Genomic DNA, 72,089 nt, shown 5'->3' with positions numbered 1-72,089 from the left:
GAAGGACAATGGCAGCAGATGCATGGGAAAACCACCACCTGCACGTTGCCCTCCAAAACCACATCACCATCCTAATTTGGAACTATATTGCTGTTCTTTCACTGTCGCTGGGTCAAAATCCTGGAACTCTCTTCCTTACAGTACTTGGGTCTGCAGTGGCTCAAGAAGGCAGTTCACCATCAGCTTCTCAAGGGCAATTAGGGATGGCAACAAATGCTGGCCTAACCAGTGATACCCTGTGAGTGCATATAAAAAGGTATTTGGTCATTATGATAGTCACTGTGCACAAATTGATTGTGTCTTTCCTACATTAAAATGGTGATTGTGCTTTGAAAAATACGCTGTAAAATTTATTGGGATGTCCTGAGATTGTGAAAGGTGCTATATAAAAGCCAGTTTTTTTTTCAGTTGAGTGTTTGCCAGGCCACTTCATAGGTTAGTTATGTGTTGACGTGTCACGGCTGCAAATAGAGGTCAGACCAGGTAAGGGTAGCAGAGTTACTTACTTAGAAGGAAGTTAGTAAACCAGTTGGGTTTTTATAGAAATCTTTATAGTGTACAACTCATTCTCAGCAGTTAAATTTTTAAAATGCTTAAGGGTGCAGCTTCCACACAGTCTGAATGTTCTTAATTTTTTTTTATTCATGGGATGTGGGCATCACTGGCTAGGCCAGCATTTATTGCCCATCCCTAATTGCCCTTGTTCAAAGGGCTTTTAAGAGTCAACCACATTGCTGTGTGTCTGGAGTCACATGTAAGCCAGACCAGGTAAGGACAGCAGATTTCCTTCCCTAAAGGGCATTAGTGAACCAGATGGGTTTTTACAACATTCGACAATGGTTTCATGGTCATTGTAAAACTTTTAATTCCAAATTTTTTTTGCTGAATTCAAATTCCACCATCTGCCATAGCAGGATTCAAACCCAGGTCCCCAAAGCTTTACCTGGGCTTTCTGGATTAGTCCAGCAACAATACCACTATGCCACCACCTCCCCAAATTATTAAATTAATTGCAGGTGGATTTGAAAGATGTCCATTGAGTATTTTCTATCCCCACAGTTTGCCACCACAATAGTGACAAAACTCTGTGAGAAACTCACTGCATTGTTCCAGACTCGGTTAGTCTTGATTTACGCTACATTTACATATAGGGCGGGATTTTCCAGTCCCGCCCACCACAGGAATTGTGGGGGCAGGTCTGGAGAATCCCACCCATAGTGTTGGTGTCAAATTAAACCACTTTTCATCAACATTAAGAATATTAGATTTCTTAATTGCTCTTAGGGTGTGGGTACTGTGGCAGGGTGGTATATACTATCCACCCTTGGTTTCTCTAAATAGGGGGTGGGTCAGATTTATCTGCCTCTGCTTGGCACAAACCAGGTGACATGCAGGGGAGCTAATCCAGACCCCTTCCCACAGTCCACACCCGAATCTAGCTAACTGCAACTTTAAATTACAGGTGGCAAGGGCACCCACTCCATACTGCCAGAGTTGGGGTTCTGCAGTTTGGGCTCTGATTCACTTAAGAAGCAATGACACCCTCATTCTGTGAATGAATATAAAAAGGTATCTGGTAAAAGGGTTCTGATTCAATTAAGAACAAAATAGGAACAGGAGTAGGCCATTTGGCCCCTTGAACCTGCTCCGCCATTCAATAAGATCATGGCTGATCTGATTGTGGCCTTAACTCTGCTTTCCTTAACTCCACTGCCTCCTATAATCCTTGACCCCCCTTGTAGATCAAAAATCTGTAACTCAGCCTTGAGTATACTCAATGGTCTAGCCACCACTGCTTGCTGGGGAAGAGAATTCCAACACTAATGACCCTCTGAGAAGAGAAACTCCTCCTGGTCGGCATCTTAAATGGAAGGCTCCTTATTTTTAAACTGTAAAACCCACTAATTGTAGATTCCCCCAAGAGAGGAAACATCCTGTCAGCATCCACCCTGTCAAGCCCGCTCAGAATCTTATATGTTTCAGTAAGATCACCTCTAATCCTTCTAAACTCCAATAAGTATAGGCACAACCTGCTCAACCTTCCCTCATAAGACAAACCCTTCATACAGGAATCAACCTAGTGCACTTTCTCCAAAATGCTTCCAATGCAGGTATGTCCCTCTTTAAATAACATGACCAAAACTGAACACAATACTCTAGGTGTGGCCTCACCAATGTCCTGTACAGTTGCAGCAAGACTTCCCTACTTTTATACTCCACCTCATTGCAATGAAGGTGAATGCTGTGTTTGCTGTCCTAATCACTTGTTGTCCCTGCATTCTGACTACTTGTGATTCATATACAGGGACACCCAGATCCCTCTGTACTACGGCATTCCATTTAAATAGTATTTTGCTTTTCTTTTCTTCTTGCCAATGTGAACCTCACATTTTCGCACATCATATTCCATCTGCCAAATTTTTGCCCACTCACTTAACCTACCGTTTTCAACTCTTTGTATCCTCCTCACACCCTACTTTTCTACTTGTCTTTGCTTCTTCAGAAAATTTGGCTACAGTAGTTGATCCCTTCATCCAAATCATTAATATAGATCATAGATTTGCTTTTTTAACCTGTTTAACCAATTTGAGTGGGGGAACAGTGGTGACATCCCAAACTGAACCAAACCTAGAGGAACAGCTGCCAGAGCCAGAAAAGGCAAGATAAGTTTTTAAATTTGTGTTTAGATTCTTTATGGACTAGGGGGAACAGGAGTGTCCCTCGGGGCTCATGAGGAAGTCTTGGGCCTCCACTGCACCAGGCTTATCTTATTACATATATATGTACATTTTATAAAAATCTTACCTTATCTATAGGGCTGGGAAGCACACCCTGATTGCCCAGCAATGCCCTATTTTAAGTGCTGGTCATTCGGTTCCCACTGAGTCACCAGCTGTTTGGGTCGTTAGCGGAATGAAATGGGTCTCAAGCCATTAAATTGCTGAGCTTCCTTGCCATCTCTCCTAAACAGGCTGGCTTTCACTAAAATTTCCACCCATGAGTTAAAATTGAACCAGACAACTGGAGTCACCTGTCGGGTGGTAATGGGTAGGAAGTTCCCTTCCCCTCCCCAACAGGCATCAGTGAAGCAGTTTGGATGCTAACAACCCAACAGCTTTCAACATCGTCTCACAAATTAAACAAATTGGTTGTTGAATTGGACGACATGTTAGGGTGGGAACTCAACCTCCAGGTAACTAATCCAGTACCAGAACCACTGGACTGCCATGCCCTTCTGGTAATACTGTAGCTTTAAATGAAATATAAAACCACAGGCAGACAGATATGCATTCTGCATTTGCATGTTAACCCTAATTTATGTGAGAGTGATTTTTGTATAGTATGATTCTGGAGCTAAATAGAGAGAGGTTCGCTGTGCCATACCAGGACAATATCACAGACACATATATACACTGTGAAAATACTGCACCGCTTTTACTGCATTCTTCACAGTAATGAACAATATTTAAATTCAAGACATCAATAGGAGGATGCAGTTAAATTAATTTACTGGACTATTACAATGTAACCTGCTCCCTTCCAATTATACACTGATTTAAATTATTCCAGATTAATCCTTTCCTCCCCCACTCTCTGCCCCAGACTATCCCATCTCTTTCCCCACTCTCTGCCCCAGACTATCCCATCTCTTTCCCCACTCTCTGCCCCAGACTATCCCATCTCTTTCCCTATCCTGCCCCAGACTATCCCATCTCTTTCCCCACTCTCTGCCCCAGACTATCCCATCTCTTTCCCCACTCTCTGCCCCAGACTATCCCATCTCTTTCCCTATCCTGCCCCAGACGATCCCATCCCTTTCCCCACTCTCTGCCCCAGACTATCCCATCTCTTTCCCTATCCTGCCCCAGACTATCCCATCTCTTTCCCCACTCTCTGTCCCAGACTATCCCATCTCTTTACCCACTCTCTGTCCCAGACTATCCCATCTCTTTACCCACTCTCTGTCCCAGGCTATCCCATCTCTTTCCCTATCCTGCCCCAGACTATCCCATCTCTTTCCCCACTCTCTGCCCCAGACTATCCCATCTCTTTCCCCATTCCCTGCCCCAGACTATCCCATCTCTTTCCCCACTCTCTGTCCCAGACTATCCCATCTCTTTCCCCACTCTCTGCCCCAGACTATCCCATCTCTTTCCCCATTCCCTGCCCCAGACTATCCCATCTCTTTCCCCACTCTCTGCCCCAGACTATCCCATCTCTTTCCCCACTCTCTGTCCCAGACTATCCCATCTCTTTCCTCACTCTCTGTCCCAGACTATCCCATCTCTTTCCCCACTCTCTGTCCCAGACTATCCCATCTCTTTCCCCACTCTCTGCCCCAGACTATCCCATCTCTTTCCCCACTCTCTGCCCCAGACTATCCCATCTCTTTCCCCACTCTCTGCCCCAGACTATCCCATCTGTTTCCCCACTCCCTGCCCCAGACTAGCCCATCTCTTTCCCCACTCTCTGTCCCAGACTATCCCATCTCTTTCCCCACTCTCAGTCCCAGACTATCCCATCTCTTTCCCCACTCTCCATCCCAGACTATCCCATCTCTTTCCCCACTCTCTGTCCCAGACTATCCCATCTCTTTCCCCACTCTCTGCCCCAGACTATCCCATCTCTTTCCCCACTCTCTGCCCCAGACTATCCCTTCTCTTTCCCCACTCCCTGCCCCAGACTAGCCCATCTCTTTCCCCACTCTCTGTCCCAGACTATCCCACCTCTTTCCCCACTCTCTGTCCCAGACTATCCCATCTCTTTCCCCACTCTCAGTCCCAGACTATCCCATCTCTTTCCCCACTCTCTGTCCCAGACTATCCCATCTCTTTCCCCACTCTCTGTCCCAGACTATCCCATCTCTTTCCCTATCTTGCCCCAGACTATCCCATCACTTTCCCCACTCTCTGCCCCAGACTATCCCATCACTTTCCCCACTCTCTGCCCCAGACTATCCCATCTCTTTCCCCACTCTCTGCCCCAGACTATCCCATCTCTTTACCCACTCTCTGTCCCAGACTATCCCATCTCTTTCCCCACTCTCTGTCCCAGACTATCCCATCGCTTTCCCCACTCTCTGCCCCAGACTATCCCATCTGTTTCCCCACTCTCTGCCCCAGACTATCCCATCTCTATCCCTATCCTGCCCCAAACTATCCCATCTCTTTCCCCACTCTCTGCCCCAGACTATCCCATCTCTTTCCCTATCCTGCCCCAGACTATCCCATCTCTTTCCCTATCCTGCCCCAGACTATCCCATCTCTTTCCCCACTCTCTGTCCCAGGGTATCCCATCTCTTTCCGCAATCTCTCCCCCAGTCTATCCCATCTCTTTCCCCACTCTCTGTCCCAGGCTATCCTTGTTTCCCCGATTCATTCCGATCCCTGTTATTCCAAATCTCTTTTCCATATTTCTCGCCCAGATGATCCCTGCCTCTTTCCCCCATCTCTGACTTTGACTTCTTGAGTTTTTCCCAGTTTTTTTTCTCCCATTCTGAGACCGAGAGTAGCCAGGTTCAATCCCAGTCTCTTCCTCCTCCCCCACCACTGGCCCATTTCATTGATCCTGAATCCTTCCTTCATTTCTGGCCCAGACATTCGCCGGTTAATCCCCATCTATGCCCCCACTCTCTGTCCCAGTCTAGCCCTGGTAATCCTCACCTCTTATCATACTCTCTGTAGGCTATCCCACTCTCTTGCCCCACTCTATCCCCACCTCTTTCCAGGGCCTCTGACCTGGTAGACCCCAGATTAATTCTATGACACTCCAGTCCCCTCCTTCTGTCACCCTTCCACCCACCACCTCCCCCCAACCCCCACCACGTTTCTGGGTTTCCAAACCTAGATTATTGTGTTAATCCCTGTCTCCCCGCATTAATGCAGATCTCTTGCCCATCTCCCACCCCCACACCCCTCCCCCCTACCCCGCAGCTCTGAAGAAGCTCGAGGCATTAACTCTGGCTGTCTCTCCACAGATGCTGGCGGAGCCGCAGAGTTTTCCAAGCACTCTCTGTTTGTATTTATTCCGCATTTCCCTGGTACGGACTATCCCTGGTCGATCCCATGTCTCACCAGTTCCGATTTAAGCCACACCAGTGCCTTCTCCATATCTATCCTCTGCCTCTTGCCCTGCGGGTCCCATTCGATGCCAGGGCAGCTCTGCCCGGGCTGGCTGCTCCTGCCTCCCCCGTCGGCGAACCTGTTGGGTTTGGAAGAGAAATCCTTCAGTTTGGTCAGCAGCAGCTCCATCCCCGAAGCGCTCGCCTCTGCGAGCCAGGGTGCGAGTGCTGGGACTGGGTAAGGCGGCCGCCTCGCCTCCGCCAGCTCACCAACAGCGAATCCCGGGCACGCACACACACACACACACACACGAGAGAGAGAGAGAGAGGGTCTATCAGAAAGATCCTACTCTCTGTCACATCGGGAGTCCGGGAACCTGGAATCAGAGGCGGCATCAAGTTGAACCCCACCAGGCAAGCAGAGCTGTCCTTACAAACTTCAGCTCAAACGTGAAGGGGCGGCCTCTGTGAGTCAAATCCTATCAGGACACACGTTGCATTCATTTCCTGATCTTAAGTGACAGATATGACTCAGCTCTGGTCCCTCCTCAAAGCATTAAATACCTCGCCAGGAAAAACCAGTGCTGCCAGTCTTGCCAGTGTTTTCCAGGTTCTGACCAGAGTCTTCAATAGTGTGGGGAGACTGGGGAAACTGGGATTATTCCCCTTAAACCAGACAAGAGATTGAATAGAAGTGTTCAAAAATCGCAAGGAATTTTGAGAGAGGGAAATACCGAGCTGGCGGGGGTGGAGGGGTCCTGGAACCAGAGAACAAAGATATTTGGCCAAAGAATCAAGGGCAGGATGGGGAGTTTTTTTTATAAGTAGGGAGTTGTTGTGATCTGGAATTGGATAGATAGTTGGGAAGGGAAAAATTTCAGGGCGATGAAAATGAGTAGAGGGGGCGACACCAATTGGATCTATCTTTCAAACACCCTACACAGGCTCAATGAGCTGAATGAACACCTCTGTTGTGCAAGAATCAATGACCCTTACCCTGTGTTTCTCTTCTGACAGCTCTTTGGAAGCATAGAAAAGCAGGATTTTTTTTTTAAAAAAGGTGAGAGATTAGTAAATGTCGGTGTGCACAGGAATTTGAGTGTTCCTGTACACAAATCACAGAATCACTAAGTGCAGAAGAGGCCCTTCGGCCCATCGAGTCTGCACCGACACGTGAGAAACACTTGCCCTACCTATCTAATCCCACTTACTAGCACTTGGCCAATAGCCTTGAATGTTATGACGTGCCAAGTGCTCATCCAGGTACTTTTTAAAGGATGTGAGGCAACTCGCCTCCACCACCCACCCAGGCAGCGCATTCCAGACTGTCACCACCCTCTGGGTAAAAAGGTTTTCCTCACATCCCCCCTAAACCTCCTGCCCCTCACCTTGAACTTATGCCCCCTCATGACTGACCCTTCAACTGAGGGGAACAGCTACTTCCTATCCACCCTGTCTATGCCCCTCATAATCTTGTACACCTCGATCAGGTTGCCCCTCAGTCTTCTCTGCTCCAAGAAAAACAACCCAAGTCTATCCAACCTCTCTTCATAACAACCTGGTGAATCTCCTCTGCACCCCCTCCAGTGCAATCACATCCTTCCTATAATGTGGCAACCAGAACTGCACACAGTACTACAGCTGTGGCCTCATCAAGGTTCTATACAACTCCAACATGACCTCCCTACTTTTGTAATCTATGCCTCGACTGATAAAGGCAAATGTCCCATATGCCTTTTTCACCACCCCACCAACATGCCCCTCTGCCTTCAGAGCTCCATGAACACACATGCCAAAGTCCCTTTGTTCCTCAGAACTTCCTAGTGTCATGCCATTCATTGAATACTTTGTTGTCCTTGGACAGTGAGAGATCGAACCCTCATTCCCTCCATGACACCCTGGTCCACTCCTCCATCACCTCCTACTCCTCAACCCCCTCCCATGGCACCTACCCATGCAAATGCAGAAGATGCAATAACTGGCCCTTCACTTCTTCTCTCCTCACCATCCAAGGGCCCAAACACTCCTTTCAAGTGAAGCAGCATTTCACTTGCATTTCCCTCAACTTAGTCTACTGCATTCGTTGCTCCCAATGCGGTTTCCTCTACATTGGAGACACCAAACGCAGATTGGGTGACCGCTTTGCAGAACATCTTTGGTCTGTCCGTAAGCATTACCCAGACCTCCCTGTCGTTTGCCATTTCTACACTCCACCCTGCTGTCATGCCCACATGTCTGTCCTTGGCTTGCTGCATTGTTCCAGTGAAGCTCAATGCAAACTGGAGGAACAGCACCTCAACTTCTGACTAGGCACTTTACAGCCTTCTGGACTGAATATTGAGTTCAACAATTTTAGATCTTGAACCCTCTCCGCCATCCCCCACCCCCTTTCTGTTTCTTCCCCCTCCTTTTTGTTTTTTTCCAATAATTTATATAGATTTTCTTTTCCCACCCATTTCCATTATTTTTAAATGTATTTCCACCCATTGTTTATCTATACCTTTTATGCCCTTTTAGTATTATTTCATCCCAACCCCCACTAGAACTATCTGTACCTTGCTTGTCCTGCTCTCTACTCTTAATTAGCACATTCCTTTAGATAATATCACCACCTTCAACACCTCTTTGTTGTTTTGTCTGTGACATCTTTTGGTTATCTCCTCCTATCACTGGCTGCTTGCCCCAACAAACCCCCCCTTCCCCTCCACCCATTAGACCAACTTATATTTCACCCCTTTCCTATTTTTACTTAGTTATGTTGAAAGGTCATGAGGACTTGAAACGTCAACTGTACTTTTCTCCGCCAATGCTGCCAGACCTGCTGAGTTTTTCCAGGTATTTCTGTTTCTGTTTTTGTTTTGTAAATAGGGGGTGTGCCTAGGTGTCCCTGGTGAGGGAGCATGTGGTGTCCACTTGAGGCTTTCTGTGACTGTTGGGCATCACTAATGCTGGAGTGCATCACTAGTTCTGGGAATGACATTTTAATTTAATTAAATAAGTTTCCTTTGAAAGTTTTGTGTTTTATTACAGTGCCCCTTTAAGAGGCTGCCACTCCTGTTAATCGTTAATTTGTTTATTTTATTGGTTTATTGTTTATTTAAAATAATATAAGTAAGGGACAGCTGGGACACTAAGGGTTGGAAGGAGTGGTGTGAGACTGAACAAAGACAATAAACTCTCCCAGTAAAGAAAAGCTCCATGTCTTGGTTTTGACTTCACCAACCAGCTTCGATACTGTAAACATCAGTGAACAGGTTGTTACTGAGAAAGTGCTACTTAATAGTACTATCGTTGACCCCTCCATCACTTTGCTAATGACTGAGTGTAGACTGTTGGGCAGTAATTTTGGAGACAAGACATAGCTGGGAAATTTTCCACATTGTCGAGTAAATGCCAGTTTTCTAGCTGTACTGGAATAGCTTGACCAAGGGCATTGCTAGGTCTGGAGCACAAGCCTTTGGTACTACAGCTGGAATGTTGTCAGGTCCCATTGACTTTGCTGTATCCAGTATCTTCAGCCATTTCTTGATATCATGTGATGTAAGGTGAACTGTCTGAAGACTGACATCTGTGATGGTGGGGTCTCAGGGGGAGGCCAAGATGGATCTTCCACTCGGCACTTTGGCTGAAGATGGTTGCAAATGCCTCATGTCTTGTCTATTGCACTGATGTGCTAGACTCCATCATCATTGAGAATGGGGATATTTGTGGAGCCTTCTCCTTTGGTTAGTTGTTTAATTGTCCACCACCATTCATGACTGATTGTGGCAGAACTTTGATCTAATCTGCTGGTTGTGGCTTAGCTCTATCCATAGTATGCTGCTTCTAGTATTTAGTATACATGGAATCCTGCGTTGAAGTTTCAGCAGGTTGACACCTCACTTTTTGGCATGCCTGGTGCTGCTCTGGGCATACTTTCCTACACTAGGGTTGAACCAGAGTTGGTCCCCTGACTGGATGGTAATGCTAGAATGAAGGATATGCTGAGCCATGAGGTTACAGATGTGCTTGGCCCATTTGGAGCGCTCTTGCTTCTGAGGTGGGAAATCATGGGCCCATGTCCCACAGCAAAGACTTGATCACATAATCTCAGCATAATCGCTTCCTTGGTACAGTCCTGAGGTAGTGCTGCACTGTCAATGGTGTCATCTTTAAGAATGAGAGTTGACTTGGCTGCATTTTCTCATGACACTCTTTGGAGAAGAGCAGGGGAGTTAAAAGCCAACATTTATCCCTTAATCAACATCACTAAAAACTGATTAACTGGTCATTCATCTCTTTGCTATTTGTGGGACTTTGCTGTGGACAAATTAGCTGTCAAATTTCTTTACCTTACAACAAACACTGCACTTCCAAAGTATTTAATTAGCTGTGAAACACTTTGGGATATCCTGAGTTTTTCTTTTTATTATATGTAATGGGCAATGTTTTGTATCACTTTGCTCCAAATGTAAAATCATTGAGCAGTTCCCTGCATTCTCTCCTGCTGTTGTTGCAGCAAAGCACTCAGTCTATTCAATATTAATACTTCAACAATAATATTGCCTTTAAGTATTACTCGGGTCATCATGTATATTACAAAAGTGATCGAATCACATAGAATGAGTCAGCAGATGCCTTTAACCTGTGGGTCTGGACTGTATCCAGAAAACACAACTGCTTCACTCTGTTGGTTCATGACATCATCTGCAATTGTTTGATTTCAGTTCGAGTCTCATTACTCACTCCTTTTATGTTCATAAAATCAGGTAAAATCTAAACAAATCATTGCTCACAAAATATAAGATGTTGTCTATGTGGTGGGTCCTAATTATTGTGAATTATTTTAATTCCTTTTAAGTGCATACAAAAGAGGGCACAAGCTCCACATGGTATAGATCATAGTTCAGCAATGACAACAGTTTCTCCTTTAAGTTGTATGATCATTGTATTTTTATGGACTCAAACTGTCCTGCAGGTACTTATATCATAGTATTAACCACAGATGTAACAATGCATTGTATTAGGTTTTCTTTGTAAATGGACCAAATACTCATGTTTTTTATAAATGTACTGATTCAATTTTTCTTACAGCAAACTCGGTTACTGCTTCATGAGGCGAGTGTTAATCTATTATATTACACACTAAGTTGAGCATAGAGAGCAACAGCTATGGTAAGCTTCAGTTACAGAATTCGCTAAATGTGACATCAAAAAGCAATGCTGATAGATTCCACCTTCCCCAAGGAGTTTTAATATGATGCAGTAGTGCTGTTAGCACCTGACAAATGGATCCCCCTCCACTGATAGCACTGTTAAACCCTGGATTGTAAAAACGAAAGACTTGAAAGGTATAATAAGGTGGATCAAGTGGCAGTAGGAGCACATTTAGCAGGCAGTGACCATTGTATCATGAGGTTTAGGTTAGCTATGGAAAAGGACAAGGAGCAACACGGGTAACAATAATTAACTGGAGGATGGCCAGCTTCAATGGGATGAAAATGAATCTGGCCCTGGTAAACTGGAACCAAAGATTGGCAGGAAAATCTCTAATGGAGCAATGGGCTGATTTGAGGTACAGTCAAGGTGCATTCACAAAAGAGGCAAACATAGGACAAACAAAGCCAGAGCTCTCTCTGGATGATAAGCGAGAGAGAGAGTAAGATGAAGCAGATGAAGGCTGCATGTGACAGATGTCAGGTTAAAAATACAATTGTGAACCAGAGGAGTACTGAAAAAAAATAAAATAAAATAAAAATACCTGGAAAAACTCAGCAGGTCTGGCAGCATTTGCGGAGAGGAACACAGTTAACGTTTTGAGTCTGTATGACTCTTCAACAGAACTAAGGAAAAATAGAAAAGAGATGAAATATAAACTGGTTTAAGGGACAAGTAGAGCTGGATAGAGGGCCAGTGATAGGTGGAGATAACCAAAAGATGTCACAGACAAAAGGACAAAAGAGGTGTTGAAAGTGATGATATTATCTAAAGGAATGTGATAATTAAGGGTAGAAAGCAGGACGAGCAAGGTACAGATAGCCCTAGTGGGGGTGGGGTGGGGTGAAGGAATCAAAAAAGGCTAAAAGGTAGAGATAAAACAATGGATGGAAATACATTTAAAAATAATGGAAATAGGTGGGAAAAGAAAAATCTATATAAAATATTGGAAAAAAGTGGGGGGGCGGGGGGGCGTTCAGAAAGGGGGTGGGGATGGAGGAGAGAGTTCATGATTTAAAATTGTTGAACTCAGTATTCAATCCGGAAGGCTGTAAAGTGCCTAGCCGGAAGATGAGGTGCTGTTCCTCCAGTTTGCGTTGAGCTTCACTGGAACAATGAAGCAAGCCAAGGACGGACATGTGGGCATGAGAGCAGGATGGAGTGTTGAAATGGCAAGCAACAGGGAGGTCTGGGTCATTCTTGCGGACAGACTGAAGGTGTTCTGCAAAGTGGTCACCCAGTCTGCGTTTGGTCTCTCCAATGTAGAGGAAACTGCATTGGGAGCAACAAATGCAGTAGACTAAGTTGAGGGAAGTGCAAGTGAAATGCTGCTTCACTTGAAAGGAGTGTTTGGGCCCTTGGACGGTGAGGAGAGGGGAAGTAAAGGGGCAGGTGTTGCACCTTCTGCGGTTACATGGGAAGGTGCTGTGGGAGGGGGTTGAGGAGTAGGGGGTGATGGAGGAGTGGACCAGGGTGGCAGATTGTGAAATCCCACAGAGGTTGCCTGTGGAGCCCTGAAAAGAGCCACTGGCATAGCAATTGAGCACCGTGGTCACTTTCACAACCACTGGCAGTGGATGTCCTCCATGTCCCCTTGGTGCCAAGTCCTGCAGTAAGTGGCAGATAGAAGCCACCAGGATCCTAGACATGTGCAGTCGTCAGCGACACTGTTTCTCAGTCATCTGCAGGAATGACAGGCGGTGTGTATAGACCCTGGGTGTCACTAGGTGCCGATCAGCCACAGCTCACTGTCACCTCTGGGCAGTGTGTACGGGAGCCCCTGCTGCCCCTTCTTCATGAGGACGCTGCACCTGCCTTTGCACGGCCAGTTGCCCCAGTCCCTCTCTCCTCCGTCTTCTATAGTCCCTGTGGATCATCAGGCATACAGCTAGGTCACCAGGATCCATGATCCTAACTTGGTCCTCCTGCAGCATGTGGTTATCATGGCTGCACTTAGCACCTTTCCTGACCCTGTGTGACTGCACCTTAGTGTTTCTTGGACAGTGCAGGTCATCCCTTGGATGGCCAGAGATGAGTACACTGCATGCCTGCCCTGTCAACCTGTGACCTGGGGACACTGGTCCAAAATGGGATGCTGAGATTGCAACGGGCTGTGAGCACCTCCAGCAGCGACCGCTAGATGGCCAGTGTTGGTGAGGACAGTCGAGGTGGTACAAAATGTGCAGTCCAACTGTTCTGCGGTCCAATAAAGTGGTGGTGGACTCGAAGTCTGTGCTGGGGTGGGGGGTTGGTGATAAGGTATGGAGCTCTTGGTTGCCCTTTGGTGCCTCCACATTGCTTGCATGGGTGGGCAGACTAGGAGCCTGACCCCAGTCATATCACTGTGGCTGCGCCTGATCTGTCTCAGTTGCAGAGGCATAGTCAGTTTATACAGGTATCCCTAATGCGTGGCAACTCCCCTCACTTACCCTGTCCCCCTCCTCGATTGCCTGTGCACAGGAAGCAGCGCCAGGGAACACTTGACACCCACTCCCGCTCAGCAGTCGCCTCCGAGGCTGGCTAGCACTTGCCCCTGGACACCAGCCCCCGCTCCCTTAGCAGTTGCCTCCGGGGCCAGTCATCAGTTGGCCCTGCCGCACACACCGCTCCCCCTCCACCACCACCACCGGCGCCCCGAGGCCTGTAAACAACAGGTGAGCTGTGGAAAATGCTGTTGCTCACTCACCTCAGTTCCCCCAAAGTGAAGGCCGCCAAGGCACTTCGCCTGCGTGCTGTTGTGAAACACATCGGCTTGCTTTCCTGCTGACATGGACGGATGATATGTTGAGGTTCCAAGAGCCTGGCGGAATGGCCTTTTAATTATACGCTGATGGGAAATGTGGTATATTTTCAGCACATGCCACCTATCACGCCAATGGGCTCGGGAAATTCTGCCCATTGTGTGGGCTAAAAATCGCTTAAGTGGAGGTATTAGAAAGGTTGGCTTTACTTGGAGTTGATAATCCCCAGGACTGGATCAGATGCATCCGAGGGTACTGAGGAAAGTAAGGATGGGAATTGTGGAGGCGCTAGCTATATAATTTTTCAATCCTCCTTAGATACAGGGGTGGCACCAGAGGACTGCAGAATTGGAAATGTTACACTCTTGTTCAAAAAAGGTTTGAAGGATAAACCCAACAACCACAGGCCAGTCAGTTTACTTCAGTGATGGGAAAGCTTTTAGAATCTATAATCTGGGACAAAATTAAAGGTCATTTGGACAAGTGTGGGTTAATTAAGAAAAGCCATGATGGATTTGTTAAGAACAAATTAACTAATTTTTAGAAGTTTTATGATGAGGTAATAGGGAGAATTGATGAGGATAATGCGGTGGTGTGTTTGATAAAGTACCACATGACAGGCATGTCAGCAAAGTTGAAGCCCATGGAATAAAAGGGACAGTGACAGCATGGACACAAAGTTGGTTAAGTGTCAGAAAACAGAGATTAGGGGATTTTCAGACTGGAGGATGGTAAATAGTAAGGTTCCCCAGAGATTGGTATTAGGACCACTGCTTTTTTTGATTTATATTAATGATCTAGACTTGGGTGGAAGGCACAATTTTAAAATTTGCAAATGATGCCAAACATGGATGTATCATGAAATATGAGGAGTATAGTGTCACAAAAATGTGCCGTTTGGAATTAATTTGATATCTCATCAGCTGGTTTCACATCTTAAAATTTTTAAAAAGGGACATTTCACTGGAACACAAAGACACTGACTTAAAATGGCTGCCAATTTGCATCTATTTAGCCACAGTCCATTTCACGGAACAAATACATCCTACTTCACACTAGCACGTGCTAACACACACTCAAACCCGAAGCATGCAGAAAGAAATAGAACTTTACAGAGTATTGGAGGTTAACCTTGGCCAAGTTAAAGTGCAGATGAAAAAAAGGAAGTCAACAAGAGCTCACTGATTAGATCTGAAGGCATTGGTTCTTCCGCTGGGTCTATGGAGGCTCCAACAGAGACAAGGACTTCCCTGGAGGTGTGAAAAGTTTCTTTCCTACCTCATCCAAATGGAAGAATAAACCATTCAGGAGTTAATTGCTGGAACATTAAAATGAATCACCTCAGCTGTCACAATGGCTATGAGGAGCTGTGCCAGACATGAGCTGATCAGCTTCCTCTGAAAATATATAACTGAGATGGAGAAAGGTCATGTGATACAACCTTTGTGTAGATACTTGAATTTGGGATTTAGCAGAGATATCCTAGCTGCTGGAGTGAGCAGCTGTCTCTTGCCCAAACGACCCCTACCCACCACTGCCACCCCCCCCCCACCGCCCCCCGCCCCCAGCACCCTGCCCACTTCTGTCTTGCTCTATACTATTCCATCTCAACTTTGAGCTCTGTTTGGCTGAGTTAAAAGTGTGTCTACATTCCTACAGCAGACAGAGACACTTCACTGAAAGCCATTGGATTTCTACAACAGTATTTCCAGGAGGAAAGGGACGTATCAGACACAACTTTAAACCAAAATAAAAGCAAAATACTGTGGATGCTGGAAATCTGAAATAAAAACAGAAGATGCCGGAAAAGCCCAGGTCTTGCAGGATCTGTGGAGAGAGAAACAGAGTTAACGTTTTGAGTCTGTATGACTCTTCTCTGAAATTAATATCTGGTACTCAGTAAAGTTGTGTTTCTTTCTGCATGCTTGGGGTTTCAGTGTGTATTTGTGCATCTTAGTGTGAAGTAGGACATATTTGTACATTTTAAACCTTTTATCTGGGAGGGTTTAGTATAATAAAACTAATCCCTTAGGTGTCTAGCTCAGTATTACCTGTCTGGCTTAATTCTTACAAACTGCACACAGTCAAGTACATACTGAATTGGTAACACAGCATCCTTTTTAAAATTCAAAACCTCTCCTATAACCAAATAAGGAGTTTGAAAAGAAGAGAACCAGTCTATCCCTTCTCACTCGGTCATAACAATGGTGATAGATTTCAGGACATATACAGGCTGGTGGAATATGCGGACAAGTGGCAGGCGAAATTTAATGCAGAGAATTGTGAAGTGATTCATTTTGGGAGGAAGATCAAGGAGAGGCAATTTGAATACAGTGTACAATTTGAAAAGGGGTGCAAGAGCCGAGAGACCTGGGGGTACATGTGCATAAATTGTTGAAGGTAGCAGGACAGGTTGTCTTACTTACTTAGACTTAGTACCTCCTGCAGCTAGAGGGGCATGAGGCAGGCAAAGTTTTTCATTCTTTCCTCTTCACAACCAGTGTTCTCATGTTGCTCCAGTGTCTGTTAACCAGCTGGAGATCTCTACTGACAGCCTGGCGCCAGTTTCTCTTTAGTCAGTCGCCCCGTTTTTCTACTCCAATAGGAGCCACTGCATGACCTGAGGGGCAGGCCACAATAACAGAAGCCGGGTATCATGGCCAAGCCAGCTGAGTCATCTCATACGGATGATGGATGAAATAGGAGGCTGTTTTGAGCATTTTATTACTTCAGTGCTGGGTATATAATCCCTCTAGTGTCTGACTAGTAGCCTTCAAAAACATCTGATATCAAAGGCATCCAGCTTTCTTTCTTGGCAGATTTTCAGGTTCCAAGGGCAGAATTGTCCCAGAATTGCACTAACTGCAGTAATGGGTGTGAAAAACGACATTTTACCCGCTGCCCACAATGGTGGGTTTTTGCGCCTTATCATCTGTTTTCCACCTCATTAAATATGCAGCCACAGGAAACACGCTGTCTCGCTGACGGGCGGCCTCTGAATCACCCACCACACCGTTACCTCACCGTTTCCTCACTCCGGGTGCCATATCTAAACCACAGTCACACACACAGTTCTCAATGTTTGCAGCCCAGGACTGCTCCAGTGAAGACACGGCCCTGAAAGCCGAGAAGAGTTCAGTGACCTGTCACTGGAATGCCTTTGGGAGGCCCGCTGTGATATCCTTCACCCCAGCTCTGGCCGCAGGTCCAGCAATCTCAACACTCTGGCTTGGGAGGCAGTGGCAGAGGTGGTCACTGCCAACACTGCACAGAAGAGGTTGGTCATCCAGTGCACAAAGAGGATGAATGATCTATCCGTGCTACCAGGTTAAGGCAACCACCCCCTCACTCCAAACTCTCACACTCACAAACTCTCACACATACATTGGCATCTCACTCATCGCCAGCTCAAGAGACATCATCACTCAGTCTCTCACACACACACCCTCTCATCTCCATCTGGGCTTACCTCTTCTAGAGACTGCCTCCTCAGCCCTCACTATTTTGAGGCCATTTGCACAGAACATGTGTCTCCACACACGCCCGGGGACACCCTCCTTCCCAAGTACAGCCCTCGTCCTGCAGCCTCTTCCCTTGCCTGAGGCCACTTCTCCCCCTTCCCCAAGCAAGCCCTAGCCCTGCAGCCATTGAAAAGCCACCCCCGCCTTACGACTGGTCTGGTAGATAGGCCTGCCTGTGAGCCCCCCCTAACAGTGATGTGGTACTGCCTGCAAAGCCTGGCGCTGATGACTGAGTGTTGCCCGAAGCAAGGTGGGCAAACAAACCTCGAAGTCCCGAGTGAAGTGCAGCTCGCCAGGTGCACGTCGCTTATGTACAATTGTGAAACACGTCGGCGTTGTGCCTGGATGATCCAGCATGGGGGAGGGGGGGTGATTCCGGCGAGCAGGGCTTATCGAGGGATGCTAAGCTATTGAAATTAGCTTCCTGACGTGTGGCAGTGAGAAACTTGGCCTGCCACTGATGGGTGGAGTGGATGATTGCAAACTGGTCCCATGAGAAAATGAATTTTTGTGATCTTCTGATATTTTCCACTCCCACCCACCGTGACACCTGCTGCAAGTGGGAGCGGACGATTCCGCCCCAAGTTTCACAACCATACAGGAGAGTGGAGAGCACATCTGCGAGTTGAGGAAGTGGTTAAAAAAGCATACAGGATCCTAGGTTTTAGGAATTGAGGCATCAAGTTCAAAAGCAAGGAAGTGAAGGTCAACCTTTACAAAATGCAGATTCGGCCTCAAATTGAGTGTACATCTGAAACTGGGCACCACACTTTAAGAATGGTGTGAAGGCGCTGGGGAGCATGCTGAAATGATTTTATAAGAATGGTTCCAATGATGAGGGACTTCAATTTTGAGGATAGATTGGAGAAGCTGTGACTGTTCTCCTTAGAGAAGGTTGAGAGAAGATTTGACAGAGGTGTTCAAAATCATGAGAGGTCTAGACAGAGTTGATAGGGAGCTGTTCCCTTGGGCAGACGGCTCTCTTAGGGAATCAAGTCACCTGAGTAGCAGGTGGGAAAGTGAAGCTGTAGCTCAAGATCAGCCATGATCATATTGAATAGTGGAGCAGGCTCGATGGGCCATATGCTCTCCTTCTGCTCCTGTTTCTTATGTTCTTAACCAGAGAACGCTGATTCAAGGTGAATGGTAAAAGAACCAAAGGCGACAAATGAATAACTTCTTTACCCAGCAAGTGTTAGAATCTGGAATGCACTGCTTGAGAATTTGGTGGAGGAAGATTCAAACATGGCTTTCAAAAGAGAATTGGATCATTATCTGAAGAGGAAAATTTTTAGGGCTATGTGGAAAGGGTGGGGGAGTGGGACTAGCTGAGTTCCTCTTGCAGAGAGCTGGCATGAACACGAATGGCCTATTTCTGTAACCATACTATGATTCTATATAAGTTTTTCATTATCTCAGGACAATGCTATGCTGTGTTCAATAATGGAGTTACAATGGCAGCATGTTCCTGTTGCACAAAGCTTGCACTACCTCAGGTGCAAGGTAACAATTCACTCTGTGGTCTCTTGTGTCACTATCAAACTCCAGCAGCCAGCTGACTGTGTCCTCCTCCAGCACAAGTATTGACCTCTACATTACTATAAAGCTGAATAGTAAAGCCCAAGGCAATTGAATTAATCAGAGGTTGTTGGACAAATCCTTTCCTGTTCTTTTCTTACACAGCAATGAGTGGATTGGAATGCACCATCAAGTCTAAGGATTGTAAGATGCCAAAATTTTCTTTTGTATCGGTGTTATACATCCAAAAAGAATTGGATAAATACTTGCAGGGAAATGTGCAAGGCAATGGGGAAAAAGCCAGGGGGAGAGGGAATAATTGCATAGCTGTAGCAAAGAGCTGACAGAACATGGCGAATCATATCGCCTCCTTCTGTGCTATTCCATGATCCATGATAACCCAGTCCAGTTTGCATTGGCAATTATACAAATTGAACCATTACTACTGAACCATAGAACCACACCAAGTGAAGCGTTCCCAGTGTTTGCCTGAAATATCACAGTCCAAGGCAGAAAGAGACACTGTTATATCTAACTGTAACTGCTATTCCATCTCACAGGGGAGCCCACTCATGGTTGATTTTGATACTAATTATTCCATTTCAGGTGAGTGAGCCTTCTTGTCTAATTTGATCATTTAATGTCAAAAGGAACATAAGATTTCCAATAACTGATCACGTGAAACATTTAGGAGGAATTTCTTTACACAGAGATTGGTGAGAATGTGATACTCGCTGTGACCTAGCATGGCTGAAGTTGAGGGTATTGATGTATTTAAGCGCAGGCTTAATGCATCGAAAAGGGAGAAGGAAAGAGTGGGATTTAGGGGCAGGGAGGATAGCGAGCTGGGGAGGCATAGATCTCGTAGACCCAACTGGCCTGTTTCTGTGCTGCACATTGTATGCAATTTTATACAAAGATATAGTCAATGCTACCATAATGTTACGTTATGTCAATTATAATAAAGGTAAATTGATTCTTAATAACCATCATCAGAATCTAAAGCGTCATAAATATAATAGTACCTTAAGTTTCAGAGTATCTGGTTTATAACTGTATAACAGAATCAGGTTGGTATACAAAATACAAAATGGTTTTGGTGACTTAAATTCCAAAGAGTTCATTGTAACATCTGTCTGACATCCAGTCCTACATAAACCACAATTTCCTCCAAGTAAACATTGGCAAGACCAAAGACACCACCACCCAATTACACACTTTTTTTTAAGCAGCTCTGATTACATTGTTGTTAGGCCACTTTCTCAGTCTGAACCAGATGGTTTGTAACCTCAGCATTTGACCCTGAATCTGCTGTAGTCTCCTGACTGGCCTTCCATATTTCACCATCCAGAAAATTGAGTTCATTGAAAAATCTGTTGCCCGTATCCTGATCTGCAGCAAGTCCTGTTCATCTATTATTCCTCTACATTGGCTTCTGGTCCACCAACACCTCAATTTTATGGGGCAAAAAGCTGAGAGTAGAAGTGAAAGGTTATTTTTCAGATTGGAGGGACATTTGCAGTGTGGTGTCCCACAGGGACCTGTGTTGAGACCATGGCTATTTTTGAAATATACTAGTGACCTAAACTTGTGGATACGGGGCATAGTTTCGAAGTTTGCAGATGACACTAAACTTGGAAATGTAGTTGACAGTGTGGAGGATAGTAATAGACTTCAGGACCAGCGGTGTAATTGGAAATTGTGAGGTGCAGGAGCTCTAAGAAAATGTATTGACCATATCATTTCTAAATATACTGTTATGTTGTTTTCCTTTATATTAATTTAGTCCCCAAATGTCAGTAAAACTATGCTTTTTATGTGAAAAATATTAGTGCCAGTAGGCATTTCCTTTCAGACCATGTGGTATTTTGAATCATTAGTCTTCAGCATAGCTAGAATTTCATTAAGCAACAGTTTAATTATTCAATTCAAGCCTATTAAAAACATGAATTACAGTAAACTTTACTTACTTCTGACTGGGGGATGGTATATAGAGGGGACACTGCTTTTCTCAATGCATATTAATAACCTAGATGTACATTGAATAACCTGGGTGTACAGGGCACAATTTCAAAATTTGAAGATGGTGCAAGACTTGGAAGTATTGTGAACTGTGAGAAAGATGGTGATGGATTTTAAGAGATATGGACAGGCTGGTGGAATGGGCAGACACATGGCAGATGGAATTTAATGTGGAGAAGTGTAATGTGATACATTTTGGTCTGAAGAATGAGGACAGGTGACATAAAATAAAGGGTACAATTCTAAAGGAAATGTAGGAGCAGAGAGACCTGGGTGTATATTGCATAAACCATTGAAGGTGACAGGACAGTTTGAGAAAACAGTTAAATTACACTGAATCCTAGGTTTTATAAATAGGGGCACAGAGTACAAAAGCTAGTAAGTTATGAATCTTCATAAAACACTGGTTCAGCCTCAACGTGAAGGATGTGGAAGTTTTAGAAAGAGTGTAGAAAAGATTTACAAGAATGGATCTGAGGATGAGAGGATTCAGCTATGTGGATGGATTGGTGAAGCTGGGGCTGCTCTCCTTGGAGATGAGAAGGCTGAGAGGAGATTTGTTAGATATGTTCAAAATCATGAGGGATCTGGATAGCGTAAATGGGGTGAAAATGTTCCCATTGGCACAAGGACGAGAACCCTTAGATTATTAACAAAAGAACCAGATGCAACATGAGGAAAACCTCTTTATGCAACAAGTGGTTTGGATCTGGAATGCACTGCCTAAGCATGTGGTGGAGACAGATTCAATTGCAGTTTTCAAAAGGGAACTGGATAATTATCTGAAAGGATTTAACAGAGCTACATGGAAGAGGTGGAGGAGTGGGACTAACTGAGTTGCTATTGCAGTGAATCGGTACAGAGATAATGTGTTGAATGGCCTCCCTCTGTGCTGCAACCATTCTGATTCTATGGGGAACCTTGCTTTAATGCCCTGCCATTGAAAAAAATCTTATTGTGCCACAAATAATAATCAGGACAATGGAAGGCAGCCATACTTGAAGGGATTAGAGTACACACAGAGTTTAAAATGCAGCCATAATATTTGCTTCAGATTATTTATATCTGGCCAATGGGTATACCTTTGCTGTTTAGTCCCACACAATTTAAGAAGTGACTAGAAGTTTTCCCACCCCCACCACATTCCCCCCATTACCCCACCTGACCACCACCACATCCCCACCCCAGCTATTCCCCACCCCCCTCCAATCTTGAAACCTGATCGCGCTGAGTAACTAATTCCATACATTGAGTTGTAGATAATCAGACTTGCGGCATATGAAATAAATCTGTCAGCCCTGACCACAGGTTATCGACTTGAGAACGTTAACTCTGGCTTCTCTCTTCACAGAGAGGCTGGCACTGCCACTCACAGTCACTTTGATTATGGTAAATGCACTGCAGAAACAGAACCTAAAAATAATTAGTGACCGCTTGCCTCTCGAAAACCAGGAGTCTTTTTGCCTGATTGCATGATAAATTTTAGTTAATAGAGCACAGTCCTAGAATTAACTGCTGCCAAATGTCAAAAATGGTAAGCTGCTTCACAACAAACTTACCACTTTTTAAGTAACTAGTGCATGATTGAGGAACACATCAATTTTGGGGCACCGGCCACTATGTCATGGATAACATTGATTGCTATTGGCAGATTGCTGCAGTTGTCCCTTGCATTTGTGTGTTTCAGTTTACACTCAATATATTGGCTACATTTAGCTCCCCTCTTGAAAGTGACTATTGTCATTCGTAAGCCAATTGGAGTTAAGTGAATTGTTACTGTTTTGTTCACTGTTGACTGCTGTGATGTACAATCGATGGCTTGCAAATTGGAAACAGTTATATTGTTCAGAAGTTTCATTTTGTAACTGCTTTGTTTTCAGTTATAAGGTGGAAACTTCAATATATTCAAGGATAAAGTGGTTCTGCCGGATTCAGTTTAAACCATTAATAGATTTTTCTGACCTAATTGCATTTATTCAGTGACATGTCAGGTCAGCCATCCATTTTCCAAGCCCAGTTACAACATAAAGAAATGTATATATATATATATATATATATATATACATACATATAATTCTCTGTTAATTATGTCCGAGAGTAATGATACTTAGCCAAAGCATTAAAAAATGCTCCTAATGTGAGCAGCATCTCTTTCAAATAGTAGGGGCTTTCCCATTTAATCCAGAGTAATGATTGAAATATAACTGCATTAGCTCCAGCAATTTGGAACACCACCTTAAAATCCGGTGACCTGCTTTCGGAAGCAAATAAAACACAAGAAACACCACTTGGAGGCAGTAGTTTACCTCATCATGTCATGTGGGTTGTTCTCGTTGGAGCACAGAAGATGTAGAAAAGATTTGATAGTTGGCTGTCCAAAATCTTGAAGGGTTTTTAATAAGAGTACATAAGGAGAAACTGTTTCCAGTGGCAGGAAGGTCAGTAACCAAAGGACACAGATTTAAGATATTTGTCATGAGTAAAAAATGTTATGCAGCAAGCTGTATATGGTATGATCTGGAATGCACTATCTAAAATAGTGGTAGAAGCAGATTCAAAATTAACTTTCAAAAGGGAATTGGATAAATACCTGAAAAGGCAAACTTATTTGGGCTTTGGGGAACAGTGGGCAAGGGGACTAATTGGATAATTCTGAAAAAAGGCAGCACAGACGCAATCTGTTGAAGGACCTCCTTCTGTGCGATATCATTCTATGATTCTCTTATTTTAAAAGTCTTACCCTTGGTTTGAAATACCTCGAGGTTCTTGCTCCTCCCTTAAAATTTAGCCTCCTCTGGCCCTACAATCGTTCACAAACTCTGCATTGCTTCACCTCTGGACTCTTGCCTAATTCCCAATCCCTTTGCCCTACTATTGGTAGCTGTGCTTAGGTCTTAAACTCTGTTCTTCCCTCCCTAAATCTCTCTTGCCTCTTCACCTCTCTCTCCTTCTTTGAGACCCTACCCACGTGGTGGTTAAAATAGCTTCTGCCTCAATCCTTTACTCACAAAAGAATGACATCAGATGTCACATGACTCAGAGGTCACATGACTGCAACCATACTCAAAAGGTATTTCTCCAAACATCCCCCTTTTCATAAAAAGAAAAACACATTGCATGCACTATGATGTGCAGCTGCAAGTTACACTCATTAGTGGTTATGGTACTGGGCTTGTAACCCCAAGATCAAGAGTTCAAATCTCACAATGCAAACTATGAAACAATGTAACTTCATCTGAAACAGATGGAAACGGGTTTGTACTCGAAAGAGTTACACTCATTCACGGTCTATAAAGAAAGTCATCATGCAATGAAACATAAACTGTTCATTCTAGTCGGCCTCACTTTCGTCAGTCTCTACACGTGCATTACACGCACAATGTTTAAAGGTTTTCTAATGATGCGCATGTGGGTTGTTATTGGTTGATGGTCTGGTGTCTGCTGGTTCCTGGGGAGACTTTGCCTCTCTGAGAAATGTTGTTGCCATGGTGAGTGTTGCTACTGCTGATGTGTTACATTTGTTGGGAAGCAGTTGACCTCTGGAACTGATGGTCATTCCGTTCTTTGTTCAGTTGGTGAAGTCAACTCTTCCTCATCAGCTGTCTGCTGTGAAGAAGCAGTTTCTCCTGTTGCATGTATGGGTCTGCGATTACGATGGTATATCTGGTCATTCACTTCTACCGTGTACGATCGAGGCAACAACTGCTTTACACAGGTTCCAGTTGCCAAGTGGGCTGACCTTTGTTGAGCATGTTGAATGTTTGCACTCTGACCGGCACTCAAACTCTCAACTCTGGCAATGATTTGGTCGCTTTATCAAAGTGGAACTTGGCTGTCATTTCACTTTGATTTTATCACTCAGTCCTGTTAATACTTATGGTTTCAGTAGTATTTTTAGCTACTGGAAGAGTAGTTTGGGTGCAACGTGACATTGCTCACTAGTTGAGGGGAGATGGTGGTGTAGTTGTATTGTCACTGCACTGATAATCCAGCGTAATGCTCAGGGGACTTGGGTTTGAAGCCCACTATAGCGGAATTTGAATTCAATAAAAATCTGGAATTAAAAGTCCAATGATGACCATGAAACCATTGCTGTAAAAACCCATCTGGTTCACAATGCCCTTTAGGGAAGGAAACCTGCCATCCTTTCCTGGCCTGGCCTACATGTAACTCCAGACCCACAGAAGTGTGGTTGACACAAAATTGCCTGAGCGATAGGAAACAGAAAGTAATGGTTAATGGGTATTTTTCGAGCTGGAAGAAGGTTTGTAGTGAAGTTCCTGAAGGGTCAGTATTGGGACCCTTCGCTTTTCCTGTTATGTATAAGTGATCTAGGTCTAGGTGTGCAGGGGACAATTTCAAAGTTTGCAGATGACACAAAACTTGGGAGAATTGTAAACTGTGAGGAGTGTAGAACTTCAAAAGGGCATTAACACATTGGTGGAGTGGGCAGATAAGTGGCAGATGACGTTCAGTACAAAGAATATGGAGAGACAGTATAACATAAAGGGTACTATTCTAAAGGGTGTTCAGGAGCAGAGACACCTTGGTGTGTATGTACATAAGTCATTAAAGATGGCAGGACAGGTAGAGAAAGCTGTTACTAAAGTGTACAGCAATCTAGGCTTCATTAATAGGGGCATAGAGTACAAGAGCAGGGAGGTTATGATGAACTTATACAAGACACTGGTTAGACCTCAGCTGGAGTGTTGTGTACAGTTCTGGGATCCGCACTATAGGAAGGATGTGAACACGTTGGAGAGAGTGCAGAAGAGATTTACGAGAATGGTTTCAGGGATGAGACACTCCAGTTATGAGGGTAGATTGGAGGAGTTGGGACTGTTTTCCTTGGAGAGGAGGAGGCTAAGAGGAGACTTGATAGAAGTTTCAAAACCATGAACGGTCTGGACAGAGTAGATAGGGAGAAACTGTTCCTGCTCGTAAATCAGAGGGCACAGTTTTAAAGTGTTTTCTAAAAGAAGCAAATGTGAGATGAGAAAAAGCTTTTTAACACAGCAAGTAGTTAGGGTATGGAATGCACTGCTTGGAAGTGTGGTGTAGGCAGGTTCGATTGAGGCATTCAAGAGGGCACTGGATGATTATCTAAATAGAAACAATATGCTGGGTTACAGGGAAAATGCAGGAGAATGGCACTAATTTAAAATGCTCAGAGAGCCGGTGCAGAAATGATGGGCTGAATGGCCTCCTTCTACACCAAAACAATTCTGTGATTCTGTAACTCTTAAATTCCCTCTGAACGAGGGCAATCAGGAATGGGCAATAAATACTGGCCTAGCCACATCCCATGAACGAATAAAAAAAAGGACTGAATTGCTTTCCACGCCTTCAGGCAGTGTGTTTCTCCACACTCAGATCGCTTTGTGCTGGATCTACCTGATGTTTTTGATGACTCCTTTGGCAATTTTCACCGCTGCCTTTCCATTTGACTGGGGATAGTGTGGAGATGATGTGTAGTGCTGAATTTCCCAATCATCCATGAAGTGTCTGAATTGTTCACTCAGGAATTAAGGGCCATTGTCGCTCATCACAATGTCAGGAATGCCATGACTACTGAAGTGTACTTTCAGACATTCTATGATCTCACTGGCAGTTGTTGACATCAGCTTGTCTAACTCCTAGTAGTCTGAATAGTAGGCAACGGTGACAAGATAATCAGTCCCAAAAAGAGTGAAGAGGTCTACTCCAAGCTTCTGTCTAGGATGTCATGAGTGGCTTTTTAACTTATTCAGCTTGATGTTCATCACAAACACTGCCCTGGCTATTGTGGTCCTTAATCTCATGGCTCATGTTTGGCCAGTAGGGCACTTTTGTTGCCTTCCTCAGACTGGACTCAATTCCTTAATGTCTTGCATGGATGTGCTTCAGCATCGCTTTTCTCATCTCTTTAGGGATGATGACTCGAGTTCCTTTGTACAAGATGCCACCTTGGGCAATCACTCCATCACTGTATGCCTAATACTCTCTTATAGCAAAAGGTGCGTCCTTGATGGTTTCCAGCCGTCCTTTCATCATTACTTCCCAGAGCACTTGGAGAGTTGCAGCTCATTGGTTTGCTTGATCTGAGCAAGACTCTTGTCTGTTAGATACAATGACCAGAATCCTCTGCCCCCGCAGGAGATGAGGAATGAGGGGGTGGGCCTGAAAATTTGGCGGGTTGGTGTTGGGGCTGATACCTGATGCCTTCCTGCCTCCACAGGAAGTAAGATCTGGGCAGGAAGGCCCATGGTCGACCTTCCTGCCCCACCTCCAATTAATGACCTCTCAAGGGCCTATTCTGGCTCTGCTGCAATCTTCCCAGCTCCAGGTGGCCTGCCACAGGCGGCCTGCCTGACTGGTAAAACTGTATGGGCTGCATGTTAGCTGGAGTTGGGGGAGGGGTGCCTCAATCTGCGCTAATCTTGTGCATGATCGAAGGCATGGACGTGTGGTGGAGGGTGGCCACTTACAGCTACACCCCCCACCATTGCTGTTGACCTCCATGGCCTCCCTCTCCCCATAACACAGTCTCCTCCCATCCTCCCCACTCCCCACCAATAGCACTTACCTTTCTCCTGGGATTCCACGGTGTATTGTTCCTCTGTGGTGCCGTGCGCAAGGGCTACTGGCCTCTGGTGTGTCGTCTTCCGGGGTCCTCAGTTGGGAGGAAGGCCTGCTTCTATCCACTTAACTGCCTAACAGACAGAAGATATGGTGGTAAAAACAAAAACCTGCGGATGCTGGAAATCCAAAACAAAAACAAAATTACCTGGAAAAACTCAGCAGGTCTGGCAACATCGGCGGAGAAGAAAAGAGTTGATGTTTCGAGGACTCTGTAACAGATTCATCAGCTTAATTGAAAGCTAGCCCAGCTCTCAAGAGCATGTCAGAGATGTACATCCACTTCCCCTGCTTGTACTTCATTTCCAAATGATATTTCTGCAAATGAAATAACATCCTTGCCTGAAGCGTTGAAGCAGATAGAAGTGGCTTGAGAACGATGCTTTGAAGTGGCTTGTGATCAGTCATTACCATCACTTTCTTTCTCCCAAACACATACTGATTAAAATGCTCAGAGGCAAAGACAATGGCGAGATACACTTTCTCAATCTGTGCACAGTATTGTTCAGTTTGAGTTAACACTCTGGATACAAATGCAACTGGTCGTTCTTGCTGCATGAGGATTGCTCCAAGTCCTGTGTCACTGCCATCCCACTGCAGGGCCACTTCATCGTTGACACCATAGTACCTCAGAGCTGGCATTGTCATCACTGGCTGTTTGATAGGAGTGAAAACTGCTCCTTGTTCTGTGCCCCAGTACCACTGAACATTCTTTGCAGTGAGCTTGCATGACAAATGATGACAAATTCTGCAAATCATTGCACAGCCTTCAAATCTGTTGGTTAGAGCATGTCTGCTACAGTTCCCACCTTATCAGGATTAGGGCAAAGTCCTTTCGCTGTCAGTACATGACCTATACACTTGCCTTCAGCCATCTTCAATTGCAGTTTTTTCTTAATGATGCCACTTTCAAAAACAGTTCCTCTGACATGTCTTCCTTCTTCCTTAACCGAGGTTTTCCACACACGGTGGTTGACAGGGCCCTCAACCGTGTCCGGCCTATCTCCCGCACATCCGCCCTCATACCTTCCTCTCCCTCCCAGAACCATGATGGGGTCCCCCTTGTCCTCACTTATCACCCCACTAGCCTCTGCATTCAAAAGATCATCCTCCGTCATTTCCGCCAACTCCAGCATGATGCCACCACCAAACATGTCTTCCTTCTCCCCCCTTCCGGCGGCATTCCGCAGGGATCGTTCCCTCCGGGACACCCTGGTCCACTCCTCCTTCACCCCCTGCACCTCAATCCCCTCCCATGGCACCTTCCCATGCAACCGCAGAAGGTGTAACACCTGTCCCTTTACTTCCCCTCTCCTCACCATCCAAGGGCCCAAACACTCCTTTCAAGTGAAGCAGCATTTCACTTGCACTTCCCTCAATTTAGTCTACTGCATTTGTTGCTCCCAATGCAGTTTCCTCTACATTGGAGAGACCAAACGCAGACTGGGTGACCGCTTTGTGGAACACCTTCAGTCTGTCCGCAAGCATGACCCAGACCTCCCTGTCGCTTGCCATTTCAACAGTCCACCCTGCTCTCATGCCCACATGTCCATCCTTGGCCTGCTGCAATGTTCCAGTGAAGCTCAAAGCAAACTGGAGGAATAGCACCTCATCTTCCGACTAGGCACTTCACAGCCTTCCGGACTTAATATTGAGTTCAACAATTTTAGATCATGGACTCTCTCCTCCATCCCCACCCCCTTTCCGATCCCCCTTTTTTCGAATCATTTATATAGATTTTTCTTTTCCCACCTATTTCCATTATTTTTAAATGTATTTCCATCCATTGTTTTATCTCTACCTTTTAGCCTATTTCGATCCCTCCCCCCTCCCACCCCACCCCCACTAGGGCTATCTGTATCTTGCTCGTCCTGCTTTTTACCCTTAATGTCACCTATTAGCACATTCCTTAGATAATATCACCACCTTCAACACCTCTTTGTCCTTTTGTCTGTGACATCTTTTGGTTATCTCCACCTATCACTGGCCCTCTATCCAGCTCTGCTTGTCCCACCTCTCCCTTAAAGCAGCTTATATTTCACCTCTTTTCCATTTTTCCTTAGTTCTGTTGAAGAGTTATACAGACTTGAAATGTTAACTGTGCTCCTCTCCGTAGATGCTCTCAGACCTGCTGAAAGTTTTTCCAGGTATTTTTATTTTTGTTTTGCAGTTTTTTCTTGTTCAGCTTCAGGTTCATATGGCGAGCTCTCTCTAACAGTCTCACTTGGTTCTGATCATGGTCTGTGATGGCTTCTTCCATCGTATCCTCACATCCAAAGACAAGTAGGTCATCCACGATTGCTTTCACTCCTGGAAATCATTGATATCACATGCTGTCTGTGTTGATAGTCTTCTGAAGCAGTAGAAATGCCAAACGGCATGTGCAACCATCTGTACTTCCCAAATGCCGTCCAGAACGTAGTCAGAACACTGCTGTTTTCATCCAACTTCACTTTCCAGTATGCACACATCTAGGGTAGGAAAGACCTTTTCCTTGGCAAGTTGCGGCAAAATTTCTTCACTAGTTGGCATGTGGTAGTCGGATCTCTTCAAAGCTTTATTGAGGTCCTTTGAATCTAAGCACATTGTCAGCTTTCTAGGTTTTTTCACGACTACCATGCTGCTAATCCAGTCTGTAGGAGTTGACTTGTCTTGATTAATTCCATCTTTTCAAGCACCTCCATTTCGTCTTTCAGGCTGGACATGAGGGCAGCTGGAGCTTTCCTTAAAATGCCAGGTTTCTCTCACACTCTTATCTATTTCAAGATGATGCTCACCAGGTAGGCACCCAAGACCTGTGAAAACATCTTTGTAATTCATCAGGATTTTTCAACAGTCAATGTCTTGGTGCTTTGTGAAACGCTGCAAATCACTTCTGGTATGTGCAGGGTTAACCAGTCCAAACCTTTGACTTGTTTCAGCTGTGATGAAGGGATTTTGCTTAGTGTCTACTATCTGGAACTGTAGATCTTCTTTCTTCCCATTGCATTGGGTTCTAAGCTTAGTTTGTCCTCTTGGGGTGAGCATCATTCCACCATAGAGCCTCAACTTTATCTTCAATGGCTTAATTTTCTGGTCATCATCTTGAGCAACTAACTTCACATAGGTCTGAAAGCTATGTTGCATGTTGCACCAGTGTCTATCTGACACTTCACATTAACTTGATGCTCCCCTTCTGCAGTCATTGTTCCAGTAGTTGCAAACCATTTTTTATCTTGAGACTTGATGGTGCCAACCTGTTCTATAGTGTAGAGTGATTTTTCAGAATCATCATCCAACATCTCTCCTTCAACCATCTTTATAGGCTTTCTTTTCTTCTTTCCAGCAAAACTCTTGTGTGTAAAAGTGATTCAGCTACTTGCAGTTAGAGCACTGTGTTCCCCAGGCTGGACACACTTCTTTATCTTTTGTGTGGTGGCCTCCACCATAATTACATCCAGTACTCTGGACTTGATCTTTCTGCTGGCTCTTTTGTAAATAGTTCTTCCTTTTCTCTATTGTATTGTGCTGTAAGGCCAGGGCTGCCTCTCTGCATAATGCAAAGCCTCATCAGTTCTCTCATCAATACTCTTCAGCTGATGATTAATCACTTCAGAGCTTCTGCACATGTCAACAGCTTGCTTGAGAGCAAATTTCTCTTCTCTCAGCAGACATGCTCTAATGGGAGGATCTCTTGTTCCTAAGACAATCCTATTTCTGATCAAATCATCCTTTAGTTGCTCAAACTCAAGATTCAGCTAGATGTCTCGGTCCCATATTGATCATTATACGCCCCCACCCCGCCTTCTTCCTGAGCTCTGGTGTTGAACACTAGCGTTCATAAATAACATTTGTAAAGGGTTCAAAATGGATCTTCATGTCCTATCAAAAGTTGCAGATTGAAGTTTTAATTATTCTCTACTGTTTCTTACAGAGGCTGCCTCTCTTCTAATGATCAAAATCCACTTAGTTTCAGCGGCACTCTCATGACATCATGTTCCATATGGTGGGTAAAATGGCTTCTGCCTCAATCCTTTACTCATATGACTCAGATGTCACATGACTATGGCAAGCCACAGTACGCAACAGACAACTCTGCACAAAGCATTTCTCCAAAAATTCCTTAAAACCTACCTCTTTGAAGCTACTTTATTTTCATAAATTGTCACACACAAAGATCATGATCGCCAGAATAACCTCACAAATAATAACATCTGGGAGTATCATTAACTGAGTTCAATCTGACCTAATATCTCAGTTCAGTATTACAGTAGCACAGCATTAGCCAGCTTAATTTCCGTGTAACTTCTGTCAGTGCAGCTATCAATTTATAGGATTACGCTAAATGCAGTTAGTTGGTGTTTTAACATTACTGAGAGGAATTGTATACTCTTTAATTAGCTAGATAGTATTAATTAAAATGTTATGACTTCTGCACTCAGAAAATCATTGCACAGTATAATGTTGCTGTGTGGTGGCCCTCTTTCTCTGCAACGTGCTGTCTGTGACATCTAGCTTATGCCTCCCTTCAGTACCCTGCAGCTGCCTTTCATTTCAGGCTCAGTTGTGTCTTTTTTGTTTTATTTAACTGTTATTCTTTATTTCTTGCACTTCAAGAAATGCTACTGGATTAACTTGTCATAATAATTGTTAGCTTTCTCTAAATGAACTGAGATCTTTTGACAGCTTCAGTTGCATAAATTTCTTTCTATTCCTGAATATCTTTCTTAAGTTTTCCTTGTCTTTTTTCTAGTCTCCACTTCTGTGTAACTCCCCTTCATACTTGCAAACTTCAGAAAAGATGACCAGTCAATCAATTCATGACCAATGTTAGAATTAAAAAAAATATATATCCAGTTCCATTTATCAAAACAATTCAGTCCTTGATATTTAATTTTTTTGATCCGAGCTTCCTTAACTGCACATTTCCTGACTCCACACTTTGATAAAATTGGCAACCTCTTGAGGATAGGAGGAAAAGGGACCTTTTGTTACCCTAAGGGGTTAACAAGCTCCTTAACCATATTTCCCACATTACAATAATGATGAGTCTTCAAAACTACTCCACTATTATCACATTCTGCTTCCTTACCTTTGCCACTATCAGCACCTTTTTTAAGCCCTTACTATTGCTATTAACACTTCCTTTGTCCTTTAGTTCATGACATCTCTGTCAATCTCTCCTTAGCCCCCACCTTTTGCTGGCCTTCTATCCAGCTTTGCCTGCTCCACTTCCCCTTAAACAGTATAAATTTCATCACAATTATACTTCTGTTCAGCTCTGAAGAAGGGTTATATGGACTCGAAACATTAACTCTGTCTCTCTCTCCACAGATACTGCTAGACCTGCTAAGCTTTTCCAACATTTCCTGTTTTTGTTTCAGATTTCCAGCATCGGCAGTATTTTGCTTTTACCTCAGTGTTCAATTCACTGCCACTTCTCTTCCAGGAATGCCTACCTCTTCTCTCTGACAGGATTTCCATTTGCCTCTTTGGCCCTGTTCACCTTCATTGCTTTCCATTTCCCTCCTGGTATTTGACAAGGTGTTTGCCAAAACTCACTTTCACAGCCATATTTCCTTCCTCAGTGAATGTCTCCATCTCTGACTTACCCCACGTGGATTCCAACTGAAGTTCCATCCCTCATGTTTCGAACCCACCCAGGATTACAGGTATCTCCGGGACATACAACGCACCTCGGGCTGCTGTTCTCGCCGCATCCTGAGATCCACACTCAGTGCCATGCGCCGCCATATGAACACACTCGACTTCTTCCTCCAGCACCACCGACCCACCCTATCTCAAAGCTGTCCTTGTTCCCGGTTTCATTTTATTCTTCGTCTCATCTGACACCTTAACCAGAAACTTTTCCTCTTCCTTTCAGGTATTAAGGAGCGCAAGCTCCAACAACTTATTGACACCAACGCCCATCCAGGACCCTCCACCCCTTCCCGTCACTCTGACCCCATCCGTTTTCTAATCCCAGCCCCGGCTGTGTATTCACCATACCCTCTGACCTTCTCCTCTCTGATGCTGAACGTTCAGTACTCAGCAAAGGACTCAGTTTCATGCCCTTACGTCCTCACCTCAATGAAGAAGGGTCATATGGACTTGAAACATTAATTCTGTTTCTCTCTCCATAGATGTTGCTAGACCTGTTGAGCTTTCCAGCATTTTCTGTTTTTGTTTCAAAACTACTTAATTAGCTAAAAAGCTTTTGCGAAGTCCTGAGGTTGCAATAGATGCTATATAAATGCAAGTCTTTTGTAATCTGGAAATGTCATGATGAGAATTTCATTCCAAAGTTTGAGTACTGCATAGCCCTTTAGTGCATCTGAGTGAGAACAGAGCTTAATGGTGTTCTGTACCATCTGTTGTCTAGCCTAGATCAGAGATTTACCTGACATGGTGTCATTGAGAAACTTTGTTCTCAGGGTTTACCATCTGTGTTAAACATCAATGTCCTTGCAATTATAGGTCAACAATATTATTGTAACAGTTTATGGCCAATAAGGTTTGGCCATTGACTTGACTATCAGTGTACTATCTTTAAAACATAAAAACAGTTTTATAATTGTAAGACACTTAAAATATTAAATAAAATGGAGTTTAAACCCCCTCCTAATTAATTCACTCTTAACTTTCCCAATGAAGCTCTCTGAAGTCTCATTGCCCTAATCTGGTATAAAGCACTGATCTACTTCCCAAGTGTAAAGTACTACCTCTCATTGCCCCCTCCAACTATAAAGCACTCTGAACACTCATTACCTCTTCCCATTATAAAGCACTGAACTCCAAAAATAATTTTTCCAACTTTACTGAAATTTTTGTATTGCACCCTCCTCTCAGCCATAGCTAATGCTCTTCAGGCCTTTCAGGCCCAGCTTCCATCTTCTCCACCTACGCCTGATCCCAATTGTTACCTCCACTTCTTTTAAAACCATAAAATATCATCTCTTCAGGCTTCTTTTCTGCTTTCTCACCCATTTGGAAATGACAATTCAGCAACAAGCCACATAAATACCACTAACGTGTCAGAGTCTAGGAATTCTGTAACGAATGACTCCTAACTCCCAAAAGCCTAACCACAGAGTCTGTGGTGTTTTTTTTTTCAAAACAGTTCCCCAAATTTCTTGTTTTTTCCTGCGTGAGCCTGTTCACATAACATCAAGAAGATATTCAACCACGGCGTGTGTGTCTCCCTCATCTGAATATCACCTGGGGAATATTATTTTAATAAACTATTATAACTTTCCTGTAACTTTCCTTGTGGATGATACAAAACTTGCAAGTATTGTGAACTGTGAGGAGGATAGTGTAAAACTTCAAAGGAACATAGACAAGTTGGTGGAATGGGGGTGGTTGGGTGGCAGATGAAGTTCAATGCAGAGAAGTGTGGGGTGATTCATTTTGGTAGGAAGAACATAGAGAGACAATACAAAATAAAAGGTACAATTCTAAACAGGATGGAGGAGCAGAGGGACTTGGGGGTATATGTGCATATACTGTTGAAGGTAGCAGGGCAGGTTGAGAGAGCCGTTAATAAAGCATGCAGCATCCTAGGCTTTATAAATAGAGGCATGGATTACAAAAACAAGGAAGTTATGTTGAATTTATATAAGTCATTAGTTTGAACTCAACTGGAGTATTGCATCCAGTTCTGGGTGCCACACTTTAAGAAGGATGTTAAGACACTAGATAGAGTGCAGAAAAGATTCACGAGAATGATTCCAGGGATGAGAAGCTTCAGTTATGAAGGTAGATTGGAGAAGTTGGGACTATTTTTTCTGGAGAAAAGAAGATTGAGAAGAAATTTGATAGAATGATTCAAAATCATGAAGGGTCTGGACAGAGTAGACAGGGAGAAACTATTCCCAGTTGTGCAAGGGTCGAGAGTGGAGAGAATACAGATTTAGAGTAATTAGTAAAAGAAGCAAAAATGATATGAGGAGAAACGTTTTTAGGCAGCGAGTGGTTAGGGTTTGAAATGCACTGCCTGAAAGTGTGGTGGAGACAGCTTCAATTGAAGCATTCAAGAGGGAATTAGACACTTATCTGAAAAGGAAGAATGTGCATGGTTACGGGGAGAAGGCCATGGAATGGTATTAGATGAGTTGCTCATTCGGAGAGCCGGTGCAGACACAATGGGCCAAATGGTCTCCTTCTGCACCATAACAATCCTGTGATTATTACAAAAGTACTTTTGGGGCTGATACATTTTGGCTTCTATGTGACTAAGTGCTAAATTAGTATTTGACATCACCCCTTCACATGCAGAAACTACTGAGCTACCTTTGGCTCTGTACTCCTGGCCCCCGGTGGAATCCTCTAGCCCAGAGAAGATGAGTTGGTGCAGCAGCACTGAAGATTGGTGAGTTCCAAAATTCATTTTTGTTGATCTAGAACTGAACCATCAGCAACACAGGGGCCAGCACTGTAAGAGTTGACCTATCAACCAGTCATGCTTTATGCCTTGAATCATCAGCTTCACACAGCTGCAGAAGCTTCCAATATAATTAACTGGACTGAAGCTACCTAATTATATGTCAGTCCATTCAGTTTGGTTGACAATAATCAACAGTAAAATGGCCAGTTTTAGTTTTGTTTTCTGACAAAGTGAACTAACCCTTTAAGCCTTGCCTCATGTACTGGAGATTTGAAGGAATTTGATGCTTATTTCTGCAGTTTCAAATTGAGACACCACAAGGAACAGATTTAGTTTCCACAATCAGTCCATAAATACCAGTTAGTGGGGATTACTAGGTACATTGGAAAGGCTGGTGGATAATCTTTGCATAATTTGCCCATAGTTTGCAAGGCATTGAGAACTGATTTTATCCTGCTTGGTGTTGTCCAAAATACTTTGCTGACAAGCCATGACTGTGGCTACTGGTGACATCATTTTACCCGTGTGCACTCACTTTAGTGGAAAATGCCCTTAATTCACTCAAATAGTAAAGCTAAATGCACATCATAAGAGTATTTATGCTTAAAATGAACAGTTGGTACATTTGGATGCATTGGTAGTCATCTTCCAAAATTCAGTAGATTCTGGAACAGTCCTGCATATTGGAAGGTGGCAAATGCAATCCCACTATTTAAAAAAGGAGGGAGGGAGAAAACAGGGAATTACAAACTGGTTTGCCTAACATCAGTGGTAGGGAAAATGCTAGAGAATGTGATAACAGGACACTTAGAAAATATCAACAGGATTAGACAAAGTCAACATGGATTTATGAAAGGGAAATCATGTTTGACAAACCTGCTGGAGTATTTTGAGGACATAACTAGCAGAATAGATAAGGGAGAACCAGTGGATGTGGTGTATTTGGATTTTCAGAATGCTTTTGACAAAGTCCCACAGAAGAGGTTAGTGTGCAAAATTAAAGCACAAGAGATTGGCATGGATTGAGAATTGGTTAGTAGACAGGAAACAGAGAGTAGGAATAAATTGTTTTTATTCAGAATGGCAAGTGGTGATAAGTGGGGTACCAAAGGGATTAGTGCTTGGGCCCCAGCTATTCACAATATATATCAATGATTCTGATGAGGGAACCAAATGTAATATTTCCAAGTTTGCTGACAACACCAAACTAGGTGGGAATGTGAATGGTGAGGAGGATGTAAAAAAGCTTCAAGGTGACTTAGACAAGTTGAGTGAGTGGGCAAATATGTGGCAGATGCAGTATAATGTGGATAAGTGTGAAGTTATCCAGTTTGGTAGGAAAAACAGAATGGCAGAGTTTTTTTTAAATGGCGAAATGTTGATGTACAAAGGGACCTGGGTGTCCTTGTACAACAATCACTGAAAGCAAGGATGCAGGTGCAGCAAGCAGTTAAGGAGGCAAATGGTATGTTGGCCTTTATTGCAAGAGGACTTGAGTACAGGAGCAAGGATGTCTTACTGCAGCTGTACAGGGTCTTGATGAGACCACACCTGGAGTATTGTGTGCAGTTTTGGTCTCCTTGCCTAAAAGAAGATACACGCCATAGAGGGAGTGCAGCGAAGGTTCACCAGATTGATTCTTGGGGTGGCAGGATTGTTGTATGAGGACAGATTGGGCTGACTAGGCCTGTATTCACTGGAGTTTAGAAGAAAGAGAGGAGATATCATTGAAACATATAAAATTCTGACAGGTCTGGACAGACTGGATGCAGCGCTGATGTTTCCTCTGGCTGGGGGGAGGTCTTGAACAAGGGGCTACAAGTTCAGGATACAGGATAGGCCATTAGGACTGACATGAGGAGAAACCTCTTCTCTCAGAGGGTGGTGAACCTGTGGAATTCTCTACCACAGAGGGCTGTGGGGGCCAAGTCACTGAATATATTTAAGAAGGAAATAGGTAGATTTCTAGACTCTAAATGCATCAAGGGGTATGGGGAGAGAATGAGAGTTTAGTGTTGAGATAGAGGATCAGCTGTGATTATGTTGAATGATGGAGCAGGTTCAAAGGGCCCAATGACCTACTTCTGCTCCTATTTTACTATGTTTCTTAAAACAACTACCACATTCGGTCACCATGCAAAATTGAGCATTGAGATCATATGGCCAATCACTGTGTCTATTACCCAGCACTTGCTGATCTGACATGCCGTTAACCACATCTGGATTTCCAATTGGGCACATGTAGCTAGTGACACTAGCCCAATTGCAATGGGCAGTAGAATTTGGGCCCATCATTGTACTATTGAGATCATTCACACTGCGGCAAATATTCCTAAAAAGAACAGGAGAAAAACATAGGGGAGAATTTTATCCCCGTTGGGCGGGCCGGTTGGGAGTGGGCGTAGGCAGGCGTGGACCCGATCGCTGCCCGCGATCGGCTGCATGCTGCCATTTTACATGGGCAGGCCAATCAAGGCCCGCCCAGCATGATGTGCGTCTGGTAGCGCTCAGCGAAAGAGTGCAGAAACCTCCCTGAGGCAGCTCCGTGCCCCAGGGAGATAAAGTGCAGTTGTAAAGTTAGGAAAAAAATGAAAAAATGAAATTATTCAGACAAGTCCCCTCATGTGACAGTGTCACATGAGCTGGGACAGGTTTATGAATTTTCATAAAATTTTTTGTTTAATTAATAAAATCTTCATGAAACCTCATCCTGCCCGTGGATGGGGTTTCATGCAAAACGCGAAGGCTGCTTGGGCTCTTCGCCTGCCCCCCTGCCAACATTAAGGTTGGATGGGTAGCCCTGTCAATTTGTTTAGTTGGTTGATTAATAACCTTAACAGGCCTTTGACAGTTCGGCAGGCATGCAGCCGATTCCGGTGCGTGCACCCTGAGCGGAGGTTGGAATGACATGCGGTGACATCGGGATGAACGCTGAAGAGAAAGTTCTCCCCATCGGGCTAGATTTTGCTGTCAAAATAGTGGCAAGGCTTACAGTGTTCACCACTATGCACAAACTGGACAGCAACACCCAGTAAGCGCACACCTGCAGATGAGTGTGAAAATACAGAGGTAATTGTCCGGGATGTGCTGCGCCCCTATGAGCTGTATGAAAGCAGCATCTCGCTGTCTGCCTCTCCATTTGAATGAACAGTTCCTGTACTGGGAACCATAGATACATCATTTGCTACAGAAACCTAGGCAAAGTAAAATGCTGTGGATGCTGGAAATCTGAAATTAGAAGAGAAAATGCTGGAAATACTCAGCAGGTCTGGCAGCATCTGTGGAACAAGAAAAACGGAGTCAGCATTTCAAGTCCTGCTGACAGCAACATGCCACACAAAACCTGACAGAAGATCAATGGACAACTACAACTCTATCAAATGGTGGGACCTGTTCATTCAGCAATGACAGCCAAATCCAACTCACTAAAGCACTGGTACAAAACAGACATTGAACAGTTTCATATAGATTTCACATTTAGGGGATAGCAACCATTGTATCATAAAGTTTATGTTGGTCATGGAAAAGGACAGAGAACAAACCAGAGCCGGGATAATTAATTGGGGGGAAAGCCAACTTCGATGGGGTGAGAATGCATCTGAGTCGAGTGAGTTGGAATCAAATGATGGCAGAGAAGATGGTGGCTAAACAATGGGCCAACTTCAAAATAAAAGGCAATGTCAAGGTATATTCCCTTGAAGGGGAAAGGTAGGATGAATAAATCCAGAGCATCCTGGATGAGAGAGATAGAGGTGAAGATGAAAAGGAAGAAGTGCATGTATGACAGATGTCTGGTACAAAATGCAATGGAAAATCAGGCTGAAGATAGAAAGACCAGAGGGGAAGTGAAAAAACTAATAAGAAAAGCAAGGAGAGAGCATGAAAAGAGACAGGCAGGTAATATAAAAAGGATTCCCAAGAGATTTTTCAATAAACACATCAATAATAAAATGGTTGATTAGGGATGAAAAGGGGACTTGCACATGGAGGCAGGAGAAATAGTGGAGGTGTTGAACGAGTACTTTGAATCTGTCTTTATAAAGGAAGAAGATGCTACCCAGGCCGAGGTGAGAGACGAGGTAACTGGCACATTTGAAGAATTTACAATTAAGGAGGAGGAGGTGATAGAAAGGTTATCTTTACTTAAAATAGATAAGGTACCAGGACCAGATGAGATGCATCCAAAGGCACTGAGGGAAGTGAGAGTGGAAATTGCAGAGGCACGAGTGACAATCTTCCAGCCTCCCTTAGACACAGGGAAGGTGCCAGAGGACTGAAGAGTTGTGAATGTTATACCTTTGTTCAAAAAGAGGTGCAAGGATAAATTCGGCAACAACAGACCAGTCAGTTTGACTTCAGTGGTAGGGAAACTTCTGGAAACTATGGACAGAATATTGCCATCGGCTTTTGAGGGCGGGCCCGAAACGCCGACATGTAAAATGACGCGCGAGACATTGGGTGTGTGTCCCAACATCATCACACGCCATTCTGATATTTCGTTCGGTGGACACTCACCAGAGGCAGCTGCGCATCTGCCAAACTGTCAACGGCCTATTAAGGCCATTAAAAAAGTAATTAGAGTTGTTAACAACACCGTCCATCCAACCTTAAGGTTGGTGGGGGGCAGGTGAAAAGCCCAAGAGGCCTTCACGTTTTTCAGGAGGCCTCATCCATGGGCAGGATGAGGTTTCCTAGAAGGTTTTATAAAATAATTAAACAAGTTTTGCAAAATTCACAAACATGTCCCAGCTGATGTGACAGTGTGCCTTTTTGCAGGCACTGGAACTGCATCTTCAGCATCCTGATGGTCTGCTCTGCCAAGTTGTGAGCTGCTGCACCGTTATAGCATCGCTCTGCTGCAGCCTGAGGCCACTGCACAGGTGTCATCAGCCACAACCTCTGTGGGTAGCCCTTGTACCCAAGGAGCCAACCCTGCAGCCTCTGTGGACCCTGGAAGACTGCAGGGATCTGCGAGCGACTCAGCATGTAGGCGTCGTGCACACTCCCTGGAAACCGTGCACACACCTGCAGGATGTGTTTCTGGTGGTCGCACACCAGCTGCATGTTCAGTGAGTGGATGGCCTTGCGACTGATGAAGTCCACCGAGTGTAGCGATGGAGACCTGAGCACCACATGAGTGCACTCTGCACCTGTAGGAATCCAGAGATCAGGGTGAATCCAATGGCCCTTGCATTCTGGCTGTCCCTGTCCCGGGCGAAATGCCACAAAGTTGTAGGCCATGGAGAAGACGGTATCTGTGATCACATGGATGCATTTGTGGGTGGCAGATTGTGAAATCCCACAGAGGTCACCTGTAGAGCCCTGAAAAGAACCACTGGCATAGAAATTGAGTGCCACAGTCACTTTCACAGCCACCAGCAGTGGATGCCCTCCATGTCTCCTTGGTGTCAAGTTCTGCAGTAAGTGGCAGATGTGAACCACCAGGTCCCTAGACATGCGCAGTCATCAGCGACACTGTTCTCAGTCATCTGCAGGGATGTCACTAGGCGCCAAACAACCACGGCTCACTGTCACCTCTGGGCAGCATGTGCAGGAGACCCTGCTGTCCCTTCTTCATGAGGATGCTGCTCCTGCCTTTGCACGTCCGGGTGCCTCAGTCCCTCTCTCCTCAGCCTTCTCTGCTCTCTGTAGGCCATCAGGCATACAGCTAGGTCACCAGAATCCATGATCCTGACGTGGTCCTCCTGCAGCATGAAAGAGAGTGACACATGGTTATCATGGCTGTACTTAGCACCTTTCCTGACCCTGTGTGACTGCCTGTTGATGCTTCCCGGAGAGTGCTGGTCATCCTTCAGATGGCCAGAGATGAGTGTGCTGCTTGGCTGCCCAGGATACTGAGATTGCAAGGGGCTGTGAGCGCCTCCAGCAGTGACTGCTACACGGCTAGCGTTGGCAAGGAGATTGTACAATGTGTGCAGTCCAAATACTCCGTGGTCCAATAAAGTTGTGGCAGACTCCAAGTCTGTGCTGGGGGAGAGGGAGGTGCGGGGGGTGGTTGGGGGGGGTGGTGGTGGTGGTGGTAAGGTATGGAGCTCTTGGTGGCCCTTTGATGCCCCTGCATTGCTTGCATGGCCAGGCAGGCTAGCAGCCTGACCCCAATCATGTGGCTGCGCCTGATCTGTCTGAGTTGCAGAGGCATAGTCAGTTAATACAGGTGTCCCTAATTCTTGGTCACTTCCCTCACTTATCCTGCCCCCCAACCTTGATTGCCTGTGCACGGGATACAGCGCCAGCTCAGCACTTGATTCTCTGCCCCCTTCACAGTTGCCTCCGAGGGTGGCCAGCACTTGCCCCCAGACATCACCCCCCACCCCCCACATCTCAGCAGTCACCTCCAGGGCCAGGCATCAGTTCCCCCTGCCCTCCAGCATGCCTGAGACCTGTAGACGGCAGGCGAACGCTGCTGCTCACTCACCTCAGTTCCCCCAAAAGTGAAGGCCGCCAAGGCACGTTGCCTGTGTGCTGTTGGGAAACACGTCAGCATGCTTTCCCGCTGACGTGGACGGACGATACAGCGGGGTTCCAAGAGCCAGGTAGGATGGCCTTTTAATTATATGCTAATGTATTACAGTTAGCTCCCTGCTGACTGATGGCGGGAAACGCTTCCACGGTCGGTGGGATGAGTGGAAGATCGTGACCTGTCTTCACCCCGTCGTGAAATGGTCCCACCATGTTTTCTGCACAGATCACCTATCTGGCCTGTTACCAGCGGGTCCAAAAAATTACACCGAGGGAGTGGGGGGTTGGGGGGGGGGGGTGTTATTTACAGGGAGGGCATGTGTTATCTTTAGGGAGGGGGGGTGTTATTTACAGGGAGGGGGGTGTTATTTACAGGGAGGAATTGTGTTATTTACAGGGAGGAGGTGTGTTATTTACAAAGAGAGTGTGCTTAATTTGCAGGGCGAGGAGTGTGTTATTAACAGGGATGGGCTGTGTTATTTACAAGCAGAGGGGTGTTATTTACAGGGAGGGAGATGTTATTTACAGGGAGGAGGTGTGTTATTTACAGGGAGTGGGTGTATTATTTACAAGGAGTGGGTGTTTTGTTTGCAGGGAGGGAGGTGTGTTATTTACAGGGAGGAGGTGTACTATTTACAGGGTGTTGGTGTATTATTTACAGTGAGGGGGTGTGTTATTTACAGGGAGGGGTGTGTTATTTACAGGGAGGGGGTGTGTTATTTATAAGTAGAGGAATGTTATTTACAGTGACGGGGTGTGTTATTTACAGTGAGGGAGGTGTTATTTACAGGGAGGGATGTGTTATTTACAGGGAGGGATGTGTTATTTACAGGGAGGGGGTGTTATTTACAGGGAGGAGGGTGTTATTTACAGGGAGGGGGGGCGTTATTTACAGAGAGGGGGGATATTATTTACAGCAAGGGTGTGTGTTATTTACAGGGAGGGAGTGTGTTATTTACAGTGAGGGGGTGTGTTATTTACAGGGGTGGGGTGTGTTATTTACAGCAAGGGGTGTGTTATTTACAGCAAGGGGGTGTGTTATTTACAGTGAGGGGGTGTGTTATTTACAGGGAGGGGTGTGTTATTTATAGTGAGGGGGTGTGTTATTTACAGGGAGGGGTGTGTTATTTACAGCAAGGGGTGTGTTATTTACAGGGACGGGGGTGTTATTTACTGGGAGGGGGTGTTATTTACAGGGAGGGAGGTGTTATTTACAGGGAGGGTGTTGTATTATTTATCGGGAGAGGGGTGTATTATTTATAGGGAGGGGGTGTTATTAACAGGGAGGGGGTGTGTTATTTACAAAGAGAGTGTGCTTTATTTGCAGGGCGAGGAGTGTGTTATTAACAGGGATGGGCTGTGTTATTTACAAGCAGAGGGGTGTTATTTACAGGGAGGAAATGTGTTATTTACAGGGAGGGAGATGTTATTTACAGGTAGGAGGTGTGTTATTTACAGGGAGAGAAGTGTTATGTACAGGGAGTGGGTGTATTATTTACAAGGAGTGGGTGTGTTATTTGCAGGGAGGAAGGTGTGTTGTTTACAGGGAGGAGGTGTACTATTTACAGGGTGTTGGTGTATTATTTACAGTGATGGGGTGTGTTACTTACAGGGAGGGGGTGTGTTATTTATAAGTAGAGGAATGTTATTTACAGTGACGGGGTGTGTTATTTACAGTGAGGGAGGTGTTATTTACAGGGAGGGATGTGTTATTTACAGGGAGGGGGTGTTATTTACAGGGAGGAGGGTGTTATTTACAGGGAGGGGGTGTTATTTACAGTGAGGGGGTGTGTTATTTACAGGGGTGGGGTGTGTTATTTACAGCAAGGGGTGTGTTATTTACAGTGAGGGGGTGTGTTATTTACAGGGAGGGGTGTGTTATTTACAGTGAGGGGGTGTGTTATTTACAGGGAGGGGTGTGTTATTTACAGCAAGGGGTGTGTTATTTACAGGGAGGGGGGTGTTATTTACAGGGAGGGCCTGTGTTATTTACAGAGAGGGAGGTGTTATTTACTGGGAGGGGGTGTTATTTACAGGGAGGGAGGTGTTATTTACAGGGAAGGTGTTGTATTATTTATCGGGAGAGGGGTGTATTATTTATAGGGAGGGGGTGTGTTATTTACAAAGAGAGTGTGCTTTATTTGCAGGGCGAGGAGTGTGTTATTAACAGGGATGGGCTGTGTTATTTGCAAGCAGAGGGGTGTTATTTACAGGGAGGAAATGTGTTATTTACAGGGAGGCAGATGTTATTTACAGGTAGGAGGTGTGTTATTTACAGGGAGAGAAGTGTTATGTACAGGGAGTGGGTGTATTATTTACAAGGAGTGGGTGTTTTATTTGCAGGGAGGGAGGTGTGTTGTTTACAGGGAGGAGGTGTACTATTTACAGGGTGTTGGTGTATTATTTACAGTGACGGGGTGTGTTATTTACAGGGAGGGGGTGTGTTATTTACAGGGAGGGGGTGTTACTTACAGGGAGGGGATGTGTTATTTATAAAGAGTGTGTGCTTTATTTGCACGGAGGGCAGTGTGTTATTTACAGGGAGGGAGGTGTTATTTACAGGGAGGGGGTGTTATTTACAGGGAGGTGGGGTGTTATTTACAGGGAGTGAGGTGTTATTTGCAGGGAGGAGGTGTGTTATTTACAGGGAGAGAAGTGTTATTTACAGGAAGTGGGGTGTATTATTTGCAGAGAGGGAGGTGCGTTAGTTACAGGGAGGAGGTGTGTTATTTACAGGGAGGGAGTGTGTTATTTACAGGGAGGAGGTGTGTTATTTACAGGGAGGGAGTGTGTTATTTACAGGGAGGAGGTGTGTTATTTACAGGGAGGGTGGTGTGTCATTTACAGGGAGGGGGTGTGTTATTTACAGGGAGGAGGTGTGTTATTTTCAGGGAGGAGGTGTGTTATTTACAGGGAGGCTGGTGTGTTATTTACAGGGAGGGAGTGTGTTATTTACAGGGCGAGAAGTGTTATTTACAGGGAGGGGATGTGTTATTTACAAGGAGGAGGTGTATTATTTACAAGGAGAGTGTGTGTTATTTACAGGGAAGAGGTGTGTTATTTACAGGGAGGCTGGTGTGTTATTTACAGGGAGGGGGTGTGTTATTTACACGGAGGGGTTGTGTTAGTTACAGGGGGAATGTGTAATTTGCAGTTTTAGTACGGTGTAGGGTTGTTTCATTTAACGGGAGGGGCTGTGGTATTTACATGGGGCATTTTATTTGCCGGGTGGGGTGTGTTATTTACAGGGAGGGAGTAAGTTATTTTCAGTAACGGATGCTTTATTTACAGGGGCTATTCACAGGGGGTTGCGTGAGATTAATTCCAGTGTGCACCTTGTGTCTGGATAAGGGACTCAAGGAATGTCAGACACAATCAGCCCAAACTGTCTCTGAACCGTGGGAAGCTCACGGAGGAGGGAGGAACCAAAGCCCAGAGACTGAATAAATCAGGAGTGCATGTCACGCAAACTCCAGCCGGGGGAGGGTGCAGGGTGGGCTTACAAAGAGCGTAAACTGTTCAGGATGATCCCGAGGGATTGAACAGCGTTTACCTGATATCCTTTGATTCTCATCCTAAAGCCCCCTATTGGCAAGTGGCTGATAATCTGGAATCAGGTGTTGTAGTGGTTTATACGGAGTGTGCAAACAGTTAAAAGATAATAGAGGAGGAGAGTTCCTTTGGAGCAGGAGTCAGCAGATCGCTTCTAATTGTGACTTGCATCTCGGGCAGACAGCGCCTGGGTATCGCGCTTGTTATATGCGAGTTCCAGAGTCTGGCATCTTGCAGTAACCCGTCTCAGTATTTGACAGATTAAGGACGTGAACAGTTACATTTGGAGGCAAGTTACTGCCGTGGGAATTAAGTGGTGTAAATAATTGTTACCAGCGTGGAAATTTCCTGCAATTTTGGGACACTGGTTCGATGGCAGGGATTTAGCAGTTAGTTAAACCGGCAGTGACTGCACCAGGGTCGGCACGGGCCCTGGGACTATTGATGCAGATGTCACCGCCCCTACTAACAGATAAATGGCCTGAATCCCGCCCGGCCCCGGCTCGCTGCTGGTGGCAGACGCCATTGTACAGCCTCTGTCCTCCTTCCCTCCCCCCCTCTCTCTCTCTCTCCCGCTCTGTCCTCCCTGATTAACTGGCGAGTCGACGCGCACCTAAACCTGGAACATGAATCTGAAACTGCTGGAATCTTGGCAAGATTGAAGTCATTTGGGTTTCATTCAGGCTACCGCCGAACTCACGAAGCTGTTTCTACTGAAATTGTAATTGATGAAAGAACTGAAGGCAAGAAACTTTGGATATTCCTGTGTTCAGAAAGTGGAAGATTGAAAATGCCGCGGGCAGGACAAAGAGACCGGTCAATGTGACCATCACTGAGGGTGGTGGGTCACTTTGTACCGGTCCAAGAACACTTGACATTGGTACTTTGCCCCACCATTCCCAACGATTGACATTGTTTCGTTCGTCTTTCGGACAGGATTTAACTCTTCAATAAAGGAGAAACGATTTCACCTTCATCCTTGACCCGCTTCCCTTCTTCTTGGAGTCAGGATGAGGGCGAGCAGGTAGCGAGCGGATGGACAGGGCGAACCGATATCAAACGCTCCGGTTGAGGGTTGAAGAGAGAAACGGAGAAGGAAGAGGGGCGACTGAATGTTCCCGCTGTGAAATGAAAACAATTTGAGGAACTGGGGGGTGAGTGGGATTGGTCACCTAATGCCGAGCCCTCCCAGGGGTGGGGTGCTTGCTGAATATTAGAGAGAGAGAGAGAGCAATGGGAATCTCCCCACACAGATAAACTGGAGCAGTTCAGTATTGTAGGACGTGGATTACCCTGGGTTGAAGTTTATCGGGGAGACAGAACTGTTGAAGATTGTTGGAGCCTATTTTAATAAAAAAAATAAGTATTTTGTTGGATGTGACTGCGGTCGTTTCTGTGCGTTTATAGTGGACTGCCAGATATTTGCATGTTTCTGGGTGTTGGTGTTGCCTCTCTGCAAATTGGTGAATTTGTAATCTCTGTAATTACAATCCTTGAAATAATCGCAAGACCCAAAGGTCGGGGAGTTCCTACATCACCCAGCCTCGCACCTTGCCGCACTCAGTGGCTCTTTCGGGTTGGCTGGACTGTTGATCTTTAAAGTGTTTCTGCTCCTGATGTGTCTCCGTGTTTAACTCACAGGTCCTGTATCTCACTGAGCTCTCGCCTTGCCTCTCGTTGCAGGGTTGTTGCAGTTAAGCATCGCTGGGATGTACACGGCAAACGAGTTCCAATGGCGTCTGCGGAATGCTATCACCCTCTGGAACTGAGGAACACCGAAGCCGGGGACACAAGTCATGACTCTGGGGCTCAGTTGACAGCGAAGGGCGGCGCCGCGCACTGGAGCCGCAAGCCTTCAGCACCGAGGACAGCTCCTGTGTTCAGCGGCGAGCGGGAGCAAGAGACCTCGTTCAGTTCCCGGGCTGACCCTTTCAACACCAACCCTTGCACCCCACCGGCCGCCACCGGCAGAGGACACGGCCCCCCGGGCGGGGCAGGAGCTGGTTCCACCCAGGGCACCCGGGAGAGAGCCCAGGAGACATCGCCCCGCTCCGAGGAGGAGTTGGAATCGGACGGGGGTGTCCAATCGGCTGATTATGGATTCACGGTGGCGCTCGTGTTCCTGGTGGCCGGAATCATCCTGGTGGTTATCGCTTATGCCATCCCGAGGGAATCTAAGGTGGATCCGGACACGGTGACAGCCCGGGAAATGGAGAGGCTGGAATTGCATTATGCCTTGTTGGGCTCTCATTTGGACAAATGCATCATCGCCGGCCTGGGGCTGCTGACACTGGGGGGGATGCTACTCTCCTTGCTGCTCATGGTCTCTATCTGCAAAGGTGAGCTGTACGGGAGAAGGAACCTCATGGTCACTGGCAGAGCTAGAAAAACCTACGGGTCCATAAACCTGAGAATGAGGCCAGCAGATGGCGAGGGGCATCAGTCCCTGGTGGAGTCTGAGGTTATGCAACTCTCCGAGAACCTCAGCCAGAGCGGCTCCTGAAGAAGCAGTCTTTCCTTCCCCAACTCTGCTTAATTTCTCCAAATGTCGTTTCTGTGAGACCTCTCCCCGAGACATTCAGAGAGTATTTAAACGCATGTGTTTGTTCACGGATTATGTGATAGAGGGTATCGTAACATACTTCACACTGAGCCAATGAACCGAATCTCAAACCTCGGCTTCCACCGAACAGTGAAAATCAGTCCCAGTCTAACGGAGCCAGCCCCCGACCAGGGATAGTTTGATGTTAAATTTAAGTTGACTGTCTGGATATTTAAAAAGGGTTAGGTGTGCGGTGGCGGGGAGGTTCATCTCCCTCTCGCCCTGCACATATAAATAGCTCTGGGACTTTGCCACAAACATTGAATGAATCTGTTGACTAAAACAATACAACATTACCACAAAATGCAACATGTCATGGATCCTATATAGACAGCATACCAGACAAATGGAATCCCAAACAACTCAATCTCATACAGGCTGGACAGCAGAGAGATTAGTCTCGAACCCAGACAGACAGATTGCATCCCACAGCAACATCTCACATAGATTGGCTTCCACTGCAACCATGTTCCATGTAGACGGAATCCCACAGAAAAGGCATTTCAGACAGACTGGATCTCACACTGACTAGATCCCACAGCAATGATATCTGACATAGACTGGATCCCCCATAGATTGGGCACCACATTCATTGAGTGTTGCATGCAAAAGGACTCAACAAAATATCACAGACAGTCTTAACTGAGAGTACGGTCCCGTGTATGATATCACAGTGCAAAACAAATCCCTTATTTGATACAAACATTTAAAGGCTGAATAATTGATATTTTAAACTCTGGTAACTGTAACTTGGCAGCCATGGGGTTATGTAATTTTTTGTGATGTGTAATGGATCAACAATTTATAGTATTCAAAATTACCTTTACACTATTTCAGAAAACCTTTCAGATAACACAATATGGGTAAATGCAAACCCTAATGTAGCAACAGAGGTGAATTCTCCCATTGTTTTGCAGAAGAATCATGGAAAGTTCAGTAAAATGGCATAAACTGAGGCTTTTGTGCTGAAGTTGCAACAAGTAAGTGGGAGAACATCACATTTATTCCCACTGTGTCATGCAGACCAGGAGGCCCAAGGTTGAATTCCCAGGCTCAGTGCTGAGTTGGTTGATCTTGTTTAGGGTGGCATTAGTTTACAGTTCCACACAATGATTTTGAAAATAATTAATTCTTGTGGTTTTCAGTTTCACTGGCAAGACCAGCATTTATTGCCCATGCCCTTGAGAATGCCAGTGATGGGTCTTCTTCTACCAGTCTGTAGTGGAAATGTCCCCACAATACTATGAGGTAGGGAGTTCTAGAATTTTGACATTGTGACAATGAAGGATTGATTCACCTTTTGGTGCATCCTAGCTTACTGCCTGGGGGAACCCCAACAGCCCAAAATCCAATAATTTCTTAAATAATTTGGGGTTGTGATCTTACCTGCAATCCATTGCATCTGTTGGAGAAGTTTGTGTGAAATTAAATTTCCTAACATAAAGTTGCCTGTCATTAGCTTGAACCTACCCACCTTACCCCATCATTGTGGTTTAATCTGAAGCAGTGTGCTTAATTACCTCTTGTGCACTGTTTATGGAGTCATCTTTCACACACCTCATAGCTTAGACCGCTGACAAAAGGATCAGTCTTTTAGCTCTATCCTATGTTGTGTCTGGCCCTTAAATGTCTCCTTTAGTTTCCATCAGCATGTTGCAACTGGTCAGATTGCTCTTGGAATAAAAACGGGGGGGAAATAACCAAGGTTTCTGCTCTTGATTACTGTCCAGTGAACCTGCAGTTGAAAACTCAAATTATATACTCAATTCAAGAGGTGGTAATCATAGTCCGATGTCAAGCCAACATTCATTGCTCATGCTCACACATTATAAATGGCTACTTTGAAGAGATATAGGCTCTTAGAGCTCATCAAACATCAAACTGTATTTATCAGAGTCAGCACTTTTAAGAGAGCAGGAGATAAACTGGAAAATTAGAAGCAGCAGTTTGATTAGGACTTGTTATAATGTTATTTCACTGAGCTAGTCAGCAGCCTTTACAACATTTATATTAACATTGTCTTGTTCCTATTAGGTAAAATATATAACTTCACAGAAAGTAGTAACACTTCAAAAGGGTGCATTATACAGATTTTATTTTTTAATATATTCATATATCCTTATTTCAGAAACTGTAATGAATACTAACTCTAGAGTATGCAATTGACCTGAGGCCATCTTGCTTTTAGAAAGTTTCAGTATATACTGTACAACACATGGACACTATACCAAAATGTATTGTTATATTCTGCTGTCTGTTACATATCATTGGGCTTCTAAACAGACTATTAGCAGGTAGGAGATTGAGTTCTTTTTTACTTTTTTAATGGTGCAATATTTCTGATATGTAAATATCTTCTCAAGCATACATTGCCTGCAGGGAAGACTAAAGTGTTCTCTTGTAGTAAGAGGCTGTGTGCTTTTGATAAAATACTGCAAATCCTAAGCTGCAGATTTTGTTATAGTGCTTGAAAAATTGTTGGGATGTTCTAAAGTTTATTCATATGTTTGGTGATGTTTCTCTGCATAACCACTTTTTATTCACTTTTTAATCAAACCTACGTTATATAAAGTATTCAGTGTTCTGCCGTGCCTACAAAAATTATGAGATAATAAAAATATAAATGGAAGAATTTATTGGCACAAATTTTCCATTGCTTTCTCTTTTTTTGATGAATTCTGTTCTTTCATGGTGCAGTATGGTAAAACTGGGAGATATCATATTTTTCTATTTCTGGCACATCAGCGTTGAATTATCAGCCAGTGTTCAGTTGACAACATGCTTATCTCTGAGTCAGAAGCTTGTGGGTTCAAGTCTCAATATCTGGGTCAATATTCCAACAGTCATTTGGCTGAGACATGATACCAAGGTTGCATTTACCCTCTCAGGCAGATGTAAGAGAACACATGGCACTATTTCAAAGAAGAGCAGGGGAGTTTGACTAGAAATCTTGGCCAATATTTATCCATCAATCAACATCATTGAAACAGATGGTCTGGTTATTAACACATTGTGGGAACTTGCAATGCACAAATTAGCCACCAGGATTCCTACATTGCAGCAGTGACGACATTTCAAAAGTACTTCATTGGTTGTAAAGTGCAGGCTCTTTCTATTAAAAGGGGAGAACATTTGAAGTCTTCGTCTGTCCTGAGAAATTATTCATGCACTGTCTGGTATGTTGAGCTCCTTAGTGCTGCAAAAGCCTCAATGCTAGGGAGGAGTTAGTGCTGGTACATGTGTTCAGACTGTGCATATATTGTCATGTTTTTTCAGAGTATCAATACCCTTATCCAACTAGATGAGTTCAAGGGATTGGCTCTTATCAAGATCCCGTCTTCCACAGGTTTCTTATTTCTCTTAAAGTTTTGCTTGGCTTTTCAATCCTGTGAGCACTCTAGCAGATAACCATCAGAGAATGGAAAGCAACACATTTAACAGTCCAGCAAGAAAATGGAGGAGACAGCCAAGGTCTAAAGTTGCTAAACTCAATGCTTAGAGCATGGAGCTGCAGAGAGCCCAAGAGGAAGATGAATTATTGTTCCTGTAGCTTGTACTGAGTCTGTTTGGAACAGCAAAGCTGAAATAAAATGGAAAAGCCAAAGAGGAAGGGTTGAGATGGCAAGCTGTAGAAAAGCCAGGATCAAGTGAAAAAAGCAGAGGTATTCAAAGCATCACTCAAATGTGCACTTCATCTCTTCACTATAGAAGAGATTTCACCATGAGCAGTGCTTACAGTGTACCATCAGACTTGGTTGACCTGTGATTCATTAAACTGAATGTCTTGGAAGGGGAACATTTTTTTCCCTAAAAACCAATAATTTCCATTACAAATGTGTTGATAACCTAAAAAAACTTGCATTCTAAATTCAAACTATATTCAAAGCAGGTGTCGTCCAGAGACCACTGTTTATTTTCAGCTCATTAGACTAATTTGCTGCCGCTTAGCATGACCCCTTTTCACTATAGCGCCTTGTACTTTGTTGCTATTGCTGTAGAGGATGAACCTCCTGAAGGGAACATTCTTAGCATTAACATCATGATGCATAATGTGCTGTAATACTTTAGTGTGGTACTGAGGAAATACTGCACTGCCAGAGGTGCTACTTAGGATTATCCATTAAACCGAGATTCTGTTCAGGTTAATGTAAAAGATCAGTTATTCAGAGAAAAGAGACATTGTCCTTGTTAACATTTAGTCCTCAGCCAACACCACAGAAAAGATTACCTGCTTATTTATCTCAATTGCTTTTTTGGGACTTTTCTGTGTTCAAGTTTGCTTGTCATGTTTTCTACATAGCAACCATGTCTACACTTCAAAATGTTAACATAATAGTTGTGAAATGATACCAAGGTAATGTAAAGGAACAAAGGGACCTTGGAGTGCACGTCCATAAACTTTGACAGTCGAATGCAAACAGGTAAGGTGGATAGGAAGGCATATGGGATACTTTCCTTTAAGAGCAGGGAGGTTATATGAGAATGATATAAAACACTAGTTAAGCCACACGTATAATACTGTGTACAGTTCTGGTCACCATGTTACAGGAAGGATGTGATCACACCAGGGAGAGTACAGAGGAGATGTATGAGGATGTTGCTAGGAAAGGAAAATTTTCACTATGAGGGCAGATTGAATAGGCTGGCGTTGTTTTCTTTAGAACAGAGGAGGCTGAGGGGAGATTTACTTGAGGTGTATAAAATTATGGTAGGCCTAGAAAGAGTGGATAGGAAAGGCCTATTTTCTTTAGTAGAGAGGTCAGTAACCAGTAATCAAAGGGCCTAGGTTTAAAGTAATTGTACCAGACCCAATGAGGGAGTGTAGTAGGAGTTTAAACTCCGCTCTACCTGATCTGGGTGGCAAAAAATAGAAACTCTTTCTGTTCCTCAGCACATGACCTCAACTAGTACTTCAGTGCAATATTGACAAAATGTTCAGATTGGATGTCCTATGTGCCTTCTGCAGTTGTTGAAGTGAATATTAAAAGTGAACTGCAAGGCAGTTTTAAAGAAGAGGCAGGAATTCCTCAGGTGTCCTGACCAAAATTCTTCCCTTCAACCAACACCTGCAAAATAGATTAGTTGATCATTTAAGTCATTGCTGTTTGTGGGACCATACTGTGGTCAAAATGGCCACTTGTCTTTCCATAAGTCTTTCCGTAATAACAGTGACCACAATTCAAAAATAATTCCTTGAACGTGAAATACTTTGAAATATTTCTGAGATGTGAAAATGTGCTATGTAAACGCAAGTCAGTTCTTACCTTCATCTATGTCACATGTGCACTTCAACTCCGTGAATACGAAATGCCTCTTATTGAAATATCAGAAAAACAGAGAATACTCACATCAGAAGCTGAGAACTCTAGATCCAGGGGTGTTGTAAATGGTTCACACATAAATCATCAGTTACGGTTCAAACTTCACCTCTCCGTTTACAGGATGAAGTTTCCTTCCTCAAGCACCTGTGTCACATCTGAGGCAAATGTTCTCTTTGAAGTGATGACTGAATTCCATACAGGTGAAGACTGATAAATATTTATTATGTACAGCACAATGTTATATTAAATAGTTTTGAAGCAGAAGTGAATGTGTTTGAAACTGATTGCCGCTCTGAGGCTCAATGGTCATCAGTGAATGGGTCATGGGCTTAAGCTCAGAACTCCCCAGGGGCTGGGGATTGCTCGTCTCAGACCCATCGCAGGAAGGGGCGAGGGGAAAACAGAGAGAGAGGGGCTTCATAGGAATATCGGCACAGGAGGAGGTTATCAAATAGATCATATCTGACCTGTATCTGAACTCCATTTGCCCACCTTGGTTCCGTAACCTTTATACTCTCACCTAACAAAAACCTATCAATCTCAGTTTTGAAACTTTCAACTGATCCAGTCTCAACAGCTTTTTAGGGAAGAGAGTTTCACATTTCCACTAGCTTTTGTAAGGAGATTTATTGGGTCTGTCATCCTGGGTTATTTTCACATGCCTCACTGTGTGTAATGAATAACTGGGGGCTGGGAGTGGACAAGAATAGTGCTACAAGTGGGAGATAGCAAAATCCCTTAAATATTGGCAGAGAATGAGAAGTAGTTTAGCATTAAGCATGTGAGTATGAAGAGCAAGTACTTACTGGGCAGTTTTTAAACCTTTTTTGTGTATCACTCAACTAATTGAGAATGTTTAACAAAAAAAACAATTGTGCGACAATTGAACAGCTTGTTCAGAACAACAATGGAAGCTTAGTTGGTTCATACTTGGCAAGATTTCATCAACCTTCAATTCAATGAAAGTGTATATATGTGTGTTGTGTGTGTATGCGTGTGCACATGTGTGCATGTGTATATATGTATGTGTTGAACACAAGGGGTCTAAGGAATCTCTTGTGATATCACCTGCTCAATCTGCAAAGTATTGAGGTGCACAAGAACAGCATCAGCTTTGTCACTGAAATGTCGTTGAAATGACAGCACCAGCATTTGAAATAAAAGGAGATTGAGGGGAGATCTGATAAAGATGTACAAGACTGTGACAGGTTTCGATAAGGTAGACAAAGAAAAGCTGTTCCCATTAGTTGGTGGCACAAGCACTAAGGGACACAGATTTGAAGGTTTTGTGCAAGAAATATGGGGGGAATGTGAGAACAACTTTTTTTATGTAGTGATTGTTAATGATCTGGAAGTGGAGAAATGAATGATTTCAAAGGAAATTGGATAAGCACTCGAAGGAAGTAAACTTGCAATGCCACAGGTTTAGTTCTGGAGAATGAGACTGAATGGATTGCTGTACAGAGAGCTGGCATGGACTAGATGGGCCAAATAGTCTCCTTCTGAGCCCTATGATTCTATGGCTTTAGGACTCCAAAAACAGAAAATGTGGCAAATATTCAACAGGCCTGGGAGCCTCTGTGGGGAGAGAGAAACAGAGCTAATGTTTCAGGTCAATGACCTTTTGTCAACAATTGTTTGAGGTTAAGTTTTTGCATTTCTGTTTGTATATTGTTTCCTACTGGATCCAGCCCCTGATGTAGATGGGTCTCTGGGCTGGAAGTGGTGGTTTAAATCCACTCTATCACAGCAGCTGAAGATGGTTGGGCCCAGGACACTACCCTGAGGAACTAGGGCAGTGATATCCTGGAACTGAGATGATTGACCTCCAACAACCACAACTATCTTCCTTTGTGCCAGATATGACTCCAACCAGTGGAGAGTTTTCCCCCTGATTCCCATTGACTCCAGTTTTGCTAGGGCTTCTTGATGCCACACTCAGTCAAATGCTGCCTTGATGTCAAAGGCAGTCACTCTCACCTCACCTCGGGAGTTCAGCTCTTTTGTTCATGCTTAAACCAAGGTTATAATGAGGTCAGGAGCTGAATGGCCCTGGCACAACCCTGACTCTGGCTTGGTGATAATGGTAGAGTGGGGTATATGCCTGGCCACGCATGACCCGCAGCGCCTCATGGATGTACAGTCTTGAGTTGCTAGATCTGTTTGAAATATACCCCATTTAGCACCATCATAGTGCCACACAACATGATGGAGGGAATCCTCAATGTGGAGACAGGACTTTGTCTGTGCAAGCACTATGCGTTGGGCACTTCTACCAAACTATCATGGACAGATGCAGGTTAGTGAGGACGAGGTCAAGTGTGTCTTTCCCACTTGCTGTTTCCCTCACCACCTGCCGCAGACCCAGTCCAGCAGCTATGTCATTTAGGACTCAGCCAGCTCGGTCAGTAGTGGTGCTCCCAAGCTAATCTTGGTGATGAACATTGAAGTCCCCATCCAGAGCATATTCTGCACTCTTGTCACCCTCAATGCTTCCTCCAAGTACTGTTCAACATAGAGAAGTACTCATTCATCAGCTGAGGGGGTGGGGTGGGGGGGGTTGGTGGTGAGGTGTGGGGATAGGTATGTGGGTGGGGAGGGCGGTATGTGGTAATCTGCAGGAAGTTTCTGTGTTCATGTTTGACCTACTGCCTGGTGCCATGAGACTTCATAGGGTCCAGAGTCATTGTTGAGGACTCCCTCCTGACTGTATACCACTGTGCCGCCACCTCTGCTTGGTCTGCCCTGCTGGTGGGACAGAACATATGCAGGGATGGTGATGGTGGAGTCTGGGACATTGTCTGTAAGGTATGATTCCATGAGGATGACTAGTCAGGCTGTTGCTTGACTAGTCTATGAGGCAGCTCTCATAATTTTGGCACAAGCCCCCAGATGTTAGTAAGGAGCACTTTGCAGGGTCGACAAGGCTGAGTTGTTGTTGGGCATTGTCGTTTCCAGTGCCCGAGTCACTGCCAAGTAGTCCATCCAGTTTCATTCCTTATAGACTTTCTTGCAGTCTGATACAACTAAGTGGCTAGAGTCAACCACATTGCTGTGGGTTTGGACATGTAGGCCAGACCAGATAAGGACGGCAGATTTCCTCCCCTAAAGTGAATTAGTGACTCAGGTGAATTTTTACGACAATTGACAATGGTTTCATGGTCATCATTAGACTTTTAATTCCATACTTTTATTGATGGATTTCAAATTCCACCATCTGCTGTGGCTGGATTCACATGCGGGTCCCCAGAGCACTACTCTGGGTCTCTGGATTACTAGTCCAGTGACAATGCCTTGCTAAATGCAAATAACCTTTTAATTCTGGTATCATCCTAGCGTATCTTTTTGTGACCCCTCCAATGCCTTGATATCCTTATAAAAGCAAGTTGCTGTATGGAGTTGAGAATTATTCGCTTAGCATTGTGTAGCAGACCAACATGTCAATTAGCAACTGGTTGGAGCAGACTGCTGTCAACTGCACACTGGAGTGGGCTGAAGATGAATCTTGCAGAGGTTTAATCAAAGCTCACTGGCACCTTGGCTTAAACTTTAATAAACTCATTACCTCATTCAAAATCAAGCAAGGTCAAAATACAAGCTTTATTCACCTTTCTCCTGATTGAGAAATAGACTTGGGTGTCACAATATTTATCTAATTACTGAGCAAATGGAACAACCTCTTAAACTTTATACAAGAAGATAGCAGGCTGTTTGAGAAGTGTGATTTACTCCAGGGCTGTTGCAGGAGGATTGTGATAAATCTCTCCAGTTGCTTCTCACAATCAGATTAAGCCTCTGCTGAACTGCAGGAAAATCTAACTGCAACTAGAGGATGTGCCTAGAAATAATTTGACAGCCGAGCTTTGCAGCTTGACAGCGTCAAGTTCCCGTTGGAGCAGTGTCATCACAGCAGAGTCAGGCTGAAGGTAATTGGATGAAGGAGAGGAGCTGGTAATCACTCATTAATTGTACATACAGCAGAAGATACAGAGGAGCTGAGAACCTGCTGGGGGAGACTAGAGTTACAAAATTCTCAGGCACTACAGCAGCTCTCTGTTCTCAGGAAACAAGATTAGTCATAGAGGAGAAACATGTATCTTTATTTAAACATATGCACAGTGCAGCTTTATAAAATACATGCAATGAGCCTGATTATTAGCAACAAAGAAGTGAAGAAGGAAAGCATGTAAGAATGAAAGATTGAAAAAGAATCAACATTTACATAGCACCTTTCCTGACCCCAGAACGTCCCACATCGTTGTATGACAAACGAAGGACTTTTGAAGTGCAGTCACTGTTGTAATGTAGGAAGAACAACTTGCATTTATATAGCACCCTTAATGTATTCCCAAGACCCTTCACAGCAGTCAGACAAATATTGACACCAAACCAAAGAAGGAGATATTAGGGCAGGTGACAAAAAATTTGCTGGTGTGGCGCCTTAGAGGAGAGAAGGATGGAATAACTCAGACCTCAGTTAGCATTTCAATACATTCTGACATCCTATGCTGGCCAGCATTTATGCCTCATGCTGTGAACTCCCAGGGTGGAATTTTCTGTAAAACAACAAAAGCAGAATTACCTGGAAAAACTCAGCAGGTCTGGCAGCATCAGCGGAGAAGAAAAGAGTTGACGTATCGAGTCCTCATGAACCTTCAACAGAACTGAGTGAATATTAGGAGAGGGGTGAAATATAAGCTGGTTTAAGGTGTTTGTGGGGGTGGGTGGTGAGTGGGGGGGAGAGAAGTGGGAGGGGGGTTTGGTTGTAGGGACAAGCAAGCAGTGATAGGAGCAGATAATCAAAATATGTCACAGACAGAAGAACAAAGAGGTGTTGAAGGTGGTGATATTATCTAAACGAATGTGCTAATTAAGAATGGATGGCAGGACACTGAAGGTACAGCTCTAGTGGGGGTGGGGTGGAAAGGCTAACAGGGCATAAAAGATATAGATTTAAAAATAATGGAAATAGGTGGGAAAATAAAAATCCATATAAATTATTGGAAAAAAACAAAAGGAAGGGGAAGAAACGGAAAGGGGTTCGGGATGGAGGAGGCAGTTCAAGAGCTAAAGTTGTTGAATGCAATATTATTCCCGAAGGCTGTAAAGTGCCTAGTTGGAAGATGAGGTGCTGTTCCTCCAGTTTGCGTGGGCTTCACTGGAACAATACAGCAAGCCAAGGACAGACATGTGGGCAAGAGAGCAAGGTGGAGTGTTAAAATGGCAAGCAACAGGGAGGTTTGGGTCTTTTTTGCAGACAGACCGCAGGTGTTCTGCAAAGTGGTCATCCAGTTTACATTTGGTCTCTCCAGTGTAGAGGAGACTGCATTGGGAGCAATGAATGCAGTAGACTAAATTAGGGGAAACGCAAGTGAAATGCTGCTTCACTTGAAAGGAGTGTTTGGGCCCTTGGACAATTCACTTGGGCCCTTCACTTCCTCTCTCCTCACCATCCAAGGGCCCAAACACTCCTTTCAAGTGAAGCAGCATTTCACTTACATTCCCCCCAGCTTAATCTACTGCATTCCCCCACCTTAAACCAGCTTATATTTCACCCCTTTCCAAATATTCACTCAGTTCTGTTGAAGGGTCATGAGGACTTGAAACGTCAACTCTTTTCTTCTCCGCCGATGCTGCCAGACCTGCTGAGTTTTTCAGGTAATTCTGTTTTTGTTTTGGATTTCCAGCATCTGTAGTTTTTATCTCTGGAATTTTCTGTGCCTGCTGGCATCAGGCGTGTTTGGCGGTGTGAGTTGACAATATGGCAAGAAGTCAAAAATCAGTTTCATGATGCCGTGAAACCAGTTTGTGATCGTACGCTCAACCCATCGATGACAGAATACGTTTCCCACAATTGGACGTCGGAAAACTCCTTGTAATACATCTGCATATTATAATAAGGCCAACCCACCAGAATCATTGCCCCCCCACTCACCGCTGGATCATTCGCCCACGTGGGTGGGACTGTATGCCAAAGTATTTCACAACTGCATATATAAGGCGTGCACTTGGTGAGCTGCACTTTGAGGGGAACTTGGAGGTGAATGCACAGTAACATTGCTGAGCGCTTGCCTGGATTGCCTGTTGGACTTCAAGGTTGAGTTGCGTTGGGGAGGAAAGGATTGCCCTGTGGTTGAGGCAACTTGGAGGTGGGGGCAAGGGTGCCACGTTTGATGGTAGTGCACAAACATGTGCAGGGCGGGGCAGGTGGAAGGGAAGCGGCAACACATTAGGGAAACCTTTCACAAAGTGACTGTCCCTCTGTAGCTGAGACAGTTCAAGCGCAGCCATATTGACATGTGTGGAGTCGGGCCTGTAGCTTATCTGCCCACTCAAGCAATGCAAAGGCATCAAAGTGCTCCAGAGCTTCTCACCCCTCAGGCACAGACTGCAAACTAATGAGAATTTCAGTGGGTTGCAGAACAGTTGGACGGCTGGACACGTTGTACAATCTCCTTGCTAAAGCTGGCCATGGAGCAGTCACTGGTGGAGGCGCTCACAGCCACTTGCAATGTCATCATCTCGGTTCGGACCAGTCTCCCCCATTGTTCAAACTAACAGCGCAGCCTTACAGCGCAGGTTAAGAGAATGTCTGTGCCTGAGCTGAGAGCACAACATGCAGTCCAGTGGCCGAAGCTGCTGCCAATCGGTCAGGTGGAGTGGGGTGGAGGAGGGTGGTGTTTCAGGCAGCCATGCAGCGCACTAAACTCTGGCCATCCAAGTGGTGGCCACCACTCTCCAAGATGCATTAAAGAGCCTTCAGCCTTAACCAAGGAAGGTTCTTAGAACATCTAAGCTAACCCACGCGTCTCTCTCTTTTATCCTGCAGGAGAAGTACATCAGGACCATGGAGCCTGGTGAACTAACTGTATGGCTCATGGCACACAGAGAATGAAGACAACTGAGAAGAGAGGGACAGAGGTGCCTGGCTGCGCAGAGGGAGGAAGGGGTGGCTGTGGGTCCTGCACACAATGCTGAAGAGCCACAGTGAGCTGTCGCTGCTCAGCGCTTAGTGATACCCAAGGTCTATAGATGCCACCTTTCATTCCTGCAGATGACTGAGAACCAGTGTCACTAAAGACTGCAAATGTCTAGGGAACTGGTCGGTCACATCCGCTACCTGCTGCAGGGTTTGGCACCATGGGGACATGGAGGGCATCCACTGCCAGTGGCCGTGAAAGTGCCCGCAGCGCTCAATTTGTATGTCAGTGGCTCCTTTCAGGGCTCCAGTGCTTACCTCTGTGGGTTATCACAAGCCTCCACCCACAAATGCATCCATGAGGTCATGGATGCAACATTTGCGAGGGCACACAACTTGGTGCATTTCGCCTGGGACCAGGAAAGCCAGGATGCTGATTGTTATTGCCCAGATCTTGGGTTTCCCTTAGGTGTAGGGTGTGATCGATTGCACTCACGTGGCGCCCAGATCTCCGTCGCAACAAGGGGTCAACTATGTCAACTGCAAGGGATTCCATTCGCTGAATGTGCAGCTGGTGTGCAACCATCTCAAACACATCCTGCAGGTCTGCGCACATCTTCCAGGGAGTGTCCAGAACTCCTACATTCTCAGTTGATCCCAGACCCCTGACGTCTTCCAGGGTCCACAGAGGCTGCAGGGATGACTCATCGGGGACAAAGGCTACCCACAGAGGCTGTGGCTGATGACACCTGTGTGGTGGCCTCAGGCTGCAGCAGAGAGAAAGTATAACCAGGCTCATGCTGCAACTCACAACTTGGTGGAGCAAACCATCGGAATGCTGAAAATGAGATTCCAGTGCCTGAACTGGTCTGTTGGAGCCCTGCAATATAGAGTGTGACACGCATTGTTCTCACCTGCTGCACCCTTTACAACCTGGCGCTGCAACAGGCAGAGGATCTGGCTGAGGAGGAGATGGAAGAGCTGGAGGTCTCCTTCGATGAGAAGGAGGAGGAGGAGGAGGAAGTCGATAAGGATGAGGGTAAGGAGGTCCTTGAAGGCGACGTGATGAGGCCCTTGCACTGGCCAGATGAGGCAGTGCTTGGGAGGCCCTCATAGCTGCTAGATTTATGGAGAATGATGATGACATGCAGTGAGGAGACACCATAGATTCTCACATTGCATTTGTAAACACTTGACTCCAGTCTGGCTTATGGCAGTGCGAATACCCTCTGTGATAATGTTCCTATCATGAAGACACAGTGGAGACCCTAATAGTCACTTGATTGCAGGAAGATGATGACAACATGCGTACTCCATAGATCTTCACATAGCCTCTGAGAATGTAGAATGTCTGCCTCCTGTATGGCCAAGGGCAGCTCACTTGTGCTCTGTGATCAGGGTCATATCATGGAGACGCAGCCGTGAAACTTTAAAAACACCTGATCCTTTGTCCACCTCAGCCCTTCAGGAGCACAGCATCAGATGCTGGTATGATGGGGGCCAGTCCCACCTTAAAGGTGCTGAGAGCACACAGAGAGAAAGAAGGAACTCTGTGGTGCCTGCCCATGACATTCTGGCAGCAATGACCAACACCATCGAGGTGCAGGAATCAGTAATGTTTCCAGGGAGTGTGAGGCCGGACCATCACTGTGGTCTGAAGGCTGCACAAAGCACAGGGAAGAGGTCCTGGACTGAGACACCTGCCTTTATCTTGTGCAGAAATGTTTCACATCTGAGTGACAAGAACACTGCTCATCAGAACAAGGAGCCATAGGCAGGGAGACATGCTTGGGAGTTTATTTACAATAGTGAACATAATATAAAAGTGATAACACTCATGCCCAGGCTGTGCAACTACATCTTCTTAATCTTACTAACCCTGCTGGTACATCTTGGTTCTCCCCGGACGTCCACAGCAGAAGTGGAGGCAGCCTGCTGACTGTGACTCCCTGTCTGTGATTACCTTGATAGGCGTCCTCTGGAGGGCCGAGACTTGGAGGACCCGGCCTGCTTTCGGGATCTTGCTGTGTGGCAGTGGGACCCTCCTCGGCCTGTGGAGCTGGAACTGCTGGGGTCACAGGAAGAGAGGATTCGGATGGGCCGGACACTCCCTGAGTCACTTGGATGGATGGCCCCAGGAGTTACACTTGCTAATCCTCTTCTCTAAGTGTCCCTAGGTCCCCCTGGCTGACTCCTTGAGGAGAAGGGGTAGCTGGAGTGAGATCGGCCTGCAGCCCTCTCGCGCGCACACTATTGGAGGCCAACTATAGCATTGGCGATGGAGTTCAGCCCACACAGCAGTGCAGGAGCAAAGTCCGGGACCAAGGTCTACATGGGGGCTGCTATGCTGCTAGTGTTGAACTAGGTGCATTGCAGTGCCGGTACTATCACCTCAGCCTGAAGATGGATGGACTCCTCCGTCATGCCTTGCAATCTGAGGGGTGCAGCGGACATCCCTGCCTGATATTCCCGAGTTTGCCTTTGCAGCTCCAGCAACTGTGACATGACCTTGTCCAGAGGCTCGTCATCTGACTCGGACTCAGCAACGTTCTGGCCTCCAGTATACCTTCAAGGTCCGGAAACCTGCCGCCGCCTGCTGTGGATCAGAAAGTGCGATGTGCTCACCAGATACTCTAAAGCTAGGTCCCATTGAGATGTGTGTCTCTGCGCTGATGGAGGGTGTGGGTGAGTGCTGTGATGGGACTTCGAGGAGGGTGCCTTCAGATTTCCTCTCCAGAGGTTTCTTTGGGGCTTGATTGGGGGCCCTGGATCATGGACTCTGTGGACTGTTTGGCAGACGTGCCTGCAAAAGCAAGGGGAGATAATTAGCGCATGGCAGTGGCCTGTGAAAGAGGGCACATCACTCACCGCATGGTTGATTGATGGATGTTGCACTGCTGGATCCTCACTTGGTAGAGCAGCGCTGACCTCACCGTCAGCACAGGACTGGTCCAGATTCTCACTGGCCAGCTGGATGGCTCTGTTTTCAAAGTCTGTAAGGACCATGATTTCAGGCATTCCTCCACCAGTAAGCGACATTCCCCTCTTGTTGTGTGTCAGCTTGTCCTGCATGAATACAGATGAAGAGATTGCAAGCAGGATGCCTGACAGGCCAGATGATAAGTATGCCTGGCCTGTGTGGGTGGTGAGTGGTTCCCAGGGACGGGATGAGGACAATGACGGTGTGTGTGAGAGAGTGAATGGTGATGTCCCTTGCACTGGCAGGGAGTGAGGGCCCTGTGGATGTGTGATGGGTTTGTGAGTGTGTGAGTTGAAAGTGATGAGAATAGTGACTTACCTTGATGGAACGGAGGAGATCATTCATCCTCTTGTGGCACTGGGTGGCTGCCCTCTTTTGCAGGGCGTTAGCACTGACCACCACTGCCACTGTCTCTCAAGATAGATTAGTGATGTTGCTGCCCATCCTGTGGCCAGAGCTGGGGTGGAGGACACCATGTCAAGTCTCCACTGCATCCAAAAGGCGCTCAAGGGACGCATCATCACACCTGGGGGCTGCAGACATTTTGCCTTTTGGGGCCATGTCTTCTTTGCAGAAGAGTCATGGGCTGGAAGCACTGGGGGTGTGTGCGCATGGCTGCACTTTAAATTTGACGCCTGGCGTGCTAAAGTGGTGAGGTGATGGCGTGGCGGACGAATGAGTGCCTGCCCACCATGGAAATGGCATATTTCCCGGGAGTGCATAATTAATCCATTATTAAGGATGAGATTTCAGAATACTTGGAAGTGCATGGTAAAATCGGGCAAAGTCAGCATGGTTTCATCAAGGGGAGGTCATGCCTGACAAATCTGTCAGAATTTTTTGAGGAGGTAACGAGTAGGTTAGACAAAGGAGAGCCAACAGATGTTATCTACTTGGACTTCCAGAAGGCCTTTGACAAGGTGCCACACAGGAGGCTGCTCAGTAAGATAAGAGCCCATGGTGTTAGAGGCAATGTACTAGCATGGATAGAAGATTGGCTGTCTGGCAGGAGGCAGAGAGTGGGGATTAGGGGGTCCTCCTCAGGATGGCGGCCAGTGACTAGTGGAGTTCCGCAAGGATCATTGTTGAGACCACAACTTTTCACTTTATACATTAATGATCTAGATGAAGGCATTCTGACTAGTTTGCAGATGATACAAAAATAGGTGGAGGGACAGATAGTATTGAGGAGGAGGGGAGGCTGCAGAAGGATTTGGACAGGTTCGGAGAATGGGCAAAGAAGTGGCAGATGGAATACAATGTGGGCAAGTGTGAGGTCATGCACCTTGGTAGGAAGAATAGAGGCATAGACTATTTTCTAAATGGGGAGAGAATTCAGAAATCTGGAGTGCAAAGAGTCTTGGATGTCCTAGTCCAGGATTCTCTTAAGATTAACTTGCAGGTTGAGCCGGTAGTTAGGAAGGCAAATGCAATGTTGGCATTTATTTCGAGAGGACTAGAATATAAAAGCAGGGATGTGCTGCTGAGACTTTATAAAGCTCTGGTCAGACCACGTTTAGAATATTATGAGCAATTTTGGGCCCCAAAAACTCAGGAAGGATATGCTGGCCCTGGAGAGGGTACAGTGGAGGTTCACAAGAATGATCCCAGGAATGAAAGGCTTAACATATGAGGAACCTTTGAGGACTCTGGGTCTATACTCGATGGAGTTTAGAAGGATGAGGCGGGATCTGATTGAAACTTACAGAATACTGAAAGGCCTGGATAGAGTGGACGTGGGGAAGATGTTTCCATTAGTAGGAGATACTAGGACCCGTGGGCACAGGCTCAGAGTAAAGGGAAGACCTTTTAGAGCAGAGATAAGGAGAAACTTCTTTAGCCAGAGAGTGGTGAATCTATGGAATTCATTGCCACAGAAGGCTGTGGAGGCCAGGTCATTGAGTGTATTTAAGACCGTGATAGATAGGTTCTTGATTGGTAAGGAGATCAAAGGTTATGGGGAGAAGGTGGGAGAATGGGGTTGAGAAACTTAGCAGACTCGATGGGCTGAATGGCCTAATTTCTGCTCCTATGTCTTATGGTCTTATGGTCTTAACGCAACAGGTTTTGGTAATATGGCGTGAAAAGTTGTCCTTGAGGCCAGAGGGCCCGTTACCGCACTAAGTGCAAATCTGGGATGATTCCACCCAAAGAACGATCTTTGTAAAGAGCCTCATAAACTGGATGAGTATGCCACCCAATGAAGAGGATCCAAACCTCCAGAACAAGATTAACATGGAGGCCTATGGTCGCCAATGCCCTCTTAGCACAAGGGACCTGAAGAGAGAGATTCAAAATCATGAGGGGTCTGGACAGAGGAGATTCAGAGACTGTTAGCATTGGTGAAAGGGTTGAGAATCAGAGGACACCAGTTTATGGTGATTGGCCAAAGAAGTAACGGTGATATGAGAAAAACCGTTTTACTGCAGTGAGTGGTTTGGATCTGGAATGCATTGCCTGAGAGTGTGGTGGAGGCAGGTTCAATTGTAGCTTTCAAAAGGGAATTGGATAATTATCTGAAGAGAAAAATATTGCAAGGTTATGGGAAAAGGGCGGGAGAGTGGGAGTAGGTGAATTGTTCTTGCAGAGAGCCAGCACAGAAAGAATGGGCTGAATGGTCTCCTTCTGTGCTGTAACCATTCTATGATTCTCCTTTGAGTTAATTAAATGGAATGGGAAGAGACTCACCTGGAGTATTAAAACACCAGTACAGACTGGCTAGGTTGAATGGCCAGTTTCTGTGCTGCATATTCTAGTGTAATCCCATGTGATTAAAAATTAAATCAGGCAATCTTCCAATTTCAAACAGGTAATACTCTCTGAGTTGTCAAAGCCTAGAGTGAATTAGTTAAAATCCATCGCATCTCCTCATTAGAGTGACATTTCCGGAATTGAAATGCTTGCATTGATTATCAATGTTACACATATCCATTTCCACAGATGGACGCCTAATCAATAAGAGTCTATTTGGCTGAGATGAGTTTCTACTGGCTGTAACACATGAGATTACAAGATCATCACACAATGAACAATTATATCTGATTCAGTAGATCTGTCAGATTAATGGCTATTTCTATCTACCGGTGTGAGTCAGTATGGAACAAAGTAAAACAAACACAGTCCCTCACTGTACCACCCACTTTTCATAAATAATCAAAATATTTTACTATTAAAGTATAATTTTAAAGAGCTCCTGATTCTCCCCTCAGCTTCCAAGGACATAGAATCATGGAATCTTACAGCACAGAAGGCAGTCAACTCTTTGAGAGAACTATTCAATTAATCCCACTCCCATTCTCTTTCCACATAGGCCTGCAATTTTCTCCCTTTTGAGCATTTATCCAACTTTGAAAGTTTTTATTGAATCTGCTTTTTGAAGGGCAGGATTTTTTCAGTTAGCGTGCGGGGACGGGTGTAAAATGATGAGCAATGACGTCGGGCGTGTCTCACAATGTTTTGTTTGGCAGGCGCGTGCTGAGTCGACTGCACACCCGCCGATGTGTAAATGACCTGTTGAGGCCATTAATGAACTGATTAAGCTCATTATTAATGCTGCCTGTCCAACCTCCAGGGTGGCGGGCAGGCGAAAAGGCCAAGCGGCCTTGGTGTTTTTTAGGGAACCTCATCCACGAGCAGGATGTGGTTTCCTAAAGCTTTTATAAACCAAATGAAAAAATTCTCATCAATGTAAAAACACGTCCCATCTCATGTGACACAGTCACGTGAAGGGACATGTTTAAATAAGTTTTTAAACCTTTTATTCATTCTTTACAATCGCGATTCAATCTCCCTGAGGCAGCTCTGTGCCTCAGGGTAATGGAGGCGCTCTATCGCGCGCATACGACTCTCTCTCCTCCCCTCCCCCCCACCAGCACAGGTAATGCTCAGCGCTACAGCTCGTGTATTATGCTGGGCAGGCCTTAGTTGACTCACCCGAGTAAAATGGCAGCATGGAGCCGATCACGGACATCCGATTGGCTTGGTGACTACCCTCGCCTGCTCCCGCCAAGCCTGCCCACCGCCTGAAAAATTCAAGCCCAAATGTATTTTCCAGATTTTGGCGCCACTGGCAAGGCCAGAATTCATTGCCCATTCCTAAATGTCTTCAGGAAGCTGGTGGTGACCTGCCTTCCCGAACTGCTGCTGTCTATATGGTGATGGTACTCCATGGGCAGGGTTTTTGGTTCAGCGGACGCGTGCGATTGGCAGACCCAGGAACAGCCGGGCAACGGATCACCACCAGCCAATGTGAAACACGCGGTGAAACGCCCAGCGCTTCCGGGGTGGGGGGCAGGAGGAGGGCGGACGCTGACCTAAGTGCGGCTGTGGAGGAGGGTGGAATGAAAGCTCCCTGAAGGCCAGAGAGCTGCCTCAGGGAGCTGAAGAATTTAAAACCAAGAAATAAAGATTTTTAAAATCCAGAAAAAATGGTCCACATATCAGAATCAGTCACCTGAACATACAGATGATGAAAATTCTGTCCAAAGATTTTAATTTTAAAAAATTTAATAATGGAAACCTCATCCCGCCCTTGGCATCAAAAAGGCAAAGTCTGCCTGGCAGATTCGCCCATCCCCCAACCGTAAGGGTGGACAGACTATGAAAAATTGGAGTCAGCTGGAACTATAATGGGCTTAATTGCCCTCTTAATCGTCGGTGACTTTTGCAGGCGCCCGCTGACGAAAATATTGTGTGAGCGCGAGATGACGTTGAGCTAAAAATCCTGTCCCGTGGAACTGTTTGGTAGGGAGTTTCAGAGTTTTGACCTGGTTTCGATGAAGGAATGGGTGATATATATCCAAGTCAAAATGACGTGACTTGGAGTCGTGGTGCCCTCATGTGCCTGATATCCTTGTTCTTCCAGGTGTTAGAGTGTGTGCCCTTGGGAGGTGCTCTCGAAGGAGCTTTGAGGCGTTTCATCAGTGCACTTTGTAGATGTTTCCATCATCTTCTCAGGCAGTGCATTCCAGATCAGAACAACTTGCTCTGTAAAAAAAAAAAATCCTCATCTCCCCGCTATCTTTTTTGCCAGTTACCTTAAATCCTTGTCCCCTGGTTATCAATTCTCCTGCCACTGGAAACAGTTTCGTCTTAGTTACTCTATCAAGACCATTCATGATATTGAATGCCTACATCAAATCTCTTAACCTGCCCTGTTGTAAGGAGAACAATCCCACTTTCTCCAGTCTCACTTCAAAACTCAAGACTTTCATCGTTGGAACCGCTCTAGCAAGTGTCTCGTGAACCCTCTGTAAGGCTTGCCATCCTTTGCAAAGTTCGGAGCTCAGAGTTGGACCCAATAATTTCAGCTGGGGCCGAACCAGTGATTTCTAAAGTTTGGAATAAGAAGATGTGGCAGACAATAGTACAGAGCCAATCAGGACTACATGCTTGTGGTACCCTGGACGTTGTTGATCCCCAGTACACATTCCTTTCATGCGAGGTGAGTGCGAGTTATTCAGTATAACTCCCAGTACATGACTAACAAATTATCTCATTAGGACACAAATGTGCTGCTTACACCCCACTGATAAATTAAGTTAAAAGTCAATGATGTGCCTTTGCTGATTTTTACACTCCTGAGCATCAGTTGGTTGAAAAGGAGCATCTGCTATTCAATTTATGGCTGAACTTTATAGCTTAATTCTATCTACCTGCCTTGGCTCCATAACCTATAATGCCTATGCCTCACAAGAATCTACCAGTCTCAGTTCTGAAATTTTCAGTTGAACCCCCAGCCTCATCAGCTTTTTAAGGGGAGAGCGTTCAGGATTTGCACTACCCTTTGTGTGAGGAAGTGCCTTTTGACATCAACCCCAAATGGCCTGGCTCTAATTTTCAGGGCATACCCTCTTGTTCTGGACTCTGTTACTGGGAGGAAAAAGGGTAGATAGGGAGAAACTGTCAGCTCCTTTAGAGAACCACTCCTTGACACGTACTGTGACCTCACACAGACTAGTTACAGAAAGATTGATCTCAGCGCGAAGGCAGGTTGTGGGGTGGTGGGGGGGGGGGGGGGGTGGTGGTGGGGGGGGAGGTGGGAATGCGAGCGGGCCAAGTGTGAACTTTGCGCATGCATGCGAGTAAGCGCCGCATAATCACCCTGAGGCATGGAGCTGCCTCAGGGAGATGAAGAAATTCAAAAAATATTTTTTTTAAATGTAATGAACCATGTCCCCTCTTGTGACTCTGTCACATGAACAGGGGCATGTTATTAATGAAAAGTTAAAGTTTTTAGTTTATTTTTATTAGCTTTTGGAAACCTCATCCTGCCCGTGGATGAGGTTTCCAAAAAAAAAGTGCTTGGCCTTTTCGCCTGCCTGCCAACCATTAGATTGGACGGGCACCAAAATTTTTAATTCAGTTGATCACTTAATGGCCTTAACGAGCCTTTTAATTGTCGGCAGACGCGTTGCTGGCTCCGGCGTGTGCCCACCAACCAAACTATCTCACGACTGCACGTTGAGGTCAACACGCTTGGCCGACATCAACACGCAAAATTTCAAGCGGGTTGGATGCATGCCCGCCCACCGAGTGAAAGTTTCTGCCCTTGGAGTCAAGTAGACTACAAGTTTTAAATCATCAAAAGAAGCTAGGTGCTAATGAGTAAACGTGAATGCTGGCTTACCATGTAAGGTGTGAAGAGAATTTGCATTTTTAGATAAATGAAAAGGTATTTGGATTTCAGTGGGATCTTAGTCTGTTTGCAACTAGCCAGATAAGCAAGGCTAAGAAACGTGTTTATTATTCCCAAAGGTTGCTGGCAATAGTAGCAACATGAAAGCATTTATATTATGAGGAAGATACAGTTTCAAAGACATATGGAACAATAGAATTTGCATATTAAAAAGAGAGAAGCATATATAAAGGAAAATGAAAGGTTTTGTGCCAGAAGACCATGTAAGATCTAACAGGAGTGTGTGAAATTGCTTTAATGAAGCCTCCACCATTTGTGCTTGAGTTTGCTATGCAACGAAACTGAAGTTGGGGAAAAGCCATTTGGAATTCCGCTGTCCAGGATATTGTGGTAACTTGCTGAGTTTGTTTTAAATCTAAAATCTATTGCAGACCGTTGCCTTAAAGGGAGTATAACTGGGGGTTAGGTTAATTAGGAATTTTAGGAGTTATTAAATTTGTAATTGTAGTCTTATCTATGTGCTTGACATCTTTTATTTTGTTAATAAATATTTTGATTTAATTGTTTACAATCTCTAAAGGTCTTGGTGGACCCGTTACTTCTGAACTCAGTGCACACATCTCGTAATAAATACAAATTGCAAAACTGTTGTGATAGCATGCCCAAGTTTCCCTCGTAGATTTAGTCCGCCTGGCACACATCATCTGCCACAAGAGCCAAATTACCTCTTTCATGTAATATAAAATAAAAGCAGAAAATGCTGGAAAAACTCAGCAGGTCTGAAAGCATCCATGGACAGAGAAGCAGAGTTAACATTTCGAGACTGTATGACACTTCTTCAGAGCTCTGAGTTTTTCCAGCATTTTCCGATTTTATTTCAGATTTCCAGCATTGTTAGTATTTTAAAAACAAAAAACTGCGGATGCTGAAAATCCAAAACAAAAACAGAATTACCTGGAAAACCTCAGCAGGTCTGGCAGCATGGGCGGAGAAGAACGTTTCGAGTCCTCATGATCCGTAAGCCTCCATCCCCCACCAGATGGTCTGAGGGCCTTTAGCTTCTTCCTCAAACATAGGCCCAAACAATCCCCATCCATCACTACTCTCCTCCGTCTGGCTGAACTTGTTCTCACACTGAACAATTTCTCCTTCAACTCCTCTCACTTCCTCCAAATAAAAGGTGTGGCTATGGGTACCGCATGGGCCCCAGCCAAGCCTGTCTCTTTATGGGGTATGTGGAACATTCCTTGTTGCAGTCCTACTCCGGCCCCCTTCCACAACTCTTTCTCGGGTATATCGATGATTACTTCAGTGTTGCTTCATGCTCTCGCCGGGACTTGGAAAAATTTATTAATTTTGCTTCCAATCTCCACCCCTCCATCATTTTCACAGGGTCTATCTCTGACACTTCCCTTCCCTTCCTTGATCTCTCTGTCTCAATCTCTGGTGATAGACTGTCCACCAATATCCATTACAAGCCTACCGACTCCCACAGCTACCTCGACTACAGCTCCTCGCACCCCGCTTCCTGTAAGGACTCCATCCCATTCTCTCAG

The 72,089-nt window shown here is 45.1% G+C and overlaps 1 protein-coding gene across 1 annotated transcript; it reads left to right on the top strand.

The window, feature by feature from the left end:
• The first annotated feature begins 38,966 nt into the window (after positions 1 to 38,966).
• Positions 38,967 to 48,577, top strand: LOC121287012 (transmembrane protein 74B-like). The gene is made up of 2 exons (XM_041204431.1): positions 38,967 to 39,073; positions 47,758 to 48,577. The coding sequence occupies exons 1-2, from the start codon at positions 38,967 to 38,969 to the stop codon at positions 48,575 to 48,577; spliced, it is 927 nt and encodes a 308-aa protein (XP_041060365.1).
• The last annotated feature ends 23,512 nt before the right edge of the window (positions 48,578 to 72,089 follow it).

Source organism: Carcharodon carcharias, chromosome 14 (assembly GCF_017639515.1).
Source record: "Carcharodon carcharias isolate sCarCar2 chromosome 14, sCarCar2.pri, whole genome shotgun sequence".
Taxonomy (NCBI): domain Eukaryota; kingdom Metazoa; phylum Chordata; class Chondrichthyes; order Lamniformes; family Lamnidae; genus Carcharodon; species Carcharodon carcharias.
Note: the sequence above shows the minus strand (reverse complement) of the source record. Positions and strands in the feature narration are given on the sequence as shown.

Excerpts from the sequence above, each read along its gene's own strand:
- LOC121287012 (XM_041204431.1), top strand. The coding sequence starts at position 38,967 with ATGAACGCTGAAGAGAAAGTTCTCCCCATCGGGCTAGATTTTGCTGTC. Across the intron at positions 39,074-47,757 it reads AAACTGGACAGCAACACCCA|GGTTGTTGCAGTTAAGCATC; the intron begins GTAAGCGCACAC and ends CTCTCGTTGCAG.